Genomic DNA, 72,089 nt, shown 5'->3' on the forward strand with positions numbered 1-72,089 from the left:
TGGGTTAGCATCAGACCTGTTGAAGGGGGGCGTTACAGGGGGACGATTCTGTCTGGCTCTCTGAGGGATGGTGTGTGAGAGGATCACTGAAGATCAAACTTAGATCAGCACTTGTCGCAGAAGGTAGGCTGAGTGTAAACTCCATCGAGGGGAGGTTTTGGTACACTGATGGCTGGCTTACGCTGCACACTCCATCACCTTTTAACAAGAGAGTAAGTATATAAAACGTTATTTGGGATATTTTACACATCAGCAAAAAAAAACATATTTGATTTGAAAAATAAGCTAGATACAAACACATACAGTTTTAAATACATATATACTCACTTTCCACAGGGAATTAATCATATGGGGTTCCACCAAAAGAGTTAATCCTCTCTAATATTCCAATTCGTATTTGGTTCAGACTTCCCTGAACTGAGACACACACAAAAAAGATTTGATTAAAAATCTACACCACATTATTTGTACATAGAGGGGTACTTTCCCCAAGGCTTCTAAATCATTACGAGCCATAGTGCTGTTACAAAAATAAAAACAACAGATGCACAGAGGTTGTTTAACACACACCAAGCAACATTAAATAATTACATGATATTATAAAATAAAAATAAAAAGTACTTACCAGAGTTTTTCAAGATCAGATACAGGTCAAGAAAACGCATAGAGGAAGTATGGTGCTGGCTCATTAGCCCTCTCACTCTTCTTAGAAAGATCCTGTGCATTTTTACAGTTTAACTCCTATCCCCTTATAAACCAAAATAACAATAGCCCTTAATTAACACTAATCATTTTAAAAACCTTAAATCTAATTTAGAGAGGACAACTAAAGTGTAAGGTGACTGTTTTAAACTAATTCCATCACTCTGTCTACTGGCATTACAACAACAACAAATCAGAGAGAGATGGCAGGAAGGGGGGAGACAGTCTCACTGTGTTTTAGAGAGAACAATACAAGTGTAAGGTAACTGTTCTTAAATTCCATCCCCCTCTGTCTACTGATAAGCTAGCAGGAAGGGGGGAGGAGGACAGGATCACACACACACACACACACACACACACACACACACACACACACACACACACGCGCGCGCGCGCGCGCGCACACACACACACACACACACACACACACACACACACACACACACACACGGGTCCACATGTCACTTTTTATGCATACTATGTGATGCGATGGAAACAACATTTTATTTATTTATTTAAGGCGCTACAGTGGGGGCTTTTTCACACCTGTGAATACACATCACCCCCTCCTATCGACGGATCTCACACCTACTCGGGATATCACACCTCGGCCAAATGGGAGGCGGGACTTAGCCCATTTACATAATTGGGGGAGGTGTGACTTGTCACTTTGTTATGCATACTAATGAGACGAATGCGGCATGAATATAACTACTCACTGATCTAAACTCGCTGATTGTGTATAAAGTAGCCCAAACTAGAGCAGCTACAACAGTCAAATGCTGCTTATTGATGGTGTTCTCAAAAATCTGACCTGCCATAGGATCTGTAATCCTGGAGATCCCCCTGACCACTAACACAACCTGGGTGGCTAAAAGTCTTGAAATGTCATATTTAATCTTAGAAACAATGAATGATATTCAGAATGCCTTCACTTATTCCAGTCTTTCTGAAGTTGCAAACCTGTCTGTATTAACATCAGAGGAGAGGGCAGAAAGTGACGAGAGATGTCACTGTGCCATTGCAATTATTATACTTTTATTTGTATTATTAACTGTTTTAAAGTCTATGAGACTTTATCGATGTCAATCTGAAAAGATAGATATTTTTATTTTCTCGTTTTCCTCAAATACTCCTCATTTTGTGATTAGTGTTACGTGATATTTTAAGAAGAAAATGGTAATACTGTAGAGCTTTCTACACTCGAATTTGAAATGAGCATTTTTACAGTGTGGTATTAGTAATTGACTGACTGACCACTCTGAGTAGTTCTTGCGCCACAGAATATCATCGTTATTGATATAAAATACCCATATTCGAAAGGAATGTGTAAACGTAAAGCTAGTCACTGACAACGCCACCTCCTGCTAAGGGGCAGGAGGAACCCGTGGGCCCTAAATGTAAGTCGTGGACCGATTTTAAAGCTTCCCTTAATAGGTTCAATTATGACAGAGGCATGAATTCCAAAAATATATGTAGCTTTATTTAACAAATGTTGGAAACAGTTTAAATGTCAATTCATGTAAAGTGTTAAAATGGCAAATATAATTCAACAGGTATATAAGTTGCCCTCCTCAGTTGGGCAGGCCCGGTCAGCTGGGTGGCAGTGCCTGCTAATCGTGAGGGATAAAAACAAGAAAAGCCACACACCAAAACAACGAAAGCATGTCCACAATCTCTATAAAATAATAACAGTGAGATATTTAGCATACGGAGAAGAAAGTGTCACACCGTGCAGTCCCCACACTGAAGGCAGGCAGCGTTCCACCCGGGCTCAGGCCTACGCCGCAGAGGAGCGCAACCTAAAAACACAAACAATAAAAATGATTATATTGCCATACACTGCACATGAAGAAAATGAACAAGAAAATACAAAAAAAAACTAGAACAGTGGCTGGCCTGGTCCTTTTGAAAAGGAAACAACATAACATGTTAGTTGCCAGCCTCATTCACCAACTCAATATGAAACGAAAGTTAAAACAAGGCATACTTTCACAGAGTAGATTTCCAACTCAGCTTAATCCTGCCGGGGAAATGGAAATGGTCACTTAATATCCCGGGTAGCTGGGCCGGTTTTGTACATTAAGCTCTGTAAAACATACAAATAGGTTGCTTAAAACACAATTAAAAACGTCGGTTTAAAACGCCATTTAAAAGAAAATTGCTCGTAACAGACCCGGTCTTGTGCCTGTCGGGAGAGTTTCCCTCAGTCAACGGTAAAATCTCGTCTTGCACTCGCCCTAATAAAAACCCAAACTAAATGAGCCACTTGTATAAGTTAATTTAAAAGACCATAAAAACACCTTAAAACTGTTATTCCTACCTTTGTGAGAGGGAGAAGACCAGTGACCGTAAAGCCAAGAGAGACTTTCTTGAACTGACGGCAAACTTTTTATGACTTCCTGTTTACCCGATCACCGGTGATGTGACCGCATCAGGTGACACCGTCAGGTGAGAATGACGTCAGATTCCCACAGAATGTAAGTATTCATTTATGATTTCACATAACGTCCAGACGTTTCATGGTTTTTAATGTTGAGCAGCGAGAGCCTTTATTTGGAGCATGTTCTCTCTCTCTGTGTGTGTGTGTGTGTGTGTGTGTGTGTGTGTGTGTGTGTGTGTGTTATATTACCATTGACCACACACACACAAGACAGAGGTGGAGAATTAAAACATTGTATTATTAGTCACAGCCTTTAGACTTTCTGACATGCCTGAGTTGAATAATCACAACAGTAATTTATGAAAATACAAAAATAGCATTCATACAATAAAGAATCTATTCTACATGTAGCGTTTGTTCGCAAATGAATAAAAAAAAAAAAAACACTAAACCAATCATTCTAAAAGAAAGTTGTCAATACATTTTGTACATGTGGAATGTCTCAGGTAAACATCATATAAAAATATATTTAAAAAGAAAAAGGCACCAAGTGCCAAGTTGTTATAGCAATTATTCAGAAATAAACAATCCCTGTTTATAAAACTCTACAGAAACGTATTGTGTAATGGTCCGACCTCACGACAACACAAGCATGTCATGGTAAATTAAGTACACAATTATTGTGCATGATCAAAGACATCCACATGAACTATGATGTCTGTGCTGCACTCAGTCCAGTCAGTTTGCTAAGAATGATATATTTAAATCTACTTTGAACTGATGTGCATGGTCTGAAAATGAGTTTTTTTTTTATTGGCCAGTGACGAGCCGTCAGGGCCCTTATTCTAAAAAATAATATTTGAAAACATTAAAAAAAAAACATTTTTTTTAAATATTATTTTTTATATTTTTTTGTTGTTAGATTTTTCATTAGTTTTACCAAAATAACTTGATTTAAAATTGTATTTAAAATAACATTTCCAAAGAAATAAATCCTTCGACTCTGCCTGTTCAGTTTCGGTTGGAATGTGAAGGGTTAAATGCCGTCTCTGCGAGTTATGTGAAGACGGGAGGGCTTGTTGGTCCCTCTCTACATTCACAGAGGGCCCGCTATAGTAACTCAATGAGAGAGTAATGTCAAATGACAGTAATCATATCTTCCGTCTAAATGGGCGAGCTTTATTTTCGCGGACTTTATGACAAGTTCCGCAAGCGGTGCAGTGATGCGTCCTTAAACCCGGAAGTAAGCTTTGCTCGGATTCCCTCGACAAAAAGCAATGGGATTTCTCCATAGGATTTTGGAAAATAGCTCGAAATAAGGTCTGAAGAAAACGAACCTGTTAGATAAATGCACCTTTTGTTCAGCCAGATAATATCCACATGTCTACCCTACTTTTATTATTTTCGAATCATAAATCTAATCGATAGATTTATGATCGATAGATTTATGATTAGCATAAGTTCGTTCATGATGGCTCACTTCAGTGATGGTTAATAATTTCGCAACGATGTCATCACTGAGTCATTTTCAAGATTGAGTTACAATGATAAACTGGAGTGGCAAAGGATCAGCTGAATGACCCCCAAGTGCTTCATCCAAAAGGACAGGAGGATGGACTTTATGTTTAAGTGATTTGATCATCAAAGGTAGGCCCAAGTCATTTTCAATGTGGGCCGCCGCGCCGACTTAATTCATTTGTAATTGTTACTTGGCTGTGGGTGCCCTGTCATGATGGGTCTTTATATAAATGGTGTTGTTTTGTGAGGTAGAGGGTCGCTGTCATTGATGCGTTTTGCACCCTGGGCCGCTGTTTTGATATTTCGCTGAAGTATACGCTGTGACGTAGTATCTCTTCTTTTTAAGAGGGAAGGGGGGGGTGTCAGAGGGCCTAGGTATATAAGTCACGGCTCGCCACTGTTATTGGCTAAAGGTTTCCTGTGGGTCAAACAACTCAAACCCCATCTTCCACCTTAATGTAGTGCCTCGGATTAAAAGAACAACTCTAGATCATGTAGAAAGAAAAGAGGAAATGAGTTGATCAGGTGCAGGGGAGTTTAGCCTAGCTTAGCATTAAGACTCGAAGCAGGGAACAGCTAGTCTGATTCTGAAACCTGTTCTGAAATGTAAAAAAACATTTATTTAATTCTGAACCTACTTTGAATCATCCTCCAGATTCCTGAAGTCATTACAGTGCCATGTTTTGAGACATTGTTCCTGTACAGAGACAAACACCTGGGCCAAGTGACTATCTGGAGAACCAGGCTATAGCAAGAGATGCGATGCAGATCAAACCGTTAGGAACTAGTTCCACATCCCAACTCTTCCTGAACCCAAAATGTTGTCTTTTGGGGTATATGTTAAACAAAATACACTGTGTAATTTACATAATACTTTGGACAGAGCTAAGCTAGCTATTTTCCCCTGCTTGCAGTCTTTATGCTATGCTAAGCTAACCAGAGCAGTGGAATTAAAAACAGTACTAAGGGACGCACACATGAAATGCCAAAAAAGGGAACCATTGTAAACATTCTTATGTAAGAGTGGTGCAGGGATGAGTCCTCAAACCTGGAAACAAGTCTGCATTTTACCAGTAACAAGTATCCTCGTCTGTTTTCGGAATGTATTGTTTGTTTTTACTTCTGCCGATTGCATATGCCTCAACTATTATAAAAGTTGTGTTAATATGTGGAGATTATCCAGCTGAAAAAACATGGAAGTATCAAAAAAGTGTTATTGCCACAGATCTTACTTTCTGCAATATTCCAATTTTAAATGTTTTATGTGAAAATCCTATTACTTTTTTTGAGGGAGCCCATGCAATGGTTGGCCTACATACATTTGTCATCACTGCACCACTCATAACACTTTTGTTTTTGCTGAACTTGTGTTTGATAAGGCTTGATTGAATATTTCTAAAGTGTGAATGTAAAGTAAAAGTATTTGTTCCCTTCATCATACTCAGCTATCCACTGATTTGGCTATGTATGCAAAACAGATTGTTCCTGCAAATCCAGGTGTTAGAGTTTCCATTTCAAAATGTTTTGGGACAGCCATGGAAAACTGGAGGTGGAGACATTCTTCTTGCTGTGACTTGAGACAAGTTTTTCCAAAATGAATCCTCTGCTCACTATAGTCTCTTCAAGGCCTGGGGGTAGTACTTGAGGAAGATCCTGCGGGCGATCTCGTACGTGTCGCCCTGAGGCTTGGTCGGATATTTTCGGGCATTGTAAATGAACCCCTTCTCCACCTGGAACACGGCCTGGTTAAAGGTGTCCTGCTTGTATGGCCGTCCAGTGTCCAGACAGTCTACCAGGGTTTCAACGAAAAGACCCCATCTCTGGGCGTAGTAGTCCTCCATGAGGCCCCCCCACTCTTTGCTGGCGTAGTCAAGGATCTCACCGCTGGGACCCCACAGAGTGAGCTGGTTCCTGGCATTCATGTCGTACAGCTGGGCTTCCTTCTCATCCAGTGCGAAGGAGCGGGCCCTCTCCAGCCATGTCCCCAACAGGAAGTTGCGGTCGCTGCTCAGCAGACGGTTGAGTTCAGGCAGGAGGTCGTACACCAGCACCCCCCCCGAAGTCAGCAGCTCCGGCAGCTTCTGGTTCTTGAAAGCATCTGCGATATCCTGGTAGAAGCTTGTTGTCAGGACTTGTAGGACCTGCCGAGTCACGTCCACGAGATCGCAGTGAAAAGTCTCCTTGGACATGAGGGACGGAGCTGCCTCGATGATTAGTTTCCAGGCTTTAAACAAATCAGCCGGGTCGTACCACCGGTCAGCGTTCATGTGGAGAGAGGGTCTGTGCACCAGGGGGCTGTGGTTGTGGTTTTTGTAGTGTGGCACGGTGCAGTTGTAGACGCTGGCGAACAGGAGCCTCCACGCCGCCGTCAGGCTGTCCTGCGTGCTTCCGTAGCGACGGATAGCGTACAGCGACACCCACTTCGACAGGTTGACCGGCTCCTTACGCCACGCCAGCTCGCTCATCAGCTCGTACATCACCGGATTCTGCTCAATGCCCTCGGGTGTCATGCCTATGCCAACCAGGGTGGAGTTTGGGAACTGTAAGGCTTTGAAGGGCCCCGAGTTCATGCTCTCCACTGTGCCAAAGAATCCGCTGTTGCCCCCAAAGTTCTGCAGCATGCACCAGATGAAGGGCTGCCCGTAGAAAGACTCTGTGTAGGAGAAAATTGGCTCCGTCTCTGCAAACAGGTCCAACACGATCATTCTGCCCAGAGGCACTCCGTGTAGTAGAGCCTGAATCTGGGCCGGCTTCCAGAACGCTGTGTCACTGAAGAACAGCCAGCCCTGCATCAGCCAGATCGCCTGAGGATCAACTGGGGACAAAACATGAGATTTAGACGAGGGGCAAGAAGGTGACAGTTCTCCAGCATGGCTGAAAAGTCAGCGAGATACTAAAGCGGCTTTCTGTGTAGGAGAATCGAACAACAGGCAGGGTTGAGTTACTATAAATGTAATCCATTACAACTACTAGTCATATTTTCAACAATGCAATCAGTAAGCTAATACCACAGGTACAAAGTAATGTAACCTGATTACTTTCAGCTACTTTTGGTTACCTTGATATCAAATGAAATGTAAATACATAAGAGAGAAAGGAATAACGATAAGATGTGTTCCACTTAGAGGTATTATGTAAAGCGGGGTGCCCATTACGTCGATCGCAAAGGTAGTGTGGGTAGATCGCATGGCGTTGAAAAAAATATATATATATACATTTTGCCACTTGATTGACGTACAGGTAAGCCAGTCTGAGTTGTATTGTGCCATACAGGTTCATGCAGTTATGAGGGGGGCCTCACCTCCTCATCTGAAGCGTAAATGCCACAGTTTATCCGCCGTTTACTCCACTAGCACCCCCCCTCGCGCTCGCGACACAGATTGGGCAGGGGCGGCCCTGTAGGTAGATCTTTTGGGCTTGGTCATTTTAAAAGTAGCTCCCAAGCTGAAAAAGTGTGGGCACCCCTAAAAGCAACAAAACAATATGAAAAGAAGAAAACTGGATATTTTTTATCAAAAATATGTCACCTTAAATTATAGGCAAGGCCTACATAATAGTATAGTTTACAAATTACTACTAATTTAATAATTACTATTACTAATTATTACTTGTAATTCTTGTAATTGTATGTCTTGTCTACCCATCATAAATTGATATTTATTTTAAAATGTATTGTTGATTATTGAAATGTTGTTATCCTGCTTGCAATCCCCGTTTTTGAAAAATGTATCAGTAAAGTACTGTTTATGTAGTGAAGACAGTATTTTTTGTGTCCTGGTTACGTAATCCTGTTACATGTAATCCGTTACTCCCTAAGCCTGACAACAGGTCATAATCGGGTCATCAGTTGTTTCACTTGTCACATCAATTCTGGCAGGAAGCGTTCGATCAGGACATTAGTGGTCTAGACGCTCACCTGCGGTCATGGAGGCAAAGACGGAGCGGCTGACTGCTGACAGGTAGGCGGGGTCAGAGGAGGGGGGGGTCATCTCGTTGAAGGTGTCAGTGTTGTAGATGTGATCTGTTCCAAACTGTTTCACCACCTGAGACAGGTAGAGGGAGCCAATCTGCAGGAACAGAGGGTCCCGGGGGTCTAAGACGTAGGAGCACGAGTAGCTGCAGTTGAAGTGAGCCCAGGGGCCCAGCCTGGTCACATTGGCTTCTGGGAACAGCCTGAAACACAGGAAACACCTCAGAGGTTAGAGCTGAATCTGCACCTCACTGGGTCCAGCCATATTATCTTGACAGAAGTATCAGTATTAGGGCTCCCGATCTGAAAACGGAGTGGGATTCATTTGACAGACTTTGCAATTGCGATATGATTTATAGTTATAGAGGGATTGATCAATTTCTCATTATCATTGAAACACATCTGCTCCAAACAAATATGTAAACATTTTGTATGCTGGGTTATCTCTGCAGCAACACAACACTTCCTTTCAAATTTAATTTTAACACAGCGTTTGTTTACAAATATTGGGCTTCCTTGGATTTGGATATTGGGCTAGTCCATGCGGTGATTCTCATAGAATTGCGATTGCATGTGCAGACCTCAACTGTAACAGCATAACTGTCCCTCGAACAGTGAATGTGAAGCATTTGGTCTGCATGATAGAAAGATGATACTATAATAATGAAGTTGAGTTTGTGAGAAATCCTTAAGCTGATCACGTTCATCAAGTTCAGGAGTTGTTATCTTGTATCTTGTGGGAGGCTGTGGCTCAGTGGGGAGTGTGCTGAACTTCGAATCAGGGGTTAGCAAGTTCGAGTCCCACTGAAGTCAGCATGTCGTTGTGTCCCTGAGACACTTCACCCCAAATTGCTCCTGTGGCGATTGCCCACAGTACTGAATGTATGTTAGTCGCTTTAGATAAAAGCGTCTAACAAGTGTAATGTAATGTATATTCATATAAGATCAATGAATTAAGCTTATTGAATTGAAGCTTGTGAACAATTCGCAGTTAACAGCTGTTATTCCAACAATCAGATTATTATTCATATCAACATTTAGGAAAACTAAGTATGGGATTGTTCTCAGCAGGTGACTTATATTAAATTACTTTAGATATCCCTGTTAGTACGAGCCTACAAAATATCAGCAGTATAGGAAAACCTAAACCAGCATGAGTCACCTGAGGATTCCAGCGGGAATGTTCCCAGAGAAGGCCGGCAGCACGGGAATCATGCCGAAGGATCTCATCCGCTCCAAGATTTTAAACTTTAAAAAGAGAGAAAAACAAAAAAGGTTTAATCCACTAACTAATGTGAACAGTTCAATTCTACCTTCTCATAAAGTGGATTAGATCAATTAGTTTGTTGTCACTGTTTGAAATCTTCACAAAAACCGTTTGTGAGTGCAACGGTATCGTAAAAAGAGAAAATACCTCTGAAGCCACTATTATGTACAATAGTGATGTGTTAATAGTTTGTGTTTTAAAAAGATAAGACATACTGCAGTTTGTAACTGGTCTGCTTTCAGCACATTCACTCAATCTCACTCATGTGTTTGTCACTACCACTTGGTGGTGCCAGAGTTATAAAAACATGATTCTAGTCATAGTGGCTTCATCTGTGTTGACAGGAATGGACGGCTCAGTACTTGGAGGAAGAGCTGGTTCACGTGCCAGGACTGAGGCAGGGGCCCTCCAAACTTGAAAAGGTTCCCCATTCGGTTCCAGGCCAGGAACGCGGGGCCGGAGAAGAACTCCTCGATCTCTGACTGGTTCAACCCGAGAGCCCTGTAAACCTGAAGGACACAACAAGATAATAAGTTCATGTTCACATATCAATATCAATATCATGCTTCTATGGTAGCAAAGGTCAAATTAAATTACAATTTATCTTCCTGATCCTGTTAATGACTGGCTTTACAGTGGAGCAGTGATGACGTGTTGTTGAAGGAGGAACATCATGAGCACTTCCTCCACAGAAAGCAAGGGGAGTTTGAAATTGGATTTTAGATTATAGCAGAAAACAAGGTCTGTGGCAAACATTTGTTTATGATGCTTACATGTTTTGTTTAGTAGGATAATGTCCACATATTAACAAACAAGTGTAAATGCAATTACCAGAAGTAAAAAAAATAACGTTAGGCTAAAAACAAATGTCATTCACATGGCTGAGCATTACCATTGCTCAGCTAAAGGCGGCTAATGTCCTGCTTGATGACCTTTAGTGGTCTCATTTACTCCCTTTCCTAAGACACATTGAGGCTTCAGATGTTCACCAGTGGGGTATTTACTGAAATACATTTTATGTCGTGCAACAAAACATGAATATCTCTTCTGTTTGTGTAAAAAACGAATTATATTGACTTTGAGAGTGAACCGGAAAGTGCTAAAAATGCTTGTAGCTTCCTTCTGACTTCACGCTCCCCCCCCCTGAGGAAACCAGGCTGCACAAGGGGAAGCAGAAACCGTGCAGGGAACCCAAGAATTTTAAGACACTGTGCTTCTGGGGGAGAGGGGTAAGGAAATGTAACGGAGGTGATCTTTGGGGCCATAGATCTCGGCCTCCGTTACGGATTGAGTAGCTTTGTTGGTGGCGAAGTGTATGTAGTTTGTGCATCAGTATGTGTTTTAGTTTGTATGTCTCCGTTTTCTGGTTTTATGTTGAAAAGTGTTCCCCTTCCCCCATGTCTGTTGCGGCTGATTGTGTGCACCTGGTGCCCTGTGTTGTCTCCTCCCCCCCACCTGTGTCTAATTGCTGATTAGTGTGTGTGGATATTTGGGCTCTGGGGTTTTTCTGTTTGGGAGAGGTGTGTGAGATCCTTGTGGCTGGTGACTGTTCGCACGGGAACAGCAGGATTGAGGCTGTGTCCTGTGCTCGAGTGTAATAAATGCCCACACCGGGTTATCATTTTGGACGTTCTGCCTCTGCCTCCTTGCTTGGTCGGGCCGCTCAATTGTCAGCGTCACAATTGGTGTCAGAAGTGGGATTGACCAAGTGAGGAGGTGAAAATGATGGAGGAACTGAGGGAGATGATGAGATCACTCCTGCAGCTTCAGGCAGCCTGTGAGCAGCAGTTTGCACAGGTACAGGAACGGGAATCCATGATGGAAGAGGAACGGAGACTCCGGAAGCAAGACGGCAGATTGGCTAAAAGCACGACAGGCACTAACTCTGCCGCTGAGGCATCAAAGGTCCTGGCGGAGAACCGGAGATTGGTGCAAGAGCAGAAAGAGGAGGAGCTCCGGTTACAGAGGGAGGAAGAGAAGAAGGTGAGAAAGGAAGAGGAAATGCGCTTAGCGGAGGAGGCTCGTTTGATACGTCTGGAGGAGGAGGAGAAGAAAATCAAAGACGAGGAAGATGCTTTTCTAGCCGAGGAGGAGCGGGTGAAAAGGGCCGAAAAGATCCGTCAGGAGAGAGAGCGCGTCAGGCAGCAGAACCAGCAGGAGCGCCAAAAGGAAGAATGGAAAGCTTCCTTCTGACTTCACGCTCCCCCCCCCCCCCCCGAGGAAACCAGGCTGCACAAGGGGAAGCAGAAACCGTGCAGGGAACCCAAGAATTTTAAGACACTGTGCCTCTGGAGGAGAGGGGTAAGGAAATGTAACGGAGGTGATCTTTGGGGCCATAGATCTCGGCCTCCGTTACGGATTGAGTAGCTTTGTTGGTGGCGAAGTGTATGTAGTTTGTGCATCAGTATGTGTTTTAGTTTGTATGTCTCTGTTTGCTGGTTTTATGTTGAAAAGTGTTCCCCTTCCCCCATGTCTTTTACGGCTGATAGTGTCCACCTGGTGCCCTGTGTTGTCTCCTGATTACTACTGATTAGTGCTTGGTCGGGCCGCTCAATTTTCATCGTCACAATGCTAACTAATTTGTCGACTCATTCCTTCACCACTGTTTTTGCTCTCAGAATAATGGATCTACTGATTTAATCCCTTATCAATATTTAGCCCTTTTCAAAAAAGCATGTTAGACAAAATATAGATATTCAAATCAATCTTAACGCTTACAGTACATTGACCCTAAGGAGTGTTTGTAAGCAGCGTCCCCAGTGTTTGATGTTGTTTCTGTAAGGAGTCACTCTGAGCCCTCACCTCTTGCCACAGGGCCTCCTGGCCAGTGAAGGCCAGCGGCAGGTTGATCCCATTGAGAGCCATCCAGTCGATCTCTCTCTCCCATCTGGGCCAGTCCCACCACACAGAGGAGTAGCTGAACGTGCACACGTTCTGGTAATACCTGAATCTAGATACAAAACTGTTATTTTAAAACTGTCTTAAATAGGCCCACAGGTGATAAATACTGAACAGGTATGAAAAAATAGTAATCATCCTAAACTTTTTAGAGCTTGAGCCATATTGTGGACTAACAATCCAGTATGCTGACCTCTTATTCAACTGTGATCTTTGTTTAAACTGTCCCTCACATGTCTTCCAACTTTATTACATTGTGGATGAATAATGACTGGCAGTCAGTGCTTGGACAGTTAAATGCTTCCCTTTGGACTGAAAATAAAACCATAACCTACACTGCAACTGTGCTGACTTCAGATATTCTCAGACAGGTTTAATGTTGAAACCTCATGCCCTTTATCGTCACTGTTTCATTACAACACTAATGGGAACAGAGACAATGGAAAAGTGTCCAAATACATTCTTAAACAGATTCCTTTTGACCATGGTCATTTCCCACACCAACACTGCTGAGTGTTCGCACTACACCTCTTTGTTACATAATTGTGTAACAGATATTTTAATTGTCAATTTCTATTGAATTTGTTGCTAAAACAATGTACAGTTAAATCAAACAGGCACTGTTGTTTTTAAGCCTCAGTTTCCGGCAGCTGCTAAATAAGCCAAGCTTCCAACTGGCTCTTCGCCATCAAGTTATACTCATGGGAAAGTAAAGTGTGCCATGCCTGCATGGCTTCTTCAATCTAACGACTGTGCACATGCCATTACTGGTGTGAACTGAGGCAGCTCTAATGCACAACCGATAATTGAAAGGAAGGGTACTTTAAAGGGCCCGGGCGCAGCACAAGTGTCCATAGTCCTCACATTAAACAATGAAAAGTAATGTGTGACAACGCTCCATTTGTCATGCACTCATGGGTTGGGATTTGCACCCAAACACTGCCATCATAGAGTTCAACACAGACATCACATGGCACACATCGGAGGGCAGCAGTGTGAGTGGATCTGGTGGGAAAACAACTTTTGCAACAAAGTTTTTTGCTGACGTCAGTACATTTGCAATCAGAGCGTACACAGGTTATACAATAGGAGAAGTATTTACAAATGCAACAGCCACACCATTGTTTGGCTTTTGACTACATAATGCATAAACAAACAACTATAATAGGGATCCTTTTTAATAATGTTATATAAAGTTATTTGTTTTTATAGCACATGCAACTATAATTGTGTTTTCTATCTAATCCATCTATCTATTGTAGCATACTGTTGGCGCGGAGTGATACGTAGTGGTGTGTGTCTGGATGCATAGAGGCACTGTATTACCATGGCTGAAGACGTATTAAGTCAATAAAGTTGCCTTATCTGAAATTAAAGCAATGTCATCCAGTCAGTTACACATATAAAAAGGAATATTACATCTACAACACTTGAATGTCAAAGTACTAAATTATAAAGGGTATTGTTTTATTATTTGTTTATTTTTAAATCATTCAATTACTATAGACACATAAGCCTACTCTATAAAGAAATGTGTTTTTATTAAAAGGTCACCCATTATGCAAAATCCACTTGTTCATGTCTCTTCTAACATGTGTCCCCTCTGTGTAAAGAGATTCTGAAAGTTTCAGGAAAAAATATATTCTCTCTTTTTGTCCTGATCAATTTATATAAAAACCTGTCTGAAACCGAGCTGATCAGATTTTGGCCACTTTATGATGTCATAACGATGTTTTGGATGTGTTCTTATTTATGTACTGCAGTGAGAGATGCCAACTGAATTTCGTTACACTGATGTGTGATGACAATAAAGATATTCTATTCTATAGTTTAATCTTTAACACATTACAGGTTTGTTTAGTGTGACCCAAACAAAAAGAAAAAAATGTAATAACGTAACCAGATGAGTGATTACAGCGCCCGGTATCATTTTACACACATTTGTATCATACAGATGCAGGACTTACACACGCCTGTTATCTGATCGACAGGTCCGTCCGCACGCACTCTCCAGCCGAAACTCTAATAAGCGTTCATTCACAAACTAAATCAGGAGACCTTTAACGTTTTACGTCCGATTCGCTCCTTTGTTCCTCGCTGTACACAGCTCCAGTTTGGGCATTGGCCTGTCATCAGATTGTATTTGTTGTTGCTGCTGCAGCGGAAGTTTAGTACAATTATTTTTGATTAAATACTCCGAATCTCTACCCTCCATAATTGCACTTGCTTCAGTTGCTTGCTACTTTCTAACGGCGGTGAGAGTGGTGTAGTGACGCTATTTTTTCTATATTAGATTTATGATTCGAAAATTATAAAAGTAGGGTAGACATGTGGATATTATCCGACTGAACAAAACGTGCATTTACCAAACAGGTTCGTTTTCCACTGACCTTTTTTCGAGCTATTTTCCAAAATCCTATGGAGAAATCCCATTGCTATTTTTGTCGAAGGAAACCGAGCGCAGCTTACTTCCGCTTTTTGGGACGCGTCGCTGCACCACTAAGTTGATGCGATTTGATTGGATTGTGAGGCAAGGGAAGCCAGCCGCCTCTGGCTTCCCTTGGCATGGCCCTGACCAATCACAGGTTGGCAGGGGCATGACGTGAGCCTCATCTGATTGGTCAATCCCTCCATTTTTTTCACCAAGGGAAGCAAATTTCGGCTGGCCTCCTCTCCCAACAGAGTGCAATCTACTGTTTCACCATAACATCTAGAGGGGCGCTGTTTCACTCTTTGTAAAATACTCAATGAGAATGGGGGAGAGACGGGCCGGCAGCAACACACAAAGAATTTCCGAAACTAAACGAAGTGTTTTTATTTATTTATTAAAATTATAACTACAATCCGAAAAAACAGGGGAAGCCTGGCTTCCCTTGGCCTCCAGGAGAAAACGCCACTGGTGTTTACTGACCTGTGCTGGGTGTTGATGCGCAGGACGCCGGTGACCCTCGGAAGAGGACGGGGCACATCCAGCTGGTCACCGGACCAGGAAACATGGCAGTTGCAGAAATATTTCAAATAGTTGTATATACCAGTAGCCACGGCCACTCCGCTGCTGCCTGTAGCGTATATCTTATTGTTCCTGGTGGACCTGAGCTCACACACATCCAGGCTGTCGTTGGAAAGGCTCCGGTTGACTGACACTATGAACTCCGTGGACCTGTTCCCCAGCAGCCGCTTCAGCAGCTCCACCACCGCTCTGCCCTGGCTTTTTTCGCTGGCTTTCGGTTTTAAGTGGTCTAGAGTTGGGAACTTACAAAAGGCAGTTACAAAAAGACAAAACACGACAACCAGCGCCAGACTGTATCCGCTTCTGTGTGACATTTTGAACCCCTGACCAATGAATCCAGTTTCCCACCGAAGCACAGGTTTAAAAACAACTTTATTTCTTCATTTGCATATAACCAGGAAGCTTTGGGTGACTGAAAAGCTGCAGGCCAATCAAAGAGAGAGCTGTTGCCGTGTATAATTTACAGCCAATCAGAGGATGCGGTTCGCATTGCAAACCACTCCTATGAGAAACCACTGTTTGTCATGTGATCATTCTGTCATATGATGGTAATATTACAAAAGTGGCCTAATTTCAGGAGCAAGCTTGATGTAATATGATCATGTAATAAAAGCACAATGTAAAACCTTGTAAAATGGTTCTCATGTTTGCTTGTAAACTTTAAGGGTTACTAGCATTTAGTAGGCTACTTTGGTACAAATTAGAATCAGGCACTTCTGATTACTGCTGACATAGCCATCAGTCAGACATGTCATGATGTCTTAATCAATAGTGCACATGCATACACTTTCTGCACAATAAGCACAGTGATGCCTCTAAACAGCAGAAGATTACAGAATGAAAACAGTAAACTGTGTGCAATGGCTACTGATCAAACAACCAAATCAAAATCTTTATGAGGTCAAACACCTGTATTTATTTACATGGTGATGTTAATGGTTAACCTATTATGGAAAGCAATAACCTACCTCCAATACTGAAGTACAGTTTTAATGTACTTCTCGTTTTTTTAAGTTACTAGCTCCAAGCTTCAGATAATAATTCAGAATACTTGCCAAGTGGCTAAATGTGTTATGTAGCAAAAAAAAGTATCTCATCAATACAGTACCTGGTTCAACAAACCAATGTGGGATATCATTCATTATAAAAAAAACTTTTATTTTCAAATCCCCAATCGCTACATTTAACTTCCAGCAGAAAGTGGCACAATAAGGATGTAAATACAAAGTACCCAAACAGGCCACTGGCTGCACATAAGCAAGCAAAGACACCAGGCTAGAAAAGTAAATTACACTGAGGAAAAACATAAATTAAATTGATTTAAAGACAAGCAGGAGAAGAACTGATGAGCACAAACACATGAAATAACGGCTGGTGTGAACATCACAGTGCTTGTTTGCTTTTGCCGAGTTTGAACACCATCAAAGTTTGTGTTTTATTTACCTATCAAGCAAAAAGCATAAGACGCAGAAAGTTATACACTCAAGTCAGCAGGTTTTATTTGGTTGATTTGGACTAATCTAAACTTATTTCACAGTGAGTTTTCTTGAGGTTTATGGTGTTTACTTCCATTCTGGGTGAGTTTTGTTTCTCAAGGTGATTAGACATTGCTAGTAGTGCAGAGTCAAGACAATGGCTTTAAAAATGTCCTGTATGGACCGTGCTGTCCCTTCACAATCCACAAGGCACAGACAGATCTACAGAGCCTCTGTAGGTCAAAACTAAGGCTACTGAAGTGAGAATTTAGAAAAAGCTTATTATGCAGAGCATGAATTCTTCCACCATGAGGGCGCAGACCTGCCCAATGATGGGAATCTGGCACTTTCAGAAGCTGTGAGGATAAATGATCGACAAACACTTCTGACTGAAATAACTATTACACAATATGAGGTATGAGCATTCTCCCAAAGGAATCCACTGACAGATGACAAAGCTGTAAAACAGCACACACCTCAAAGTAACATTTGACAACATATATTCATACACGGAATATGTTTAGGATTCTCTATGTCATAAACATTCACTGAAACTGTCACATTGAGACTTCTCAAATCAATATAACATGTTGTAGTTTGTCATTTTAGTTTGAGCCAGTTTAATGTATCCACTAACTGATTCCAATATTTTATTAATTAATGTATTGTTGAACATTTACAGTTATTTTAGTCAAGTTTAGGCTCAGGTTAAATGACAAGCTTACTTAACACAAACGTTAAGCTGAGTGCATTAGATGAGCAAAACCACACAAAGGTCACTTCAATTGAATCTGTTACACCATGATTGATAATAAATGATGTACAGTGATTGATAATAAATGATGTAAACAGTGCTCCTGGCTTCCAAAACAAGATGCATTTCATATGCACATGGCTCTGACCAACTATTCAAGAGGGACATCCACGGTTTCTAGGGCAGAAAACTGAGCTATATGAAAGAGATCATTAAGTAGAAAAGATACTGGTGCCGAAATCCAAGAGCACTGACTGTAACATTGAAACTGTCCACATGGAAAGATAATCAATTTTCTGCTCATTAATGTAAATGTTGACTAAAAAACAACCAGAAGATGCAAATAACAATCATAACAGGTGGGGAAATAATTATCCAAGAACAATCACGGCAGTTTGATATCCTGCATTCTGTGGTAGCTTCAGTTGCTAAAACAAATGAGACCCAGCATGATAGGCCATTATACAAATCCTCTTTGATTGTTTTACACAAATACCCCATGACCTGCACTTTATCACATATCAATGATACATTATATAAACTCAGTTTTCTGAAAAAATACTCTGCTATGATTGGCTAATTATTTATGTGCAGCACAAATGTGAGGGCATGTGTAATACTGTAGCATTATATTTTTCTGACACATTATTAATCTACATAGGGTTCAAAAAACACATGACGTTACTTTAACACTACCATACATCCAGCCATTTTAAGTAAGAGGTGGTAATGTTGCCATGAATGCAACTTGACTGAGAACCGCTCCAAATATTTTCCCCAACTAGTAAACATCTGTTTTTTGAGAACAGTATTCAGTTTTCTGTGGCTCCACAGGAGCTTGGTCGAGTCAGAGAAAATAACCCAAGTGACTTTATGTTGATTTTAGAGATCACATTTATAAATGACTAGAGGTGTGGGGTTGTGAAAAGACAGGGAGGGAGAGGCCATAGTTGCATTTCACCACTTTAAAAACAATTATCCATCTCTCTCTCAAACAGGTCATTAAAGGAAAATAATAAAAACATAAAAACTATGAATCAGTACTTTGGGTAAACAAATGGCAGTTAAGAGTTTAGAAAGACTCTAACTGGTGATTGTTGGGGATTCCTTTCCATATCTCCAGATCTCAAATGTAAATGTTGTATAAACATTCACCAAGGCAACGAGCATTAACTCGACTATAACAGATTCAGGCACAGTAAAATGTAGCTAATTTGACGTTGGTAAATTGAATTCTAATTTGGTAAACCCCAACTATATTCTCATGGATATTGTCTTTATGTAAAACATTGTAATCAATAAATATCCCTCTAAATGATCGTGTTATATCACCCATTGTGTTTAAAACTCCATCTAACAAAAGTAAAAAAATATGACTTATGAGTTAAGTCTTTAAATCAACAAGCACTTTATAAGAAATGATGGCATCTATGACTGATACAACATTTTTGCTTTAAGGTATAGTACAGGAAATTCATAAAATGGCTGTGATATAAAATATTATACAAAAAGCACCAAAATGTAGTTTGAAACCAGACTGTCCAACCTTAGACCTCATTAATCAAATCTTTCTCCAAAGGAACTCATAAGTAATGAACTCCCCCTTGTTTAGTTCAAAGCGTGTGTGACCGGTAGCTAATGTTCGCTAATGTTAGCTTAGATCAATATTGCTGTGTAGTAGCTCACAATACCAAATGTGTTGGCTGATCCTTCTACACCTGTACTATTGCAACACCATGTTTTAGCATGTTATAAAGACATATTGGTGGTTTTACTACAAAAGTATATGTCAGATTTAAACTCATCAACTGCTGTGTCACTTAGCATCTGCCTAGCTTAGCTGTGGTTTACAACAGGTTCAGCCAAATTGCTGTGAAAAATGGTGGGGATGGTTTTAGATGGGATTTTACAGATTAACTGTTAATTTATTCCTCCTACTGCTGAGAAAACTTTTCAGAACTGAAACAGTATACAGTTGATTGTCACAAAACGATGCATCAGTGTGCACTGTTAATATAAGTAGTTTTTCACATTCAGCGTAATTCGTCGATATAAAAATGTGTGTATATTTGAAACCTACATTTTTGTTCCATCTATTTCCTTATAAAATATGTATTTTAACATATTGACACTTGGATTGTTTTATAATCATGTTTACTTGCTAACATGCTAGCACTAATGCTTGTTGTTTCTTGCCTTAGCTGGCACATAAGTGCTTTTTCTGGTTCAGTTTAATAGCGTGCAACATTGACAGATTCAGCATGTCGTCTTTGCGTTACTGGCACGCTCATGCTATGCAAGACAACAAACAAAACGGGGACCCAGTTATTGAATCATTAGTGCTAGGTGGTCAACAAGGTTTGAATTCATCCTAAGGATCAGTGAGCTCCAGAGGCGATGGGTCAAGCTATCGGCAGAAACTGCTTTGTCTGCAATTTTCCTAGTGGTAAAATAAGGAATTACACTTTCCGGATCTGTCATTTGATGCACTTCGGCCTTAAAATACTTTTCACTGTAGACTTACAGAGGGAAAGATAACTGTAAATCAGGGGATCATTCTTTTCTGAAGGGAAATAGACTTCCCACCAAAAAATGTATACAGCCCTTATTTCAAAATATGTCCTATTAGTCGTACAAAGGAACCCATGGATGCAGAAGATTCAATTGATTTTGCATTCATACCAATTTGGCTGTATGCGCCACTGATCAACTTTCATATTAATAACAGGGGCCCTGCCTCTAACTCTGCAGCCAGTCCCTTTATACATCAGCATCAGGGTTTAAACTTAAACCACCTTATTTAGTTCCTGAAAACACATGTGTCTTAAAAAATGTCTCAATGTCCAAGCCACAATTAAGCCAATGACGTAGCAACCTAACTAGGAAACACATTGGTTGTTTCCTGCTTGTTGTTCTATTCATCTCACTCTGCTCCCTGTATGAGCCCCTCTTTAAAATAACAGACTTAAAATAATCTTGGAAAACTTACATTTTCCATCATCCTGTAAATTCTTTTGGTCACAGAGGCTGAGATCCAGCAAAAGTGACCTATTTAATTTATTCTGGATTGACTGAATACTGATAAGAATTAGCGACACATAATCCCAGTAATGGAGAAGATTTAGAATGTTTCAGCATTTTGTCACCAATGTTAAATGTGTAGATGAAGCAAACCTTCAGAATGAAAAAAAAGCTGGTATGACTGCTGTACATTTCTAAGCAGACTTCTCCTTTTGCCAGCTAAAAGCTAAACAGGCACATATGAATGCAAAGCTTACGTAAAAACTGACTGTATTTCATGTTGAATAAATCCAGACCGGAACAACACATCAACCCTGAGAAACTACGGTAAGTGGGAGAGGACATTAAGACCATCAAATGTCTGTAACATTGATTTCTGATAGTAGGTTTTCTTTCTCAACAGAGACACTTAAGCAAGTGGACGGATATATGACAAGACCTTCTTTTCACACTAAACCCCTGTGGGGAGCTGAAACTGAAATACATTGTGATGTGGATCTGCCAGAGCAGCCGATGAACACAGGAGACGTTTCTCTGTGGCTGCAGTTGCGGGTGTTTCTGTAAGATAAGATGGAGAAGACCTGAAGGTGTGCGCAGGTTCAGGACTGCTGACTGCTCCACTGGTTGGCCATTGGCCTGCGGAGCAGCTCCTCCACATGGCGCGCCACGTCCATCGTGTCCTCCAGGTCGAAGTCTCCCTCTGCATCCAACATGGTGTCACTCCTGACAGGACGACAGTAGAGACGCAGGCCACATTGTCATGAAGGAGGTTCATTTGACAATTATTGTTTTTTTTTCTGTTGGGATTTTCTACAGTGTAATTGTGAATTATCATGAATTATCAGGTAGAACATATCGTAAGTAATTAATCAAAGAAACACTTAAAACGAAACCCAGACAACGCAACAGAGTCAAATATATCTCTGTATCTTTAGAAAACTGGTATATATATATTCATACATACATATATATACACATACCCACATGTCTGTATGTAAGCTGCCATGAAACACAGACATCATATTGTCATCTTTTAAGATTACGAACCTGTTAAACAATGCTAATGCTAATATACACGTCCAGCAGTTAGAGAGCATCAAAAGCATGCATTACTCAAATCCATCAGTTGAAAAGACACAAAGACTCCAGCATTGTCTCTCTTTTTGCTCAGTTTTGGTCTCCACCATCTCCTGAGGAAAATATCTGGCTCATAAGCTGCTAAATGCGTCACTATTTTCAACAGCGTTTTCCTTACTTTGTCTGTCTGTTGTTTCCTGGCATTTTCTCTGAAAACAGCTACCAGCTGCTGTCGAAAACAACTGTATGACAGCATTAAGTAACCCCAACAAAATGTAAAGCCAGACAGCTGAACAATAAGCTGAAACTCACTAAAGCTCAGAAAAGCTGAGGGAATCTGCGGTCATGTATTGTTTATTGATTTAAGTCACTTTTAGTAGAGGCTGCAATACCATTGCAAAACAACATAAAGTGCCAACAAGTACAAGCACTGGGAATTTGACTCCAGTAAGAATATGTACACTTTATCATCAAGGTGTACTTCAAGTATGAAAGCTAAATGTACTCCCTTTCATTTTACAGGGTGTTGTCCCAAGAATGAAATGTAAAGGAGTGTGCTTACATCGAAGGGTAGACTCCAAAGCTGCTGGGGTGGCTGACGGACGGAGAAGCTGTTTGGTCCATGAACGAAGGAGTTCCTCCACTGGGTTCAGATTTTGGGGTGGTGAATCTAACAGAGACATATAACAAGCATTATTTCATCAACTAATCTGACCATGATCACGTGTCTGCACCAAGCCCAATAACTAAAAACAGATATTTTAGTAACTAATACTGTAATAATAATAAAAAATAATTTCTGAATGGCTAGCAAGTGTCGGTCAAGCCTGTATTAGGATGCTTTAAATACAACTTCATACTATAATGGCAGACGTCTGTGTTTGTGTGTGTGTCCCAGTTTTGATTATCTTTAGAGATGTCCCGATCCGATCACGTGATCGGGGATCGGAGCCGACCACGTGATTTTCAAAAGATCGGAATCGGGAGAAAAAAATCGGGGATCGTGATTTTCTTTTTTATTTCTTTTTTTTTATAAATACTATTTTTTTTTATTTTATTCAATGTTACAAAACAAAAATGGCCATGTTCAAGTCTTAAAGTCATCCTGAGGCCTTAGTTTTGGTTTCAAATTACACAACATCATGTATGTGTTGCTTTTTTGGGGCTTGTTTTCATAGACCTGGTTGCTTATTTATCTCAAATCTGGCAACAGAGTGGGCAGGGTGCAGTGTCTAATTGTAGCAGTAAGCTAACGAGTACTGATAAACTTTATTTTGTTTTGATCCAATGCTGCACAACTGAACTGATCCAATGCTGCTGTGAAAAAAAGAAGCTATATCCATGTTGGATAGAATATCCAATTGAAATAAAAAAATAACCTTAAGGGACAACTTGAATGCTTTTTTTCTTTTTTTCCTCTTAATGCATTGCATAAAGATCGGATCGGGAAAATTCGGTATCGGCAAATTGTCAAAATCAAATGATCGGAATCGGATCGGGAGCAAAAAAAGGTGATCGGGACATCCCTTATCTTGCCAACATTTGTAAGGATTTACTTTATACTCAGTGTGTGTCAGGGGCGGGTGGTAAGAGGGTGGCAGGAGATGTTGGCAAGATAAGGGATGTTGAGGGGTGGCATCCCCTGGCAGTAGTATATGCTGATTTAATCCCAGTCATATCAATCAATGTTAACTTGGAAAGCCACAATAATGATATTTTCACTCAATAACATTAGGTGACATTATCGTGGCTCATCAGTAAAGCCATAAATATAAATATATAAGGTGGCAGACATAATGTAATGAATTTTAACTGAACAATAACTGAATGAGTTTGTTTCACTCTTAGACCAGCAAGGGTACCAAATCTATGCAGACTGCTGCAATAAGTACATTAATTAACTGTCTCGTCAATGTTTGTCTGAATTAATATGATAATATTAACAATCATATTATTCCTATCAGCTGTCAATCACTGTTATGATTCACATATTCAGTGTTCTTATAAAATAAACTATATGTTTTGGAGGAGTTAATGATGAATGTTCCTCAAGATGCTTGCTCACCCTCCTTCAAATTTGAAAGACAAGTACCGTTATTAGATCATATATCAAAATTCAATAGATTCAAAAGGAACAGTTCAGCGCTCCACAACTTTAATGCAAACAGTTACAACCTTGGCTTTACATCAGAAATAACACACACCAAAGAAGTGACTAACTGCATCAGTTAGGGTTAAAAACGTGTTTTCAGCTAAAACATATACATCGCTGCAGTAAGGTATTATCCAGTGGAAAGTCCTCACCTACTGGCCTAGTTAAATCAAAGTGGTTACTTTTTTTTGGCTGGGCAGTGAAGTTTTACACACCGTCTTATTTGACTTTCTCAGGACTTTAGGGGCAGACCCCCACAAAGAAGAAAATATATACACACAATACAAGGTCATCATCTTAACAGTTTTGTATGCTCATCCGTGAGCAGAGCATCAAGTTGGCATGCCTATAACAGCTGAATGCGGCGATTACCATTTTGTTCAGCAAAACGCCTCACAAACTGATCAAGATCAACAGCTTTAGTGCGTTTTGATTCAATGCTGAGTACAGCCAAACTTGACATTCTCTTCTCTGTCATTGTAGACCGCAAATACCTCATTCCTTCAGTACTGGGGTCCGAATGCTTCTCGTTTTGCGCCGTCTCGTTCAAATGAAATCGCCGCCAATCATATTTCCATGCTCGCGCCAGGGCCGGGGGAGGGGTTACACGCGTCTTGTGCTGCATTCACTTGCACTCGGACATTAGAGACTTTCTCTCAGAAATATCCAATGAGCCACAACTTTTCTTTCAAAACAAAGCTGCCAACTGGGGTGGCAAGGCTATTTGTAGGGTTGCAGTTGCCACCCCATGCCACCCCGGTAGATCCGCCCCTGTGTGTGTGTGTGTGTGTGTGTGTGTGTGTGTGTGTGTGTGTGTGTGTGTGTGTGTGTGTGTGTGTGTGTGTGTGTGTGTGTGTGTGTTGTCGAAGACCTGAGGAAGTTCATTGGTGCTTTGACCTGGGGCAGATACATTTGATGAAGCTTTTGTACTTATGAGAGTTACCACCATAAACCTATGCATAAACTCACGGTAAAGCTACAGGAAAGATATTTGAAAGGTTTCCGTTTTTATGTTGATAGAGGAGGGCAGCATCGTGTTTAGGGATTCAAATACCATGTCTTCATTAAGCTTAAGTAACTTGCTTCTTATTCATTTTTGTCCATTTGAAGTGATTTGTGTTTGCTGAGGCAGTTTAACAAAAGAGAGAAAACACAACTTACTCTGGCACAACTTGTTTGATCTGTGGTTTTACGTATCCATCCACCGCTTTTGCTGCAAGAGAGACATATCGCCTTACATTGTTTAGTCATTTCAACTTTACAATGCCATCCACTTACACCTCACAACTGAGTTCTATACAAATAAAGAGTTCTTCACTTCACTGTTGATGTGAATAGAAAAGATGCTGGAACTTACAGAGGGGAGGGGTGTAGTACTTGGCGAAGACCTCGTCTTTGGGCCGGTCCGGGTACAGGAACAGAAGATGGTTCAGGTCACTGATGCGGTCCGCCAGGGAACGGATGGAAAAGTCCTTTGTTGTATAAGGCAACAGATTCCAGACCAGCCTCTCACCTAGCCGAAGATCGATAAAAGCAGATCACTCACTGTATTCATCAAGATGTAAAATAATATATTTTTCGGGGATTATGGTGCATGACCTGTGTAATGCACAAATGAAAATACACCAACAAGTGGAATTAGAGATGTTACTGAGAGGGAAAAATTCATCTTGCATGCATTTCATTCAGTTCAATGTTGTGTTAATTAATGACTCACACTTATTGTAAGAGGCATGACAGCAGGGCAGTTTGGTACCTTGCTTGTTGGGGTTCTCAGCCACCCAGGCGATGGTGATGCCTCCAATCTCTGAGTCGCTGAATCGCAGCAGGAACGTGCCGTTGGGTTTGGACAGCAGCATGTCCTGCGCCTGCTGCTTGTTAACAAAGCCCAGGATGGCCCTATGAACACACATATACACACACAAACACTCAGAAAACAAAGTAAACCCATTACTGTTCTTTAACCTGAGGAACATCAACTCGAATCGTTCAAACTATTGCTTTTTGCATTAACGATTTATTTTGTATCATTTAAAGAGGTACTGCAAAGATTGTCTTAGCATCGGGACCTTAATAACCAAATGACAATTGAACCGATTGGTTGAGCATGCTTTTGAGACGGTAATAAAAAACCTACTCATTAATTGTTTTCACAATACAGATAAAGGAATAATATTAGATGTATCATATCTACAACGATGAATGAGCGTTCTTGTATTTTAGACGCAAATAGTTGATTTTAATTACAATTACGTGCTAAAACAAAAAATTACAATAAAAATGACAAACACGCTGTTAGATAGAGCATGTTTTTAGAGAAGCACTATTATTTAAAGAAACAGTGATACCTAGTGGACTTTTTGAGCATAACATACCTAAACCAAGAACAAGATGGCTCATTTCGTTTGACTGAATTTTAACATATTTTAAGCTATAGTATGAAAATAAGATATAGTGACTCAAAATGTGTTCTCCAAAACCTAACCAATCATTAAAGGGTTAAAGCTAGATCTGCCCTTAAAAAATAACAGCCTTTTCTTTTCGGAGGACCACCAGAAGTATCCTGGAGCTGTACTATGACAATATCTTTGCTCCTCACACGTTCTTCCAGTACTACTTTTTCAACTTACTTTGATCTTAAGTTGCTCTTTTAGCTACCGACATAAAACCGTCTCTTGTAAAAAAATGAGCCATTACCCATCATTCCAGTGAGGCTTGAGATGTTTCTTCATGAGCTCCACAACTCCATCAAACCACTGCCAGAAGGTGAAGTTGCGTCCGGGTAAGCTCTCCTAAACAAACCAAACACACCATCAGTACGTTTACAGGCACCCAAGGCTAAACCAGGTTTTTGTTGTGTGCTATCATTGGTCATTTTAACAGCAGCAGATGCTTCTGCTTCTTTTTTATTTATATACCGTGTTGTTATTAATACATACACAGGTTGCCGTATCAGACTATCAGTAGGTAGATCATGGAGAAATACGCTGGAAGATGCTCACCCTGTTGAACTGGGCCCAGGATATGCTCACGTTGCGGAAGTCCTCAGGGTTGTTGCTGCTGCTTGTAAAAGCTTTCTGCGCCAGGAAGACCATGTTATCTTCCGACAGGCCCCGCCCACTGTGCATCTCTGCCTTGTACTTCATATCTAGGGCCTCACACAGCTGGGGCCACATCACCTTGTCTGGCACGATGAACGGCACCCTGCCCTGAGGTGGAAACATGGAGGTCAAACAACCAGGGTAGAGGACGAGTATGTAGATACATTCATTGTTAGTTTTGCTCTGTATGTTTGGGTCTGTTCAAAATATAATGAAACCTCTGATTAGTTGATGATAGCATTAACTTACCGGCTCAGCGAAGGCGTTGTCCCACAGGACGGTGGCTGTGGCGTTGTTGTCCTGACTCCCATGGACAATCACAACCACAGGCAGTGATAAGGTCTACACACACACACACACACACACACACACACACACACACACACACACACACACACACACACACACACACACACACACACACACACACACACACACACACACACACACACACACACACACACACACACACACACACACACACACACACACACACACACACACACACACACACACACACACACACACACACACACACACACACACACACACACACACACACACACACACACACACACACACACACACACACACACACACACACACACACACACACACACAATTAAAGAGTAGAAGTGACGCATCGGCCAGTGATGTATCTGTGTTGCAGGGCTATGTGACTTAGTTAGATCCTCCAGAAAAACGTGGGCTAAAATCCTTGATTATGCGATTAAACATGCGGGGTTTTTATGTGATTTTATGAGGTGAAATTGCGGGAAGTTGCGAAATATGCTAAATATGCGGGGGGGAAAAAAAAAAAAAAAAAATATTGGGCTGTCTTATTTATTCTCTCTCACACACAACCTGCCACTAACGTTAAACCCCTTTACTATTCAATTAAACACATTCTATGTTTATTTATTGTAAAAGCAATTGGGCTATTTTAATCTCACACACACACACACCCCCCCCCCACACACACATACACACACACTTCTCCGCCTCATTCTGTTTTCATTTACTCGTTCGTTATCTGAACCTTCAATCTTGTAGGCTACTCACTTCGTTTCTTGTAGCCCTCGAAAGGGTTTTGGAGGTTGATGCCTCGTGAACGTTAGTTGTTTAGCTTTCTTGTCCGCAGCAGCAAAAAGCATTTTTCGAATGTTTGAATGAATCAAAGTGGGTCGTCACCGTCGATTTTCTCTTATGCTCCAACACACAGTTGCACGGGGTGCAGAATAGTTTCCCCCCACTTTTTGCCCGGTCTTTAATAGAAATGTTCGTCGGTAAATGAGATGGATTAGATCTTTTCATCTTAGTGTTTTCTCTATCGTGTGAGCTCCACACGTTCACTCTATACAGTGTTGTTTACATTCTGTGATGCGCGAGCTGATGACGTCACGTCAAGACGAGTTAACTTTTTTCCCCCTCAACTTTGTGTGGAAAAATGCGGGGATAATGCGGCCTTTTGATAAATATGCGGCCTTGTACAAATCTGCGCCATTTTGCTGATTATGCGGTAAATTCTGCAATCGTAGAATCGCGTTTTTCTGGAGGGTCTAAACTTAGTACTGGTTACTGTCTAACTATGGGAAACTGCATTGTTCATATTTGGGTGTTTAGGCTCAATGCAGCAGTTTGTTACTAGCCTCTGCTCTCAATGCAGAGTTAGGGTTAGAAACATCTTTCATCTGCTCCTTTTGTTGACACGAAAAGTGGGCTCCTCAGTCTCTGTTCATCATTATTCCCCATGCCCTTACAAATGCATGAACTAAAAGCCTGTTCTGTGTATTAGATATTTAATAATTAAATTGAAATAAAGGCAATATCATGCTATTAAATATGTATTATCATTAAAAGAAAAGACAGGTAATAATATATTATGACATAAATTAGTTGGCTGTAGTGCTATAATAAAAATGTTTTGTTTCACTGGCAATAGAGGGGAATAAATAACAACCAAAACAAATAAAGAGAAAAAACAAACGTGTTGGCATCGGCTTAGACATGTGCAATTGGTGAATCCCTACTATAACTATTAATCAATGTGAAATGTTTCATTTTAAATACAGGGCTTAGAGAAGAGTCTAAAATAGACAGAGGCAGTGAAGAAGGCAGATCATTTAATTACTTAGGAAGATACCGAGTGCTGTTCACAAGTAAATAAAGGGTCAAATATCCAATTACTTTGACATGGAAGACCAGCTCGTTGCCTCCGACGCTGAACTGCGATTCGAACAGAACCGTGAACTTCTCCTCCGTCACCGACTCTGCACCGCGGCGGTCTGAACGCTTGATCCTCTTCAGGGACTGTACCAAGACAAGAGAGGAGATTACACACATACACCTTCATAACAACAAACATAGCTCATACAGTACACTCTAAGCAGCTGCATCTCCATTCTCTGGCGAGGAACTGTGCATCAGGCCAGTTTTTGAACAACTAGTATTTGTCTTGCAAATATACCCTGACATGTAAGCAATATAATTCTATTTTCTGAAGTTTTCAAATCTGAAATAGTTTTGTATGTCGTTGTCAAAAAGGCAGCACAATCAATCGAAATCGCAATAAGGACTACTATCCCTATACTATACTATAGTTGTCAACTGAATGGGATTACAAACCAAAATATATGAAGGTATTGTTGCATGCAATTTCAACAATTACATAAATACAAAATGTTATATTGGTAGTCAGGTCATTCATACACTTAGCCAGCAGAGCATACCATATTTCTGAAGTGTGCACTGAGGGTGCCGGTGGCCTGGTGATACTCCATCACACAGTTGTTGTTGAGGATTTCTCCACTGCTTTCACTGCCAAGGCAAATAAAGCTGTTAGAAAGGATTGAACAAAGCTCATCTGTAGCAGGAAAAACCTTCAACAAATGGCGATGTCAACTTAGTACATATATTTTGTGACTGCAAAGGAGTGGTGCAGGAATGAGTCCAACAGCACATAAATGAGTTAGCAGTGTACCAGTTCTGGTTTCCTCGTCCCAAAGTCAACTGTTTTTTGAACCTGTTATTGGCTAGATGCTTCAAATAGGATCTATGGTTAACACAAGCTGAAGAGATGATCACATTTTGTTCTACCCCTCTGGTGAATGTCCAAAGATGCTGTGTATCAAGTGACTAAATGACTCTAATAAAACTTTATCACTACGAACATTAGCCACCTTTAGATTAGCAGTGGTAATGTGCAGCCATGTGACCTTTATGTAGTTGTTTATATCCTCACGTTGGACTTTTACTTCTGCCGATTGCTTTTTCACTTTAACATAACACATACAAAGTGTTGTAAATAATAAAGTGTGTAAGTATCATAAAAGTGTGTTTACCACAGATCTTGTTTTCTGCAATATTTCTAAATCCAATGGAAAAAACCCTAATGTTTTTGTCGAAAGGAGCCCTTGCGTTGCTAATGTTTGGGTCGGCCTACAGAGAATAAATGACAGCACCACTCCGATCATTGTTTTTTTTATATCCAACCAAAGACCTGCAACAAATCATTTTAGCTCAACATTATCCATGTGTTTTACTGGTACCTTCATCGTCATGGCCCTATGGCCCTCACCTGTGTGTGCTCTCATTCTTCAGCAGAGCTTTGGCCTGCTGCTCGCTGACGATGACTGCTTTGACCTGAGGGGGGTTCATGTGGACGTTGAGCTTCCCCCCCACCAGGAGGCGCACTGTGGCTGCAAACTTGGTCTGGGTCTTTAACACTTGGGGGGGCTGCTTCTCTATGATGAAGGTGCTGAAGAGAAGAGATGACAACAACATGATGGGCTGCTTGACATTTTCTCACAGAAGAGGAATTCAAAGGCAGTGATCTTGTTATTGATAAAGTTTTGAGAGAAAGAGACATCTCTTCCTTGTAAATATTATCATTTATTTCCAGCAAAGTAATAATTAATTCGCAAGTCACTTTTCTTATTTGTTACTTTATGGGGATAAGAAATGGGAAGTGTGGTACAGTTATGTTTTTAGTTTGTTCATGATAAATGAAAAATACATTGTTTTCCTTGTAAAGAAAACTACGTCAATTTTGCTTTTGTTGAAAATATATTTAAACACAATGATATTTTCAAAATGTATATGTGTTTAGGTGCATGTTGTAATTGTCATTATTTGCACAATAATTTGGAAATATTGTGTGAGAGAGAAAGAGAAAGCACATGAATTCAAAAGTGAAAGAGAAACTAAATGCAGTAATTGTGCGTTGTAATTCTGTAGCTAAGCAGCAGTATAAATAAAGAACAGACTGAGTCTCTGATAAAAGGTGATAGCCAGACATTAACAAACTGGTTATAACTGACCTTGTGTGTATCTTGTATGAGAGGGGTAAACACAATAAGTGTACCAAAAAAACAGACGCATACAGTATGAATAGCATCTGCTGCTAATCATACAGCAGCAGCTCTCTGTCCTTAAGTATTAACGAGTTCTTCTTAACATCATTCCTTAATGTTTTTCACTGAGGTTAAGTGAAGCTGGTTCTCACCTGGTAACCAGGGCTGAGATGATGTCTGTGATGTCAGAGTTGAGTTTGCTCAGCAGCTCCTCCATGGGGCCCGGCAGGGGGAGCTGCTGGGTGAGATGTTCACAGCGCCGGATCTGCTGCCGGTTCTGCCAGATCAGGTCAGCCAGCTTCTCACACCTGGGGCAGAGGGAGGGAGGGGGAGCGGAGAACATTAGGCTGGTTGTTCTATGCAAGCACATTTAAAACTGCAATATTTTACAATTGTTATTACATTTCTGATTCCGATTTATGCCTTTATAAGATTTATAATGTATCAAACTCAACAACTTGAATGAAATACTCAAATTCTCCTCTACATCAGAAATAGAAATGCAATGGTTAAAACCATTCCATAAACTCTGCATTCTATAATATAAAATACAAGTAAGAATAGTTGATACCAGGACTGGAGGACGTCCAGCCCCCCCTCATGAGGACCCCCGTTGCCGGACAGCTGTTGCCTCCTCTTCCACTGGATCAGCTCCTCATCCAGGATCAGGGTCTGCTGCTTCCTCAGCAGGGCCAGCGTCTTCTGGTGCTGCTCGGACAGGTCCTGCACCCATGGGACACTCAGCATGTTAACACACACAACAGAAACACACAGAGAAAGAAGATGAGCAGAATCTTGGACAGCATGATTATGCAACTTAATTGCTGTAAAATCCATGCGTTTACTGTTCCGCTGATTACAACTGATTTCGAGTTAAAAGGGGATATGTCCTACGACTGCAGTTCACTCTTGTGAGGAACTCGTGTTGCACAAGTCTGGAAAGTAATGAAGCACAAATGAAAGTGGTTTTTTTTAATAGAGTATAGAGTATAGAGTTCAAGACTAGTTAAATACCATGGGTGCGCTCATCCAGCAAGAGGAAGGCTGTATGTGAGGAATGGTTTGAAAAAATAAACAGCTCATCTAAGAGACCAGTGGAGTAGATTATTAGAGTTTTTCAAGACAAAAGGCCTCAATCCGATTACAATTGACTGGAGCTGCTGTAAGCCATTAAAAACATCAGGGACGTTGAGTTAGTGTTGCTGGGATGCACCAAAGAGCTACTGTGAGGTAACCTAATGTCTCACCAACAATGTGCAGCAGATCTTAGACCTGCTTTTATCGGATGTGAAATGACTGATGAAAATCTTCTGCTGCAGTGATGACTAAAACACATATAATGATGATGATAGAAACCAAGAAATTCAGAAGAATCAGAAATCAGATTACTGAAGAAAACCACAAACATTACCCATGCACAAGAGCACATACACACAGTATGGCCAGACACCATTCTCTTCCTCACTGTGGATGTTCAGAAAGAACCATTTTGAAACTGGCTTTCCAATTTACATACCATTAAGTAAGTTACATAAATGAAAAATAGTCATTTGATTTATGAAATCAATTGAATATAACTGCAAGAAGGTGAGAATGACAGAGAACCAGGATGAAAAAGCTATTACTGATTGGGTTAATATGATTTTTTGTATTCTTAGGCGGGCTGAAATGAATTATCCTGATGTAGCCCAAACTAACAATATCTGCTCAATCACGAGTGCTCAAATCTTTCCTTGTTCAGGTCCTCTTGGAAAAAATATAATCTATAACACATTATTTTCCCATGCACCAATTTGTTTTTCACCAGAGAGATCAACTTGATTTCTAAGTATATCTGATTCTGAACATGATGAATGAGCATATTTATGATCACAAAACTACAATGTGATAATATCATGTGCAGAAGGACATTTGATCATGTCCTAATAAGTCATCAGGGTAAAATATTGGATTCAAAAGGTTGTTGGAATAATCATGAGACCGAAAAGAATAAATGGAGTAGAAACTTTCCTTCCTAGCCTGCGTTAATGTAGTGTGTGAGTGTTGTCTCCATACAAGCCTGTATTTCTGCAGTGTGCTGGCCTCTCTGGTGAGCCAGGTCTCCACAGTGGTCCTCTTGCTCTGCAGGGTGGTCTCTCTCTGGGTGCGCTCAGCTGGAGGCAGCGTGGACAGGCTGCTCAGCTGGGCTAACAGGACGAGTAGCAGGAAACATTACAAACAACACATACCACAAAACAATGTTCACTTCTGGGAAAGAAAGTGAATCTGCTATCTTTTAATCAGGACCGGGCTGTAGTGCGTTTTCCAACTAACAGATTAGTCAAATGGGCTGGTGATGTTGAACATGATGAACATATTTTCTCGATAATCTGTGTTCAAATATGGAATGGAACTTCCCATGAATTAATGAATTACCAAAAAATGATGTTATATTTCACATTATTGTGATCTGTATATGTACGTGTGAGACATTTTATTCCTATTTTTGGTATCATGTTGTTCTTTTGACACATATACGTTGTCATATACGTTCAGTGTTGTTGTTTTTTGTAAGTGTTTCAATGTGAAAAATCCAATAAGACAATAGTAAATAAGAAACGTAAATAACTTTGTATTGAACTTATTCCAAAACATATAGTTATAGTTGTTATAGTTATATTTGGTCCTAACACATCTCTGTGTGTGTCCCTCAGCCTCACCCTGGATGCGCATGTTCTCCTGGTACTGGATGATGAAGTACTCCTGGCTGTGCTGCAGCTTCCTCAGCTCGTTTTCCGTCTCCTGTGTGGCCAGGCGCAGCTCCTCGAAGGACTGGTTGATCTGCTGATGGCGCTGCGACAGGCTGTCCATGGCCTGCCCCCCACCCCCAGAGCTGGCCTATCCACACAACATTTAAAAAGTGTAGATGTTTTTTGTTTGCTTCTACCAATATCATGACTCTATTACTACTACTAGTACATGTCATTTATTGTTCATAGATATCCTTTCCCAGATGTCAATCTTAACCCAGCGACAATTTGGGGAAGGTACCGTGAGTTCACAGGAGTTCTGCAATGACAACACACATTCACTTCTCCTTTAACACTTACATTTGTGGCTTCTTGAACCAACCTCTGCTCTGAGTGTAGGATGTGTTTGATGCAGCGCACGAGCTCCAGAGGACAGCGGTCATAAGTGCTCTGCAAAACACACACACATCACACCGCCGATGATTAAGATTAGTTAGATAAAATACCATACCATCAATTTAGAGCCAGTGCACTTTATGACGTGCTCACTTCTATGGCTCAGCTCTTTCAATTCAAATTGTTTTGCTGATATGTGAATGCTCTGAATTATTTCTTGATAACCTTTAATGCAATACAGTTTTAAAGGACATTTTTAATATCGGTAATTCCTTATTACCTATAGCAGAGGTTCCAAAAACGTTATAGACTCATACAGGCTAATACATATCATGAAATTGGCCTAGCCTGTCATGCATTTCTCTTAACCACTCTCTGTCATACCCCCAACAATATACTGATTTTGAACTAATGTAGGTCACCAGTTTGCAAATAACAAGCCAGCCAGGTCATCACTTTCATCAGTCAGCATCACATGGTATCTTTGCAAGGACAGATGACCTAGCCTAACCTGACATCTAGCCTGTCACGGAGAGGTCTGCATTTTTGTCTCTGATCTCACCACAATGAAACACAAACTAAACAATATAGACATATATTATGTACTTACAATTGCAATCATGGCTAATACTAGTACAATGTAGGACAATTAAAACTTGCCCAATTAAAAAAATATCCTGAAGAGCTCTCTCCTTGTTATTCTCTCTTAGATGGGTGAGATGGCCAAGGTGACTTCTTTTGCTTCCAGTTTGTAACCTTTACTTACGGCTCTCTCTGTCCTCTCACATCGCGGCCGGCTCGTCAGTCCCCTCCTGCTCCCTGGCTAAATGACGCACTGCGTGCTAATAGAACCATCCTTCGGGCAGCAGAGCGGAAATGGTGGAAATCCAAACACCATGACGACCTCCTAACCTATCAGGCTCTCCTCTCCTCTTTCTCTGCTTCCATCTCTCAGGCAAAAAGCACTTTCTTTCAAGATAAGATCCAATCTTCCTATTCCAATCCCCAAAAACTATTTTCTATCTTCTCCACCCTCTTGGACCCTCCCAAAGCACCTCCCCCCTCCTCCCTTCTGTCAAGCGACTTTGTTAACCACTTTGAAAAAAAGGTTGATGATATTCGCTCTTCTTTTTCTGACTCACCTTTACTCACCGCTGGGTCACCAGACCCTCCCTTCACCCACACACTGACCTCCTTCTCCCCTCTCTCTCCAAGTGAGGTTCTTACCCTCGTTACCTCTGCCCGTCCTACCACCTGTTCTCTGGACCCTATCCCCTCAAACCTCCTTCAGACTATCGCTCCTGATATTCTACCATTTCTCACCCATTTCATCAACACTTCTCTAACTTCTGGTCACTTTCCAAACAGTCTCAAGGAGGCAAGAGTAAACCCTCTCCTTAAGAAACCCACTCTCAATCCGTCTGATGTTATTAACTACAGGCCCGTCTCTCTCCTCCCGTTCCTGTCTAAAACACTTGAACGCGCTGTCTTTAAACAACTCTCCTGTTATCTCCATCAGAACAACCTTCTGGATCCGCACCAGTCTGGTTTCAAGGCAGGTCACTCAACAGAAACTGCTCTCCTTGCTGTCTCTGACGAACTGCACACTGCTAAAGCAGCCTCCCTCTCCTCTGTCATCATCCTTCTGGACCTGTCTGCTGCATTCGACACAGTGAACCATCGGATCCTCCTTCGCACTCTCCAAGAACTTGGAGTTTCAGGCACTGCACTTTCCCTCCTCACCTCATACCTCAACGACCGCACCTACAGGGTTACTTGGAGAGGGTCCGAGTCCAACCCTTGTCAATTAACTACAGGGGTCCCTCAGGGCTCGGTTCTTGGTCCCCTCCTCTTCTCCCTGTACACAAACTCGCTCGGGTCTGTCATTAGCCCGCATGGTTTTTCATACCACTGCTACGCTGACGACACCCAACTAATTCTGTCCTTTCCCCGCTCAGAGACCCAGGTCGTCGCACGCATCTCTGCTTGCCTAGCAGACATCTCTCGGTGGATGTCTGCTCATCACCTCAAGCTCAACCTTGACAAGACTGAACTGCTCTTCCTTCCGGGAAAAGATTTTCCCACTCTTGACCTAACAATCAACATCGGCACCTCTGTTGTTTCCCCGACTCAGACTGCAAGGAATCTGGGTGTGGTCCTAGATAACAAATTGTCCTTCACTGCAAACATCGCTGCTACAACCCGCTGCTGCAGATACACACTTTACAACATCAGGAGGATACGTCCCCAGCTGACCCAGACATCAGCGCAGATTCTGGTCCAGGCTCTCGTCATCTCACGCCTAGACTACTGCAACTCCCTCCTGGCTGGTCTACCTGCATGTGCCATCCGACCTCTGCAGCTCATCCAGAATGCAGCGGCTCGTCTGGTCTTCAACCTTCCCAAATTCTCCCACACCACACCGCTCCTCCGCTCCCTTCACTGGCTTCCAGTAACTGCTAGAATCCACTTCAAGACACTGGTACTTGCGTACCATGCTGTGAATGGATCTGGCCCTTCCTACATCCAGGACATGGTTAAACCGTACACCCCAGCACGTGCACTCCGCTCTGCATCAGCCAAACAGCTCGCTGCACCCGCACTGCGAGGGGGACCCAAGTTCCCGTCAGCAAAAACACGTGGGTTTGCTATCCTGGCTCCAAAATGGTGGAATGAGCTCCCCATGGAAATCAGGACAGCAGATAGCTTACACATCTTCCGACGCAAACTGAAAACTCATCTCTTTAGACTCCACTTCGAGCGATAGAATTACTAACAAAGCACTTATATACTAATAAAGGGCTGGCTTTCTAAATGCCAGTTGAGTAGCACTTGAAATGTTTGGCTCTATGAAACCTGATGGACTTATATGATTCTGTTTTCTTAAAGGTTGTATCTTCCTGGTCGAATGCACTTATTGTAAGTCGCTTTGGATAAAAGCGTCAGCTAAATGCAATGTAATGTAATGTAATGTAATGCTTACAGCCAATGGCACCAACTTCTGACAAAACTACAATGTCCCCTTGTTTAAAAACCAGGCTACAGTTTGGTTTGACAGACCCAGTGACCCTAACCGTAACCCTAACCCAAACCAGTTGATGGTATAGCACTTCAGCTTTTGTGTTAATAGCACCAGCGTGTTTCACCTGACCTAGTGAGGGGTAAAACAATGTTTCAGGGCAGGCTGCTACCTTGAGCTGGTTGGCGTAGTGGCCCAGCTTGATCTTGAGCAGGAAGCCGTCCTCTCCTCCCTGCAGCTGGGCTTTCCTCTGCAGCTCAGACACCAGATTGTCCAGCAGACGCTTCGCTTTGGCTTCCTCCACTGGGTTGTCCAACTCCACTGAATCCCTGTGAGATCACATTTTAATTTTTTTCCAAATGTACTTTATATTTAAATTACAAGCCAATTACAAATGTGCTGAACATTAATTGTCAATGTAAAAACCTCATGAATACTGCTACAGTATACAAAAACATATTCTTGTGGGAAAGGACAGTAGTGAAGCTGCCTTTGGTGGTTCCCAAATGTAGCTATTAGCACATTAGATTGTTATTATTACAATTGTATTTTAAGGGCAATCGTTAAAAAGGTATTTTTTCTATCATGCCAGATTATATATTATATTGTGATTGTATTACACTTGCACAGTTACCTGTTACCATCATTTATATTTTACTTTTTAATTTTACTTGATTTTGAGATATTTCTATTTATTTTATACACTTTTTTTATTTTCAAATGATGTGCAAGGCCTTGTTTTAACATGCTCCTGTAACGAAAACATTTCCCAATTTGGGATCCATAAAGTATATCTTATCTTATTCTCTTGCACGATTTTGTTTCTATTTCTGCTTGCACTATAAGAATTATTTGATTGTATGTTGCATTGTTGGAGGAGCCTGAGACTACAGATTCTCCATGCCAAAACTATGCTGCAGCTATTCTGCGTACAAAAAAGCCATTGAACCTTAAATCACAACATATTTGGGATGTAATGTTTCTTTCAAATCCAGCAACATGTAGCTCCAATCTGAAGAAAGAACAATATTGTTTATATGAAATCCGAATAAAAGCAAAGATCAAAGTCTATGACATACCAGAGCTGGCATTCTATCCACTGGGCCAGGTAGTGTCGCACCTCGATGGGAAAGTGCTGGCCGTACAGCGCCTGCATCTGATGCAGCGCCTCCCCCTGCAGCTGCTGGGCCTGGATCCACATCGCCATGATGCTCCTGTGGAAGCAGCAGGAGAGCCAGAGGAGAGGCCAGGGAGAGGAGGAGGGAGACGGGAGGAGCAGCAAGCAAGAGGGGGAACAACGACGATGGTAAGAAGGAGAGGAGTTAAGGATAGTGAAGGAAGTTGATGTTATCACAATGTTTTAAAGAATCAGAATCTAGTTCATTGCCAGGAATTTGCTTTGGTGTATGGTGGTGCAAACATACAAAAGATAAGAAAATAAATTGTAAGAGAAGGTACAAAATATATTGATACATAAAGAAAATATAAAAAAAGAAAAAAAGAATAAAGACATGTATTTACACCAAATATAAATATACAAAATAAACTAATAAACGTAGTACAATGAATATATGACAACTGCAGTATATTGTATTTGAAAGTGGAGGGCTGTGCAGAGTTTTAGAGAGGAAGGGATATATAGAAATGTGCAAAATACATTCAGAGATGGACATTCCTCATTAAAGAAATGCCTTTATTTGAATAAAAAGCAGGGAACCAGTAAATAACACAAACCAATGTTACTGAACGCTGGATGTTTCCCAGTTAGATGACCTAAGATAAAGTGTCAAAACACACACAATGCTGATAAAAGAGCTTTAAAAACTGCACCTGAATTACGTGTCACAGTAATACAGTAACAAAAAACAAACCAACCCACATTAAGACAAGTCAATTCTCAGCTTATTACTTAGCATAACAATATTCGTACTACCATTATCTGTCTCGGTGGTTAACTGAGCATCCACCTCCTCACTACAAGTACAGTTATGGCAACTGTCATATGGCATGAAAGTATAACTACATTAGAGATACATCAAAAACAATAAGAAATGGCTTGGTGTTTGAAATTGTATGCTAAATGTGGCCATAAATCCTCACTTAGCATGTCATTTAGCTGAGAAAAGTCATATAAAAAGGAGAGCAGTAACGCATGTATTACACAGTCCTCTTCTCAGGCTGCACTCCCAAAAGTTTTTGACATAGCATAGCATGCTAACACTCCTGCACATTGAGATTGATTCGTTGGCAACCATTCGAAGCAGCAAACTTGCAAATAGCGATTATTGCTAAATAGAAGTTGACACAGGCTGAGAGGGAAGTCGGTGACTTTACGTTACGCTTGTTTCTGGGACAAGACAGTCTAACGTTAGCTAGCTAGCGAATGTAAGCTATTCTACCACCTAGCATAGTAGGAAAGCTCATTGGTGAAGTAACGATACAGCGACCATAGAAAACTTCTCTCCCATGAGTTTTCAGTAAGGGAACATGTAGTTACGTCTTTAACTTACCTTTTCAGAGTGTGCAGTTCACCTCACAGCAACACCATGGATAAACGGCGGATAGCGCACACACACACACAACTTGTAAACCTCACACAGGTTGGTTGACGTACATGTCACATCGCCAACTACTGGCAAAAGCAGCTGTTGTTGACCTGCATCAAGTCAGAGTGAATGTCAAACGCAGCTTCCGGCTGAACATTTCAAAATAAAAATAAAACCACCTTATCTCTAATATACATTTTCTTTACTATCGTTGTTTACTCTTTATTCAACAGAATACATAAATAATAGGGAATTTGTAGGTTACAATAATCATTTGCAAGTTTAAAGTTAGATACAGAAAGCATTTATTTCCTGTCGTATTTGTGTTAGCTACTTCCGTTAACAGTGGGATTAGTTTTGTATCATAAAGGTAAAGCAATACTTTCTCAGAATAAAGCAAAACTATGAGTTTAAAAGAAAAAAAACTGAGTCAAGCAAAATAAAATAAATTTCAAAACTAAAAGTTGCAAACAAATCATTTGTGTAATCATGTAAATTATAAGTATTTTTTCTTTGTTTTAACATAGGTTTTTGTTTGCAGTTCTTGTTTCTTCTTTCTCAATGATCAGACTTTTGCTCTCGCTGCAGCTTTCTCATTTGCGCTCCATCACTTTTTGTTTGAGATTCTGACACAAACGTCCCAGGTGGGCGGGACTTTCAGGGGTGCGTCCCCATTGGCTACTCAGTTTTTGAGTTACAGCCCTGCGTGTTATGAGTGCGCCATGAATCAACACCTCGTAATAGATCACCACAGTGTATTTTCTAACATTAACACTGATAACAAGTTCCAGAAAAATGCAACCCGACCATCATTTATAATGTATTTATAATGAATGTATTTAATTCATGATTCTCCAGAAGATGTCGCGGTGGTCCGTGGCCACTCATAACGTGCAGGGCTCGAGTGATTTTTGCTTTTGGGACTCGGGTTTGAGTCCAGCATGAACTTTTTTGTTATTTTCATGTCGATGCACACTGAATATTATGTCGTTTGAATAGAGAGGCGAAGTCCCTCCCCTTCCGGGAGCCTCCATGGGACCCCGGAAGCGGAAAATTATACATTGAATTCAATGGAGAGAGAAAACGTATCTTTTGATCCCGTTTGAATTGTGCCACGAATGACACATATGATGTTTGTCAATTTAAAAGAACATTTTGCAAGTCAAAAAAATTAAATTGTGTCGTAAAACTGTGAAGTAACACATTTTTTTGTGTTAAGCCGCTCAGTGAACCACATGTCTCTGGTCCCGCACAATACGCGTCACCAACACAAAGATGACCGTCACGTTGGCACATTTCACCTCATTCTTTCAGAATGAGAATAAAAGTATAAAATTAGGTGAAAATCACTACAAGTCTGGGCACGTTGAGAGCTGTACATTAGGGGTGTGCATTGGCACTGCCCTCACAATTCAATTCGATTACGATTCACCAGGTAACGATTCGATTCGATTCGATTCTACGATGCATTGCGATGCATCACAATTCTACTGCACACAACAAGGGACTTTTTTCGTGAGTCATGAGGCAATACAAGCAGTCAGATAGGATAGATTTTATTGGCTGCTATGTGTGTATTATCACTCTCCTGCATCTTTGACATAAATGTCATTAAATAAAATTAAATAATAATAAAAAATGGTACAGGGTATTGGATATGGCATTTTCAAACCTGAAAAAAAAGAAAACATAAATCACTGCTTTGAATAAGAAATGTTTCTCTTCTCTCTGCTTTAGAACCATTTGAAATTTAATAGAGCAATTACAGCCAATATTGTCCAGCAGTTATTTTACACACAATAAAATAGACGCTCTACAACAGGTCACTTCCTGAACTCCTGTGCAAACAGTAATCAGTCACACTATTGTAACAACAACCAACCACCCAGGCACCCAGCAATAAAAATACTCAGTGCAACACACAGTAACCACTTATTACTGTGAAACTTTTTTCAAGTAGTAAAGTCAAGTGCAACTTTTTTCAACAAAACAACAGCTTAGCAGCTTTAAGACAATGACAACAATTATATACCTGAGATGAGAATCCTACCTGGCAATCACATCAGCTGCATACAACAAAATATCAAGATGAGAAATATATTGTAATGTAAACCAAAAATAAAGTGTGTAGGCTTAGGCTACTACCAAATTTGTGCAAACAACTTCTTCCGTCTGAGTTCAACATCACCATCATAAACAATCCGTTTCAGAGTGAGGAAATATATAGTTTGACCTAAGCCTACATCATAACTTCTCACTGTTCAGCATTTGGGAATTTCAAGGTTCTTGTGCAAAAACACAAGCTGATCAACATGGTCCGGTTTGAGAGCGCTTCTTTTTGCAGTGATAATATCTCCTGCAGTGGAGAATACTCTCTCTGCTGACACACTTGTCCCTGGGATGCACAAGTATCTCTTTGCCAACCTAGAGAGGAGAGGAAATGTGCCCTTATGGCGATGCCACCAGTCCAAGGGATCCTCAGAGAGAGGTGCAGCTGGAGATCTACAGTACAATTCCATTTCCTCGTCAGCACTGGCATCGGCGGTCTTACTCTGTCCTCCAGGTTCACTGCTGTCATTGAAAGCAGCTCCCAGCAAACTCACAAGCAGCGATGACGAGGCTCTTCTTTTGGGGGCAGAGGGGCCTGCTAAGTCAGACACATTGTCATCCACGGACAGCAACTCTTCATTGGTTCCTGAACTTCCTGTTCTGCCAGGCGCTTCATCTTCTATCCTACGTCTCCTCTCATACTGTGTTTGAACAAAATAAATAAGAGCAAAAAACAGCAGTTAGCAGCACTTTCTCAGCCAATGCTGCAGCTCACATCACAACAGATAACTATTTTTCTCAGTCTTAACATTTTACTGACTATGCAGCTGCTTATTTAACATTACATTGTTATTACAATTGAATTGAAAGATATTCCATAAGTTTTACAAGTAGAAATTCAATTACCTCCAGGGATGCAGCCTCTGAAGTCACTCCTGCGTAGACATCTAATCTCTCCTCTTCTGTCAGGAAAGGTAACCCCTTAAAGCGAGGATCCAGGGCAGAGGATGTATGAAGGATCTTCTTCTCTGCCCCACTGTTGTACCTCTTAAGGAGATCTGTTTTGATGGCATTCTTCACATCCCGGATCAGTGGTTGTTCTCCAATAGTGTCTGACATGTTATGGAGGAGTTGGGCATATACTGGTGCAATGAGGCTGACTGTAGGACTGCTCTCCTCTGACATAAAAACAGTGGCATCCTTCACTGGTTTTAATGTCTTCACTGCTTCCTCCATGTTAGCCAGATCTGCTCTGCTGAGAGTGACAATGTCACTTTCATCTACATTTAGGGCAGGCGACAGCAGTGTGGCATGCACTGCAGCTTGCAGTTGCAAAAACCTCTCCATCATATCGTGAGCACTATTCCACCTTGTGGCGACATCAGTTATCAGTTTCAGTGGACTTGTCAGTTTAAGAACAACCCTCTGGTTTTCTTCAAGCAGGTGCTTTGCCTTTGTGCTGCGGTGGAAGTATGCTGAGATGCGTCGGACTCTGCCCAGAAGCCTGGAGACCGTCGGTAGCTTAAGCGCCCGCTGCGCAGCGAGGTTCAACGTATGCGCGAAGCATTTAACATGAGGGAACTTCCCAATTTCAGCAGCACTTATCATATTAGCGGCGTTGTCCGTCACCAGCACAACACTTTTATCTGTTAGCTGCCATTCCTCAACAACATCCAAGAGTAGCCTCGCCATATGAGCACCAGTGTGGCTCTCATAAACTGCTCTCGTCTGCAGCACATGTGATGCAATCTGCCAATCCTCGCTAATATAATGTGCCGTTATGGTTACATAGGACTCTATTGCGACTGAAGTCCAGGCGTCACTTGTAATGGCTACACGACTGGCTTTACACATGGATTCCATTACCTTTGCTTTGGTTTCTTTGTATATTGCGGGAAGCGCATAATCCGTGAAAGTAGCTCTTGTCGGTAGCTTATACCGGGGCTCAAGTGTTTTAAGCATGTGGCGAAACCCCACATTTTCTACCACAGAATAGGGTCGTAGATCTTTCGCTATGAAACATGCCACCGATCGTGTGATCCTCTTTGCTCTCTCAGAGTTGTGTGGCAACGTTGACACTAGCGACTCGTCAATTCTTGGCTGGGATGTATCAACTTTTTGTGTTGCTTTTGAAGCCAACTCAGGATGCCAGCGATCAACATGATTTCTGAAGTTAGTTGTATTGCCAACGTGCTTGATTTTAGTGTGGCAGGTTTTACACACCGCGTAAGTCTTGTCTAGTTTCCCATTTACTTCGTAGAATCCAAAATGTGCCCAGATGTCAGCTTTCCACGCTTTGGGTGCGTTTTTAATGGTCCGTCTATCGTGGTCATCTCCCTCCGCCTCAGCCATCTTGATTAATGTTGTTATGATGCCGCCGGAAGTAATTGAAACTTCGCGGGGCAATTGTTCTGTCACTAGTTTGGAGTTTAACACAGTTTTAAACTGGAGTTGTAGTTTAAAACTCCAAACTAGCGACAGAGCAATTGCCCCCACAACTTTCCACTGGAGGCCAGAAAACATAATCGATTATGGCACTTTGCCGCATCGATGCTGAATCGTGCATGCCCCGCATTGCGATGCATCGCCGAATCGATTATTGTTGACACCACTACTGTACATACACGAAAGGGGAGTTAGTCGGTTCTGTAAGAGCCAGCATGCGGGACCGGCTTTACAAGGTTTCGGTGAGTAATATGAGTGCAATGTTTAAGGTTAATGTCAGTCAATAAGGAGGAGAATGAAAAAGAAGATGATGAACCACAGACCCGGCATATAATGACTGCAGTGTGCAGGGCTGTGTTAATTTATGTTACTGTTATCAATTGCATTAGTTGACTGAGAAAACCGTCAAGAAAAAAAGTTTAGCGATGTTACGAGTCGACTAGCATAATATGAACCACGGCTATGATTGACAACCTGGACAGCCAGTCAGAAGCTAGAATGCCAACCTAGAGGGCCAATCAGAACCTAGAACGGGTGTACTGTATACGGGTGTGTATGCTGTGGATAACATTAGTGTTCACAAGAACAAGGTACACTCCCGTGTTTTGTTTTAGTTGCTCTTCAGATTGAAGCGGCCAGTTTTATATCGACTATATGTGTGATCTCCTTTTTACATCTCGTTGTGTCATTTGAGTTTATTTGCTGTGTGTAGATTCAAGGATTTTGGTTATCTTGTCAATTTGTTTGGTTATCTAGGCACAGCTGTGTGTGACTCCCTCTGGTACACTGGTATGTTTTCCTAATGTAGAGAGCATTGATTAATTCATAAACTACACACTGAGTCTAGATCCTGACCAAATCCTTTTTTGTTGATCAAATGTTTTTCAAAAATGTAATACACATTTAAAAAAATACAATGTACAATCACAACCAATACAACACAAATTACAAAAAATTCAGAAAAAACAAACAACAACAATCAGACAAGAGGACAAAACTATGGAAAAATAAACCCTCCCACCCCCAGATCTGGACCATCCTTGTATTGCTCATTCAATCTATTATAGCATGTTAACAAACATGGTACTTACTTTATTTGTACAGTTCTACATGGGAGAGGATGGCGTGATGCAGAGCGCTGTCTGTGGTCGTGCACGGGGGATGTACAAATGCAGCCACGCTGCAGCATTGGCAATGTTTGCCATGTGGCAGATCAGCTCCACAGAAGTTGAGTGCCAGTGGAGGAAGCCTGGCACTTCAAAAGTAGTCCAGCCGGTGTCTCAACTCTACCAACAGCAAGAGGAGACATACAACCCACTGGCCAGAGACATCGCCACTGAGGAAGTAGACTGGTTCAGGTCTGCACTGAGGGGCGCAGCGTGGCATGGCATGGCTTTTGTCACCTGAGCCAGAGCTGCAGCCTCAACATCAGGCCATTTTCAATGTGCCGGAGCTGGTGAAGGAGCGTGGGGGTCGGGGGCTTGAGGCAATTCTTGCCTCAATGCGACTGAGCAGAGACCAGCAAGCTGCCATCCAGACAGCCACCGTAGGACAGCGGACAAATCCTCAGTGGCAGTTACACAGGCAGGGCAGGTTGACAGCCAGCAATTTTGGTGCTGTGCTGAGGTCGGGACTTTCATCCACTCCATGCGCGTCCCTCATGAAGAGGGTGCTTGGGGGGTACAATTTAGACGGAGTCATGGCTGTCAACTGGGGAGTTGTAAACGAGGTGTGTTTGGCCAGTGTGTTTGGCCTTTTAAGTGTGACACATATGTGGTCATAAATGCTTCACCTGACCACTGTTCCTAAATAAAAAAAGTTTTCTGCATCGTCAGTCATTTTTTCCAAATAATTACCAATATTTCACAAATTCTTCATGTCAACTTAAGAGCACAGCTGTATGTTGAGTGTCAGCTTTGCTTGGTTCATCTTACTGGGGGGCAGCTACATGGATGTCGGTGCAGTCCACAATCATTTTGCAGTTGAAGGCAGAATGAATTTATTATTGACTCAGAATGAAGCACAACTTCATGTCATACAATACATTGACTTTATTTGTAATTGTGTAAAGAAATAAAGCATTTATTAGCAAGCAGGACCTGCAGGAACAGAGAATGGTGATGGATGGAGTTGTGAAGAGAGAAGAATAAAGAAAACAGATCAACTTTATTATCGGATATTAAAAATTCAATTTCAAAACAAGTTGCCGCTCCTACAGTTTTCTAGTTAGACCCTCCAGAAAAACGCGATTCTGTGATCGCAGAATTTCCCGCATAATCAGCAAAATGCCGCAGATTTTTAAAAGTCCGCATATTTATCAAAAGGCCGCATAATCCCCGCATTTTTCCACGCAAAGTTGAGAAAAAAAAATAAAAAAGTTAACTCGTCTTGACGAGTAGTGATTATGACGCAACGTCATCAGCCCGCGCATCACAGAAGGCAAACACCGTCGTGTGAAGGTGTGGAATTCACACACCAAGATGAACAAATCGAATCCATCACATTTACCAACGAACATTTCAGCTAAAGACCGGGCAAAGCAGTACCCCAATGTCTTGCACGAAAGTGGGGGGAAACTGTTCTGTACCCCGTGCAACTGTGTGTTGGAGCATAAAAGGAAATCGACTGTGAATACCCACTTCGATTCGCTCAAACATTCAAAAATGGTTTCTGCTGCGGACAAGAAAGCCAAGAAACTCACGCTCACAGAGGCTTCAACCTCCAAAACCCTTTCGAGGGTTGCAAGAAACGAGGTGAGTAGCCTACAATATTGAAGCTGGTCAGATAACGAACGAGTAAATGAAAACAGAATGAGGAGGTGTGTGTGTGTGTGTGTGTGTGTGTGTGTGTGTGTGTGTGTGTGTGTGTGTGTGTGTGTGTGTGTGTGTGTGTGTGTGTGTGTGTGTGTGTGTGTGTGTGTGTGTGTGTGTGTGTGTGTGTGTGTGTGTGTGTGTGTGTGTGTGTGTGTGTGTGTGTGTGTGTGTGTGTGTGTGTGTGTGTGATGTAGCTTGCTTCTAGTATGCTTTTTTATCATAGCAACTCTTTAAAAGTGCTCCCTTTCATTCAGTAGTAGCCTAGTAACAGGGTGCGGGAGAATAATCACCTTTTTTCCGCTTCCCGCATATTTCACAACTGTTCGCATATTTCGCAACTTTCCGCATATTTCGCAACTTTCCGCATATTACGCAACTTCCCGCAATTTCCCCGCATAAAATCACATAAAAACCCCTCATTTTTATCGCATAATCAAGGATTTTAGCCCGCATAATCAATGATTTTAGCCCGCATAATTAAGGATTTTGGCCCGCGTTTTTCTGGAGGGTCTATCTAGTATGTAAAGATGATTTCACATGACCTATGCAAAATATCACACTCAATACATGTGTCTCTCTGGGGGGTGCATTGTGCCTTTGATGTATATAAATAATATACCATAACCAAATACTATTACGTACAGTGGAAATCAGGTTGCCAGAGCAGGTCAGTCCAGTGTGCATGTTCCTCAGGGTCTCAGCAGTTACAGGTGAGGTAAAGAAAATAAAAGAGAAAAAGGTCAGTAACAACACTTTAAAGTAACAACACTGAATAATTATCTATTTTAATAATTTTCTCTCAGTAATCACTCAACTACTGTCTTTCCAACCAACAGATTGACTCACCCTCACTGTCATCACAATGACACATGTCCAGAAGAATGTCATGCAAAGCTCCCTGCCTGCCTGCCTTCCTTCGACTCTCCCTGAACTGCTTCCTTAGCACCCGGTGGAGGGCGCAGTAGGCCACTCTTCAATGGTAGCTAACTTGACTATGTTCCATGCACAACATGTATATTACCTATGATATTACCTGATATGTCTGATCCAGCGACTCCTGTTCCTTTCATAAGAGGGGAAGCGATAGAACGAGCAAGTGGTATGATCACTTTTGTGATTACAACATGGTACAAAGCACACAGGCATCTTGTAAAAGTGAATTTATTGGAGCAATCTCTTATATTTATTGGAGGGAATAAATCAGTTATGAAATCTTCTTCTTCGCTTTAATTACGAGTCGCAACCACTTGGAGCATTATCGCCTGTGACATCACATGCGCGACCCAGAATGGGATTTGGGATTTGTAGTCTTTGTAGTCGCGTATTTTTCATAGTCTTATATTTCAACAGTTTTACGACAAAATGTGACTTTTTTGACATGGAAATGATTGTTTAAGATTGACAAACATCATATGTGTAGTTCGTGGCACAATTCAAACGGGATCAAAAGATACGTTTTCTCTCTCCATTGAGTTCAATGTATAATTTTTCGCTTCCGGGGTCCCATGGACCGGAAGTAGATGGGCGTGACTTCACCTCTCTATAGAGGATTCCTAATATTGTTTGCCGAGACCAAGATTAATGACCCATCAGCATGGGCGCGGGAAGGGGGGTGCTGAGGGCGCTGCAGCACCCCCTAGCGGCAGGCAGGGGGTGCGGAGCTCCCCTGTCTGAATGATTATTTTGACGGTTATTGCTGCTCCCGCTGTGCATAATCTGTGTAATATGCAGTGCTTGAATTGGGCCGGTACTCACCGGTACGCAGTACCGGCACTTCTGATTTTTACCCATGTGGTACCGGCACTTCTTACTGAGTACCGGCAAGGTGCCGGTGTTACAGTATAAGTTGAGTCATGACAACTGGCGACATTCTATTATTTTCGTCATAGGAATCCGGGGCGTGTACATTGAGGACCCATTGTTGACTTACCAGGAAAGAAACATCGTTTGTCGTTTACGTTCATCTTTTGCTATATCTGCCTTCCTAAGATCACTTTGCTGCACATTCAGTACTCGTATGTGAGGTTGTGGGTGAGAGTCCGATATCGTGACGCTTACAGGGAGGTATCGAACATTACAAAGTAGGTGACTGTGTGGATGCCTGTTCAAAACATTGCAAACTTCAAGAAATCATTTAAATTATATATTTGTTTCCGACTTTCATTTGTTCATCGTTCTTAATGTGATGTATAGTAGCTTTGATAGCTGTCCATACCTTCAGACAGCCTAAAAGTAAAACACAAGTTGTTTATTCACAGCCCGAACGCTCATCGAGATGACTGGATCAGTCATGACAACTTGTGATCAGCTCCGATTAAATTGTGATATCAATTCTGTAGCTAACCTCCAGGGAGCACGTTTATTTTATGAAATACCTGTATCCCTCTCATCACAACAAGACTCTACACTGTGCAGGAAAAACAATGACATACATGAAAATAACCTTGATGCATGGGAATTAAACACACAAACTAACAGATAAATCATCAGAAGAAGGCAGAGAGGAAGTAAATAACAACAGAAACACGGAAGGCAGACAGAATTGCTTAGACACGGGTGTCACATGAAATTTAAATGTTCTGGAAAGTTCCTTATACAGCTTTAGCCTTTTTTATCTCATGAAGTCCCAAAGTGACACACACTGAACAGTCTGGGGTCATGGTCCTTGTCATTTGCTTTTGTCTTCCCATAACAACATGTCCAAGATGTCCATGTGTCAGGCTAAAACATGTGACAGAACTAGCTAGATTTGGAAAGGTTTTTTGTTGTTAAAGTTAATATTCAAGCCATTTAAGAATAAAAATGCTTACATGACATGTCATTTGTTAAACTTTAAGCTGTCTTCGGCTCTTTTCTGCTGGAACAAATGTAAATGTCCCCTCTGTGGGACGAATAAAGGTATTCTGATTCTGATTACATTTAACCTGTTGTGGAAACATTTCTTGATGAAATTGATATGAAACAAATGCCATAAATATTGCTGTGACACATGGTGTCACATCGGGACTTTAACCCTAAACATTCACAGTAAACCCGGAGTGACATATATGCACAATTAGAAATATGATTATGGTCTGGTCAGTTAATTTAGCTGATTCAATTATATTTAGTTAACATATGCTTTATTCTTCAATTCATAGTATGTTCAAACAAATGCAAACCAAACCATCATCCTTGTTAATTAAGTTATAAATAAGAGTTACTTTACCATTAAAGCCCAGATATTTGACACTAGGGAGGTTACTTGTCAGAAATGTGTCTATTTAGTCTAAATGACGTTCCCCTTAATTTCCCCAAAAGTAGAAATGGGTCGGGGTTCTTATGGGTTAAACGTATAGGCTTAAAGGCATAATAGAACTACCGTATTATATGTATTCAACTTGTGCCCCGCTGGACTTACTTTTCTGTGGTTTACCGTTACTGTGACATATCAGTATAGCCACGGAAGATAGTTTGTGTGTTTAATTCCCATGCATCAAGGTTATTTTCATGTATGTAATTGTTTTTCCTGCACAGTGTAGAGTCTTGTTGTGATGAGAGGGATACAGGTATTTCATAAAATAAACGTGCTCCCTGGAGGTTAGCTACAGAATTGATATCACAATTTAATCGGAGCTGATCACAAGTTGTCATGACTGATCCAGTCATCTCGATGAGCGTTCGGGCTGTGAATAAACAACTTGTGTTTTACTTTTAGGCTGTCTGAAGGTATGGACAGCTATCAAAGCTACTATACATCACATTAAGAACGATGAACAAATGAAAGTCGGAAACAAATATATAATTTAAATGATTTATTGAAGTTTGCAATGTTTTGAACAGGCATCCACACAGTCACCTACTTTGTAATGTTCGATACCTCCCTGTAAGCGTCACGATATCGGACTCTCACCCACAACCTCACATACGAGTACTGAATGTGCAGCAAAGTGATCTTAGGAAGGCAGATATAGCAAAAGATGAACGTAAACGACAAACGATGTTTCTTTCCTGGTAAGTCAACAATGGGTCCTCAATGTACACGCCCCGGATTCCTATGACGAAAATAATAGAATGTCGCCAGTTGTCATGACTCAACTTATACTGTAACACCGGTACTCAGTAAAATGCCGGTACTCAGCCGCCGGCAATATACGTATATATTGTAAACGCAACGCAGCGCAAATGTGGGTCTGACTCTGCCTCACAGAGGGTGACTGGCTGTCTACATGACGTGGCCTGCCGAAATTGCCACTTTCATACAGATCATACTAATGCCCTCGATTGGTCTCTGTGTGTCATTCAAGCTCGGGAGGGTGTGTGTTGGTGTATGTGTGGCGCGAGCGAGCGAGAAAGCGCGCGCACCGGTTACGTGTATTGTTGTTAGCATCTGGTGCTAGCTAGCTGCGCTAACGGATATAAGGAGCTTTTTCAACAACAAGGTGGAGGGAGAGTCCTTTGCTGTCAGACTGAGAGGCTGATAACTACAGCTCTGGTGAGGTAAATTACTCTCTGAGTCTTTAGATAGTTAACTTAGTTTGTTATCTCAGTGGGTCTCAAACGGTTCGGTCACCATTTATGTAAACACATATTTCCATTTGAGGGGGTAGTGATTAGTAAAATATGCATGAATAATACAAACAAAATGTTAACTAGGTGAAAAAAGGTAAGATAAACTTGTTGAGAGCTAAAACTAGTCTTTGCTGTTGCCTCAAAGAGGAGCAGGGGGGAGAGGAGGGAGACAGGAGAGGCCGATTCAGGAGCCCAGACACACTCACAACTATAAATGAACCAAAAACAAATAAATAAACAAGTTTCAATGTTTTTTCATATTGGATATTGTATGTTATTGGTTATGGCCATGTACTTATGATTTTATGATTATTTAAATGTATACATTTTTGTTTCATATGGGTGTAGTCTCTTTATTTCCCCCTCAAAATGCACCAGATTGATGCATTTAAGTCCAACATTTAAAAAAAAATCTTACCGGGGGAGCATGCCCCCGGACCCCCCTATAGGATTTGAGGCCCGGCCCCACTGTTCCCAAATAGATTTGCAATTTAAAAAAAAATAGTAACCCATCTCCATATGTTTCTTTTTGGGTAGTAGATTTAAACTAGAGGGCTATCACTTTGTGCAGCAACGCTATTGACAAATAAATCCAGCAAAATGGCACAAAAAACTGGTAGTGGCCTCAGGGACGAGGAGTCATTTAACCAGCCAGTAGGATTCAAGCTTTACTTTCTTTTATATCCATAAAGAAAAAGTAAATCTGTTTACAGTTGTTTCATTATGGATGTTGAGAGGTATCCATATATCTCTTCATTTTGCTCTCAAATTGCACCAGATTGATGCATCTACCTTCAATATTTTAAAAAAAATGTTCCCGGGGGAGCATGCCCCCGGACCCCCCTAGACTAGAGGGTGTCAGGTCCAATCCCCACTTATAAAAATAGCACTTTACCACTGCACCCCCTCTAATCTCAGATGCACCCTGAGTCATTTTGTTTAAGTACAGTGAGCCTTTCTAAAATATACAGTAAAGAGACAAACCCACCAGCATTATAGGATATACTATGACTTTGTGCCAAATACTTGTTGCTGATTTAGAGTACTGGCACCTTTTTTATTCCAATTCAAGCACTGGTAATATGTAGCCAATAAATTCCACATTGTTGGTAAAATAATATTTTGGCCTGCCCCGAATGTTTTTTCTGTAGGCCCGGACAATTCTACCTCAATAATATAATACATTAACCGTGCTTTACGTGAACCTCGTCAAGACGCGAGAAAGGACGGCAGGACTGTAATTTCCCGTGTTCAGAGGCAAGACACCAGACCAATCAGAGAGTTGCATGGAAATAAAAGTGCTTGTGTCATTCAAACTCGCGGCTCTGTGTGTGTGCAGAAATAGCGCATTTAGTGTGTGTGAGAGAGGGGGAGAGAGAGGGACCGGTGCCAGCAGCAGGGACCTTGTTGTTAGCATCTGGTTAGCTAGCTGCACTAACGGACATACGGAGCTGTTTGTTCCACAACAAGCTGGAGGAGAGCTCTCCTGTCAGACTGAGAGACTCAGGTGAGCTAAAGGACTCCCTGAGTGTTTAATAATAATAATAATAATAATAATAATAATAGATTTAATTTGTTAGCGCTTTTACAGGTGCTCAAAGACGCTTTACAGATAATAGTGAAGAAAAAAAAGAAAAGAGAAGAAAGGAACAACAAATAAATATATAGTTAAAGTTAAAGTCAAATAATACAAAAACAATCACACATGAAAAGCCAGATTGAAGAGGTGAGTTTTTGTGAGTTTTTTGAAGGTGGTGAGGTCGGTGCAGTCTCTGATGGGTTGTGGGAGTGAGTTCCAAGGGAGGGGGCAGCGACGGAGAAGGCTCTGTCCCCCCAGGTCCGGTGATTGGTGCGGGTGGGGATGGATAGGAGGTTGGCTTCTGATGAGCGGAGGCAGCGGGAAGGGGTGTGGTGGTGCAGCAGGTCTGTGAGGTAGGGGGGGGGGCCTGGTTGTTGAGGGCTTTGTAAGTTATGAGGAGGACTTTGAAGTGGATTCTTTGACGGACGGGGAGCCAGTGGAGGTTCTGGAGGATGGGAGTGATGTGGTCTCGGGAGCGGGTGTGGGTGAGGAGGCGGGCAGCAGAGTTCTGGATATGTTGGAGTTTATTGAGGAGGTTGGATGGTATGCCATGCAGGGGTGCCCACACTTTTTTGGCTGGTGAGCTACTTTTGAAATGACCAGCTAACCGAGGTCTACCAACCAAAAATAAAAACCCAAATTGCAAGGGTTGCTGAATAACACGTTTTATTTTTACATGGGATAACTACAAGAGGGCTGCAACAAACGACTAATTTGATTATCGATTAATCTATAGATTAATGAAACGATTAATCGACTATTCGGACTACAACTGTGTGCCTTGCACAATTTCTCAAACGCTCATATTTAGCCATCAACTTTTAGATTTAGTTTGAGGTTGTTTTAGGCATGTGGAAACTAACAATGAAGACAATAAAGATGAATACTTGATTCAAAAATACATATATTATTAAATTAACTTAACAAATTGTGAACAAAATTAACATTGCTTTTTATTTGAATTAAATAAATAATATTTCACATCAAAAGAAACAACAATGTTTTAACAAATCTTATTAAATAATCTGATGACAGAACTGGAAACAGAATAGCTGAAACTTTAACAAAATAAATAACTCAGTTACCTCTAATCATTAACCCATGTTTGTATAATGTAGTTAACTCCGTGTGTTGCTGCTAGCATACATAACACCTGACGTGGAAACGTTACTCGTGGATGGGGCTACAGAGCTACTCGAAAGACAGTCGAACCCGGTGCATTCCTCCGTCTGAATGTGGTGCACTTTTGCTAAATGTTTAGACAAATTGCTCGTGTTACCGCCCTTACATGCTAAACACTTTTGGTGACGAGCATTGTCCACCTCAAGACGGGTAACATGTAACCACACCTTGGAGCGCTTCTCTCCACCATCTCCTCCGTGTGTTGCTGCATGTAGCAGATGCGTGTGTGTAAACTGCCCCGCCCCCTTGCAAACAGACGGGGGAGAGAGAGATCTCTTCTGGATTGGAAAGATAGAAAATACACCGACCATAGACGCATTTGTTTGTCTTTTTGCATGTTAGAAACGAGTTGGCGACACTAAGACTAAGAGATAATTTTTGTGTAGCAATAATACATGACCTTTCTCTTTCTCAACTTGCTACTCGGAGGGAAGTCGCTGTCATATGCCTTGTGAACACTCCGATAATGCCTCTCCACGTTACCTTTCTTTGGCAGAGCGACGCTTGCTTTACAAATAAGGCAAATAACCTTTGAATGTGACATCACAAAAAAAGATTCTCCCTCCCATTCTGTGTGGAAGTGGTATGTCTTTAGCTTTTTGCTCTTTCCCGCACTCATTTTGTTGTTTGTCTCTCCCGGCACTTGATTTTTGTATCGCTTTGCATTCTGTGTTAACAGACTGGAAAGCAATAGGTCGCTTTTTCTGTCAATCAAGTCAACTCCTGAATTAAGTGGCAGGGAGGCCAAAGGAGGAGGGATCAAAACCTGTTTTGTCTATTTTAACGGAGCTGGATTTTTTTTAATTTATGAATGACTCGCGATCTACCAGCATTGCCCCCGCGGTCGACCGGTCGACCGCGGTCGACGTACTGGGCACCTCTGCGGGCATAGAGGATGCTATTGCAGTAGTCGAGTCGTGAAGTGATGAATGCATGAATCAGGATTTCAGCAGCAGAGGAGGAGAGTGATGGGCGGAGACGGGCAATGTTTTTGAGGTGGAAAAAGGCGGTCCTGGTGATGTGATTTATGTGGTGGTTGAATTTGAGCTGACTGTCGAAAATGACTCCGAGGTTGCGGATGTGAGGGGGGGGAGATAGTGTGGCTGTCAATGGTGAAGTTGAAATTCTGGATGTCTTTGATACGAGATGGGGGGCCGATGATGATGATGTCTGATTTGGCACTGTTCAGTTGGAGATAGTTTGTTTGCATCCATGCTTTTATTTCTGAGAGACAGTTGGTGAGAGTGGAGTGTGTTGTGGGGGTGATGGTTTTTGTTGAGATATAAAGTTGGATGTCATCGGCGTAGCAGTGAAATTGAAGGTTGTGGCGACAAATTATTTTGCCAAGGGGGAGCATGTAAAGGATGAAGAGGAGGAGGCCAAGCACCGAACCCTGGGGGACGCCTTGGGACAGAGGAGCAGTGGAGGAAGTGCAGTTGTTGATGTTGATAAACTGATGTCTGTCGGTGAGGTAGGATTTCAGCCAGGAGAGTGCAGTGTCAGTGATGTTGAGTGATGATTCGAGGAGGGACAGCAGGATGGTGTGATTGATGGTGTCGAATGCTGCGGTGAGGTCGAGGAAGATGAGGATGTTCAGGTTGCCGGAGTCAGAGGAGAGGAGGAGGTCGTTTGTGATTTTCAGAAGAGCTGTTTCTGTGCTGTGTTTTGATCGGAAACCGGATTGAAATGGCTCAAAGAGGTCATTGGAGCTGAGGTGGGATTTTAGTTGTGAGGCAATGACACGTTCAAGTATTTTTGACAGAAAGGGGAGATTTGAGATGGGCCGGAAGTTGGACATGATGTCAGGTGTGAGTCCAGGTCTTTTGAGAATGGGTGTGACAGCAGCCAGTTTGAGAGAGGGGGGAACTGATCCAGATCTGAGGGAGGAGTTAATGATGGTGGCGATGAGCTGGGACATGGCAGGGAGGCTCTCTTTAACAAATTTGGAGGGCATTGGGTCAAGTGTGCAGGTGGAGTTAATTCCAGTCATGAAGTTGGACAGTTGCATGGGGGTCACAGGGGAGAAGTGGGACAGGGGCTGTGAGGTGAAGGGGGGGGAGCCAGGAGGGGAGGTGGGGGTTGCTATTGAGGGTGTCAGATTGCTGTAAATGTTGCTGATTTTGGTTTGGAAAAACGAAAGGAAGGAGTTGCACTGTTCTGTGGTGAAGGACGAGGTGGCGTTGTCACAGGGTTTGAGAAGTTTGCTGATGGTGGAGAAGAGACGCTTGGGGTTGCTGGAGCCAGACTGAATGAGTTGTGAGTAGTAATTAGACCGGGCTGCTTTGAGTGCATTACTGTACTGCTGGAGATAGTCTTTGTGGATTTGAAGATGGACTGTTAGTGTGGTTTTCTTGTGTTGGCGTTCAAGTTGACGTTTCCTTGATTTCATTTGGCGGAGTTCGGGGGTATACCAGGGGGCGGAGTGTATGAAAGAGACATTTTTAGTTTTTGTGGGGGCCAGTTCATTGAGACAGAAGGAGAGGGTGCTGTTATAATAGTCCACAAGTTCAGATGGGTTTTCAGAAAGTGGGGGGGGGGAGGCAGAAATCTTGCAGGTAATGGAGGCAGTGATTGCTGAAGGTGAGATGGATTTGAGGTTTCTGTAGGTTATTGTGCGTGAAAAAAATAGTTAACTTTAGTCTAAGTTATCTCAGTGGGTCTCAAATGGTTTGGTCAAAAATTATTCAAAAGATTATTTCCGCGGCACACCTTCATATGATCATTATAGTTATAAAAAAAATAAGAGAATAAAGGAAAAACAGTTATGAAATACTATGGCAGTAAAACAAGAATACAGTTTGAAAGGGGAGTGATTTGTAAAATATCCATAAAGAAAAAGAACATCTGCTTACAGTTGTGTTTCATCTGGGTGTTGAGAGATGTATCCATAGATCTCTTAATGTTGCTCTCAAAGTGCACCAGATTGATGCTTTTAACTTCAATATTTAAAAAAAATCTTCCCGGGGGAGCATCCCCCCGGACCCCCCTAGAGGAGGTGAGGTCCGCTCCCCACTCGTAAAAAATAGCACTTTACCCCTGCCTATATGCCGTGAGCTGATTATCGAGCCTTCATTGTAACAGTCGCGGGTTTACTGTGTGTTTGCGTGTAGGGAGTTTTTTTGTGCGTGCTCTATAGTGCCCGTAATAGTGTTCACTGGAGTCCAGCACCTCAGCACCCCCACTCAAAATACCTTCCCGCGCCTCTGCCCATCAGTATTTTAAAGTCTAAATATCCCTGCACATGCAGCAATGACATTTCTGCTGCTATCTTTGCAAAACGAGTTAACAGTCACATCTTAATAATAATTAATTATTACTAATGAATAATAATGTGAAATGCTGCGGCGTTTTGTGAAATGCTGTGGCGTTTTCTGAAATGCTTTGGCGTTTTCTGAAATGCTGCAGCGTTTTCTGAAATGCTGTTGTGATTTGTGAAATGCTGTGGCGTTTTCTGAAATGCTGTAGTGTTTTCTGAAATGCTGTAGCGTTTTGTAAAATGCTGTTGCGTTTTGTGAAATGCTGTTGTGTTTTCTGAAATGCTGTTGTGTTTTGTGAAATGCTGTGGTGTCTTGCACTTCAGGGCCACCGCAGTTATCTACTGTTAGTCTGGGAGACCTCGAGTGTACATTGGCCGGCTTATTGAAATTAAGAATTGGCAAGAGGTCGAAACCACCCTGAAATAACTGCTTTATACAATTATTAATTACAAACAAATTGCACGTTCAGGGTGGTCATGGAGTACTTGAATAATGACCTGCATGTGAAAATATTATTGCATTTCATGACCTGCACATGCGCAACAAATGTATGACCTGCATCATGCAATACAAATACATAGTACTCTGCCATTTATACCTGAGAATTAATAAAGAAATGACTTAGTTTACTGATTCAACGACTTAGATAAAAAATGTGGTTGCATTCGATTCATTGTCCGGGTAGTATTCATTGTATAGAAATCGTATTGACAAGGCCAGCCCGAACATCGCGAAGTTCTTCGAACCAGCGCCGTATAGACTGACCGTTAATATAGACCGTTAATGTCGAGCCCTGTGCTAACCCAACTCTAAACATTCATTAACGTTAGCTAAATAAAAACACCAGTAACATAAAATAAAGTACGCAGGTTTGACTTACCGAAGAAACTGCATTCTTGGACGGTCTGTTTTAACCGCAGATAAATCCTATATTTGCATGAAGAATATTCCACCAGGAACCAACACAACAAACACGGCCGAGTTCAAGTAGTGTTCTCCTCATGAGCTGAGCCCCTGTGGCATCACGGAGCCAATGGAGCTAACGGAGCTAGCAGTGAGACAGAGGAGCTAGGAGCAGCAGTCCCGTTGTCATGAAGGGCGAATCTAACTATATACAGAATATGTTTTTGTGGATCCAGGCTAGAAACATGTTCATTTTCTGATGTTAAGTTGGACATTTTAACATAGGGTCTACGTGAATTGCTCCCATCTGCATCCATCGCCTACAGTTTGCAGCATTGGGCTTCACCGCACTGTGTCCCGGAGTTCGCTGCTTGGCTCTGATAGGCCATAAACCGGTTTGATTGCATTCGGGCTCGATTGCTTATCCTGTCTGAGTAGACCGGATGATGCTGCATCGCAATTTTGGACATCGAATTTTAAACACCGACATTTTTGACGTCGAATTTTAAACACCGCATTGTGCATTCAAAACATTTTCACTTGAATTTTTGGGATCTGAATTTGACTATTCAAATTCTTTTTAACTTGAGTTGTTACATTTTTATTTCACATAGGTAAATTCGGAGCAAAAAAAAATTCAGATACATGATTTTCAAAGATCTCTTTTTCAAGGGAGACCTGCTCAAGTAGTTTCCACATGAAACATAAAAACATAAACAGAACAACAAAAAGGACATCATGCAGCATCATTACAGGGTTTACAATTTACATAACTATCGACATGTGCAGGTACCAACAGCTTCCGATTGAGTAGCATCCAACCGAGCTTTAAAAACAGTTAGTGGCACCAGATTGCTCAGTTTCCATTTCAATTGCAGACTATTCCATGACAGTGGAGCTTCTTTTTTAAAATTATTATTATTTTCTTTTTTTTTCGGGCACAACCTCACTCGTCATACATTGTTTTAAATGACACCCACTCTTCGCTATAAATAACCCAGCTTTTCTATTGGGTCAAATTAATATATTTTCTAAACCGTCTCTGTACTGTAGGTCTCACTATGTATGCGCTCAACTTTATTACTACGCGGCGGCGACCCTCACTCATGTCACATTTTGTCATGTGAGCAGAAAAAATGGATGGTGCCGGTAGCCAAACGCCCAGCGGGGCTGCGAAAAAAAAGAAAAAAGAAGAGAGAGTGGCGGCTGCATTAAAAAATATGCCAACAATAAATAGCTTTTTTTAAAAAGAAAAAAGTGAAGAAATAGGCCAGCAACAAACACAAGGAACAGTGGCGGCGGTCACAGAGGATGTTGTTGAGCTAGCGAGCAATGTTAGCCTTGAACCTAGCATGCTAACGCAGCAGCGGGTAGAAAAGGAGGGAAAAGATGAAGACGAGCCCGACGAGGACGTCACAGAGCAGGGTGAAGGTTCGAGTTCATCGGAAGTTCCCTGTGTCTCTCAGGACCCTGCACAATGGGGATTAATTGCTGGAAATGTCCGGGAGGAGACTTTGATGAAAGAGGTTTCATACTTTCATAATCGGGCAACAAAGTATCCAGCATCTCGGAGGGAGACCGATGCTAGCGGTCGGACACGCTCACGATATGCTGACCAGACAGCTTCACAATGGAGACCAGACAGCTTCACAATGGAGAAATCGTTCAACGCGATTGGATTATTTATTCTCCATCTACCGGAGCAATTTATTGTTTTGCCTGCAAACTTTTATCCACTCACAGCCACAGCAATGCATTTGCTCTCTGCTTTAGTGATTGGAAGCATCCCGAGAGGATAACGGAACAAGAGACGAGTGGCGAGCACAGAAAATGCATACTTTCACTTATGCATCGCACTAAACTCATGGGCACTGTGGATGCTTCTCTAGGGATGCAGGTCGACACAGAAAGTCAGTACTGGAAGGATGAATTGAGACGTGTAGTTGCGGTGATTACATTCTTGAGTGAGAGGGGGCTTTCTTCACGGGGAAATGACTAACTTTTAGGATCCGCACATAACGGGAACTACCTGGGAATCCTGGAGCTGCTCGCGCAGTTTGATCCATTTTTAAAGGATCATTTGCAGAAGTTTGGCCAGAAGGGACGTGGTAGGACTTCATACTTGTCATCAACTATCTGTGAGGAATTTATTGGTTTGATGTGTGACAGAACAAAGGAAGCAATAGCAACAGAACTACAGCAAGCAAGGTATTTCTCTGTCATTGTAGATTCTACTACCACCAAGATATCACGTCGACCAATTAACTTTCGTTTTCTGATTTGTGAGTGAGAAAGGAAAAGTTATTGAGAGATTTATTGGATTCGAACCCATTCACAGTCACACTGGGTCAAGTCTGGCTGACTGTGTGATGAAGGTGGTCATTGATATGGGGCTGGATATCTCAGACTGATCCAAAACACATCCAACATGTCAGGAAAATATAATGGGCTGCAAGCTCATCTCAAGAAAAGCAACCCACTCATACATTACATTCCGTGCGCAGCACACTCCTTGAATTTGGTTGGTGTCAATTGTGTTGAAAATAGTTGTCGTGAAGCAAGCCAGTTTTTTGATATACTTCAAGCCCTTAATGCTTTTTGCTCTGCTTCTACCCACAGATGGAATCAAGGGTTCACTGAAAAAGTCACACTGACGCTAAAATCTCTCTCCTGTAAAAGATGGAGCTGCAGAGGAGACTCCACAAGAGCTCTTTGTGAGAATTACACTGCAATAAGAGGGGCTTTACAAATGTTGGCGGCTGATGACGAAGAGCGTCAGGACACACGGCGAGAGGCCCCTGCGCTGTGTGGCAAACCTGGGAAACTAGAGACTGCTCTGCTGACAATATTTTGGGACACTGTACTGCACCAATTCAAGCTTACGATCCCTCGCTTGCAAAAGAAAGACATTGACCTAATGACCGCTGTGCGACTTTTGGAATCGCTGCGCACTTATGTTGCATCACTACGAGGGACATTTTCGGACTTTGAGACATCTGCCCGGGCCGTCACCGGCGTGACACAGACATACCAGCACAAGACTCACCGTGTTGGTAAAAGACGAGTGTTTGATGATGAGACAGTGGAGCAGGAGGTGGTACTGACTGGCAGTAAAAAATTCCAGGTTGGGACATTCAATGTAATCATTGACAGGTTGCTCTCAGGACTTAGCAAACGCCTGGATGCATACAAAGACATACATGATCACTTTGGAGTCCTATTTGACATGTGCTGTGATGACACTGATCTCCGCAGACGGGCCAATATTCTCTCCTCATCATATGCTACTGACTTGGATAAGTCATTAGGAGATGAGCTGATCCAGTTTAGGGCTTTTGTCAGCACAGAGCCATATACAACTCCTGCAAACAGACTGCAGGTGGTGCTTAAACATGGACTACAGACAACATTCCCCAATGTTTTTGTTGCACTCAGGATTTTTCTCACACTGCCTGTAACCAACTGCGAGGGTGAGAGGTCCTTTTCACAGCTTAAACGCATCAAAAATGAACTTAGTACAACCATGGCTCAGAAGAGACTTTCAGCCCTTTCTTTGATGGCTATCGAGTCTGATCGTGTGAGGGCCCTGGATTTTGATGAACTGATCACAGACTTTTCAAAGAGAAAGGCAAGGAAGAAACACTTCTAAAAGGTAAGATCCACTGTCTCTCATACACACTCATTCACTCTCACACACACACTCACTCTCTCTCCCTTTCACATGTATACACACACACACACACACACACACACACACACACACACACACACACACACACACACACACACACACACACACACACACACACACACACACACACACACACACACACACACACACACACACACATACCATGTATACATCACTTCAGGGGACATTACATTGACTTACATGCATTTCCTGGAGACTTATCCTAACCTTAACCATAACCAACACATGCCTAACCCTAACCCTTACCCTAATCCTAACCATTACCCTAACCCTAATCATAAACCTAACCAAGTCTTCACCCTAAAATTAATTATTCCCCTCATGGGGACCTCCAATTTGTCCCCATAAGGGTGGCGAGTACCCACACGTGACTGTGTGAACAGATTTAGGTCCCCACAAGTGGGATCTTATCCATTGTATCTTTGTCTTGTTATTTTTGAAAAGTGCAAAAGGCTAGACCTACTTTGGTTGAACTATGTGGCTGCGTCCCTGCTTTTGACAAATAGAGGTTCGATTGACATGCCAGATTGACTGACTGAAATTCTAAATATTGGTCATGTTGGTAGGATTGGGTAGGCGTGGTGTTACTTGTTGGTACGGGGGTTGGGGGGGGGGGGGGGGGGCATCTACGCTCAGTGCTCAGGGGTCCCTGGAGGTACTAATCCGGCCTTGGGCAAGGCTATGGTAACGATATTGGATCAGTACACACTAGGGCTGCAACAAACGACTAATTTGATAATCGATTAATCTATCGATTAATGAAACGATTAATCGATTATTCGGATCGTTAAGGTTTTAACTGTACTACTACTTATATCAATACTGCTTATCGATCCGGTCCTTTTAACGATAGTATTAACGGTTCTTTTGACAAGAAATAAGGTAAACTAACTAAACAAATTGTGAACAAAACTAACATTGCTTTTTATTTTAATTAAATGCATAATATTTCACATCAAAAGAAACAACAATGTTTTAACAAATCATATTAAATAATGTGATGACAGAACTGTAAACCGAATAGCTGAAACTTTAACAAAATAACTCAGTTACCTCTAATCATTAACCTATGTTTTTATAACTGAGTTAACTCTGTGTGTTGCTGCTAGCATACATAACACCTGACGTGGAAACGTTACTCGTGGACAGGGCTACAGAGCTACTCGAAAGACAGTCGAACCCGGTGCATTCCTCCGTCTGAATGTGGTGCACTTTTGCTAAGTGTTTAGACAAATTGCTCGTTTTACCGCCTTTATATGATAAACTGTTATTGCACTTTTGGTAACGAGCATTGTCCACATCGAGACGGCTAAAGTTTAACCACACCTCGGAGCGCGTTCTCTCCGCCATCTCCTGCTTGTGTGTGTAAACTGCCCCGCCCCCTCGCAAGCAGGCGGGGGAGAGATCTCTCGTCTGAATTGGGAAGATCGAAAATACATTATAGACGCATTTTGTAGTCATATTGCATATTAGAAACTGAGTTGGCGACACTAAGACTGCGATATAATGTTTATGTAGCAATAATACATATGACATATGTTTTAAATGTCTCCTGTACCGATAAAAAAGAGCGATAACGTTGGAGCTTAACGGGGTGTAGAACACATGTGATGACGTCACCAACGAATCGACGACTGAATTAGTTGCCAACTAATTTGGTAATCGATTTTAATCGATTAAGTCGATTAGTTGTTACACCCCTACTACACACAAGATGCATGATGAGAAAAAGACTGAGAACAGGTAATAGGCTCTGATTTAGCACCACCATCAGGCCTTTTCATTTCCATTTCCGTTTTGTTGTCCATTTACACATTAATACCCGCTTATTTTGTAGTTGGTATGTATATTTAATTTAAAAATCTGCTGCTTATGTTATTTTTTTGTTATAGCATTTTATAAATGATAATATTGTTCTTAATGTTCACTTTATTTTTAATTTAAGAGGTCATGTATATTTAAGTTATATTTATTTTTAGATTTATGAATGTTCCATTCAAAAATGTTAGCAAAAAGTCATTTACACCATAAAAGATGACCATTGAGATCTATTGTCAGGAATGTTAGTCTTATATCAAATAGTGAATTCTACTGCAGCAGAATGTTGCACGTCTGCACAGTGTTATATTTTCCCAGCTCAGTGTCAGTAAATATTGTGCGGTTAGTATTGGACTACAAGATAGAGGCAAGCCTGTACAGGTAGACTTATTTAAAGCATAAATGAGTCGATTGGGTTCTGGAGGTGTGGTTACAGCAATTGTGCTTGGTTGGCGTGGCCTGGGCCTGGTGCTGGGGCCCAATGTGATATATTTCCATAGGGCCCAAAATCCCTGGCGGCGCCCCTGACTCTACCAACAGGCTTTCATGATTCTGTTTAGATATGCAAGTATAAGCCATGATAGTTTATTTTATTAACACGCTAATTTGATATGAAAATCAATGGAGGATGAGTTAACTTTGTAGGAAAACCTAACCTGCCCCTGAGCTGTGTTTTATTTGTTAACTTCATATCTTTCATTTCCTAAAACATTTATTTTCCTCTCATATTAACAGTGTGGATCATTGAGACAGCGTGGTGTCCAGAGTCTTCCCACTTCCTCTGAGGGGACAGCATTAGATCCTAGGAGGGGGGCATGAAGAAAGACCTGCACCATCTTCATCCACACGTTGCTGTTATCACTTCCTCAGTGTCATTTAATTTGACCAAATGTCTTTACATTTACATTTAATAGTTGTTATTATTATCCACCTTTTTGTTTTATTCTCCTTTTATTTAAAACATTCTTTGAGACTTCATCTTCTGGTTCAAATTTCAATAAATGTAATTTGTATAATCACTCTTTTGTCTTTATTCTACATGAAAATGTTAGAGATTCCATTCAAATCTGTTGATTATTCATATCTTCCTCAGGCTAGGAATAGTATGTAGAGTTGTTAATGCTAAATGTATATAATTTTCTCACAGGATATAGAATGAGACAACACAGTTTGTATCCATTGTGTATGAATGCTTCAGCTCTTCAGACCAACATAGAAAGATGTGAGCATGTTCCTAATTGACCTTTCGCAAAGCCACGCCCCTAAATGCCCGTTGTCCAATCATATTCGATCACGTGCGCGGCTCCCTGTGGAAGTCCGACAAGCTTAGCGTTCAAATTCATTGCGAAAATGGTGAAGCGTTGTGCTTATGGTCTTTGGAAATCGGATAGCAGATATCCCATAAGCTTAGAGGGGGGGGTGATATTTTACCCGTTTCCTAAACCCAAAACCCGAGAGGAGAGATGCCGCCAGTGGATAAAGAAATGCGGCAGGCCCCATGCCCAGCTGAATATGGCGAATATCAACAAACACAAATACGTTTGCTCCAAGGTAAATACGTGCTAACGTAGCTAGCTAGCTAGCAAAGATTACATTCACAAATTAACTAACTAATTTAATTAACTAATTTCACTAACTAACGTTAGCTAAAGTCAAACGACTACAGCTGTAAGCTGTGTGCTTCTAGGTCGTTTTGACCATGTATATCACTTGATGCATAATAATGTCTGAACAGCTGAGCTCCGTTATTAGTCTACCTGTGGTCAAAGTACAAACAAGAAAGCCAACAGGCAATCATTCATTTATATTTTGCTTTAATCTTTGTAGCATTTTGTTAATGGAAAGCCTACTGCCGACTTCCCTAATCCTGCTGCACAAGTGGGCACCCCGACCCCCACAAAGGAACAACAAGGTGGATGCAGAAAGCCACCAAGGAAACGGTAGTTAACTTTAGACAAACTACAACATTTAATGCCTCTTGTGATTGTATTGTTTTATTCCAAAATAATAATAATAATTCCGTCGAATTTGACATACAGCTCATGTGGTTTTTCACTCTTGCACTGCGACCTGTATGCAAGTGCCTCTATTGATGTTGTGCCTCCCTCTTTTCTAATGTTTATACTGTGGATATAACCCTCCATAGCGTATTGTCGCCCCTTTTGTCGGGACCTGGAGGATATTGCTGCGTTATTGCTCCAAAATGAGTCTGTTAAGGCGACTCCGAAGTTACGGAGACCCTCCATTATGGCTTTGTTTAACGCATCTGGCTCTCAGCTTGTCGGACTAGCAACAGTAACCAAGGGGGGGCGTGGCTTTGCGAAAGGTCAATTGTGTTGGTATGCAGCCTAGCTCTGGTCTGTTTAATAAAGCAAATCTGCCTCTTTTATATTGTAAAAATGGTTTTTAAAGCAGTCTTTAATTGTTTGTCCTAAACATATGCTTTTGAAATGTAACATGTCTTTAAAAAATAATAGTATACAGTTTATATTGTGTATCACCTTTACTGTAGCTTGAAAATATATAGATGTGTTTTTTTAATCTATAAAATAAATAAATAGACAGACACTTTATCAGGGTCGGCGTCATGGGTGGGCATTCGCGGGCCATGCCCCCCCAAATGAGTCACTGTGCCCCCCTTGCCAGGCCAGACAAGCCCTGCCACTTTGCCGTTTTTAAAATTTATTTTTTTATCATATTATAGGTGAAAACGTTTCCACAAAATCTTTTTTGTGTGAAATAAATCAGAAATAAAGAATATAAATAAAAAACACAGCCTGAGGTGTGCTCACTGGTGATTGGTGTGTTTCTTGACCAATGACCGCGGCCTTTGATTTGTTGTTATTAATTCAAAAAATGCGCGCGTAATTAACAAGTCAGTGAGACGAAGCTAATGCTCGGACTGTCGGACAGTAATAAAGTAATGGATATACGTAAATGGCTGCAAGGTGCAGCTGCTACACGGCCTCCTCCAACTCCTCCACCTCCTCCACCTCCTGAAAACGAAGGGAATAATGCACCCATCTCCTGCATCGCCGGCGGCACCACCTCTGAAGAGCTGGAGCCGTGCTCTTCGACCAGCCAACCTGCTAGCTAAGCCCATCCACCTGCTGCAGCTAACGTTAGCGCTGGAATTCAACAACCCATATATGATCTTGGAAATGATCGGCCCAAACAAATCTTCTTAAAACAGTACCCTTACAGCATCCTCACTGGCAGGAGGCGTTCGTTTGTCTCTGCTTGGTATCACAACCGAGACTGGCTTGAATACAGTGTCAAGGCCGATGCTGCATTTTGTTTCTGCTGTCGGCAGTCTAGCAAAACCCGTAGAATGGATGCATTTATGTCTGTTGGCTTCCGTAAGTGGAAAAATGCGGTGGAGAGAGACAAGGGGTTTCAGAAACATGCAAATTCAAAGGAGCATCTCTCTTGCTATGCAATGTGGAAGGAGCGAGAGAGGCGTGCCAGCACTGGAAAGAATATTTCTACACTTGTTAACGCAGACCAACTACGAAAAAACAGGTATTATATCTCCCCTCTTATTGATGTGGTTGGATTTCTGGTGGAAAACCAGCTGCCTTTACGAGGGAAGATAGAGGCTTTTGATAACATGTCAGAGGGGGGCAGTGGCCTTTTCCTCTCCCTGCTGGACTATACGATAAAAAAAGACCCCAAATTGGCTGATGTAGTGAAATCAATCCCTCGAAACGCCACTTACACTTGTTACGAAATGCAAAATGAACTCATAAGTACAATCAGCAATGTGGTGACTGAGGCTATCGTGGAGGAAATAGGAGACTCCTTTTACACACTGAAAGTAGATGGAACCCGACCAATAATTTCACCATATATGTAAATAATCTCTGTAATAATTTATCAAAGGCTGCTTTCCATTTTTATGCAGATGATACTGTTATTTATTGTTCATCCTCTTCTATAGAGCAAAGTCTTGATTTCATCCAGTCTGCCTTTGATTTTATTCCATCTAATTTATCTCAACTCAAGTTAGTATTAAATGCAGACAAATCCAAACTCATTATATTTTCAAATGGCAAAAAGTTAACTTATTTTCTCCCCAACATTTGTACTGTTCAAGGGACTGACATTGACATTGAAAGAGTCACTCACTACATACAAATATCTAGGTTTTATTATTGATCAGAACTTATCTTTCAAGTCACACACTGAAAATGTTGTTTTAAAATTAGGTTTCTCCTTTCAGACAAGGAAACATTTGATCTCTGTAACGTTTTGACCAGTATTGGATTCTGGCGATCTGCTTTACATGAATGCCTCTAACCAGTGCCTAAAGACTTTGGATACTGTGTACCATTGCATTGTGCATTACGTTTTATTACTGGAAGGATATATATATTGTGAGTTTGGAATAAATATGCACTTTATGAAAATTATTAGTTGGTTACTGTTAGTAAAAACAGTAAGGTTAATATACTGGATGTTTGTTTTGCTAGTGGATCGCCAGGCCCTCTGACCTGATCTGTGGAGTCTCAGCTGTTCATATGAACAGGGCTCGACATTATAAATGGCCCGCTGGCCCGGAAGCATTATTTAGACACCCCGGCCAGCATAACGTTCTTTAAAATCGCCCCCCACCGATAGATGCTCGTGACGGCCCGTCTACACTACAGGCATGAAAAAATCTTGAAGCTGGGCGTGTCTGAAGCTTGGCGACTTTTTGCGAGCAACCAATCACATGAATCTCCCGCCCCCGACATACAAAGCAATAGCAATGTTAAAACGAAGTAAACTGGATATAAACTCTCCAAACAGGCGAAAAAACTATCAGTTTCACCCACTGTCTCTGCCACCTCCCTCCATGCCTGATTCCTCCGGTTTGTATCCCGGTAAATAGTTCCGGTCGTAAAGAACCGGGTGATTTGCTACCGTAATATCTCGTTTGGAATATGAGGAAATGAACTGCGGTCTGGCTCTCCCAGCTTGCACGCGGTTTGATTGGCTGCGCTTGCACTGGCGGGATTTGCATAAACGGGATTTCATTGGCTGATGCCAAGCATCGAGCCTCAAAAGTTGAACATTGTTCAACTTTTGATGCCGATAGATGCTCGTGATGCTTGCAAAGCCATGCCATGCTCCCCACAATGCAGTTCGGCGAAGATTAAAAATCTTCTACGTCACCCCATTCAAGTGAATGGGCGAAGCGTTGAAAGCATTTTTTGATGCCTGTAGTGTAGACGTACCGTAACGGCCCGTCTACACTACAGGCATGAAAAAATCTTGATGCTGGGCGTGTCTGAAGCTTGGCGATTTTTTGCGAGCAACCAATCACATGAATCTCCCGCCCCCGACATACAAAGCAATAGCAATGTTAAAACTAAGTAAACTGGATATAAACTCTCCAAACAGGCGAAAAAACTATCAGTTTCACCCACTGTCTCTGCCACCTCCCTCCATGCCTGGTTCCTCCGGTTTGTATCCCGGTAAATAGTTCCGGTCGTAAAGAACCGGGTGATTTGCTACCGTAATATCTTGTTTGGAATATGAGGAAATGAACTGCGGTCTGGCTCTCCCAGCTTGCACGCGGTTTGATTGGCTGCGCTTGCACTGGCGGGATTTGCATAAACGGGATTTCATTGGCTGATGCCAAGCATCGAGCCTCAAAAGTTGAACATTGTTCAACTTTTGATGCCGATAGATGCTCGTGATGCTTGCAAAGCCATGCCATGCTCCCCACAATGCAGTTCGGCGAAGATTCAAACATCTTCTACGTCACCCCATTCAAGTGAATGGGCGAAGCGTTGAAAGCATTTTTTGTTGCCTGTAGTGTAGACGTACCGTTATGCTTTAATCAGGCGTTTTAATATTTTTTTCCATGAAAATGATTTTTATTACTATCATCGGGCTATATAAATCAAATTCCGGGTAATTCGGAGCACAATTGTACCTTTTACTATGTATTTGTATTATATATGTTTGGGCTATAAAAGTGACATTTCTGGGTGACTTTGTCAGTTTATAGAGCTTATCCCACAAATCCTGGAGGTTCCAGGCCGAATTTGGGAGCTCATAGGCGGCCTGCCATGTGCCCCCTACCCGTGGAAAGCATGCCCGGCGACGTGGGAGGGCCAGGGTCAGGCCCTCCCATTTGACATTCCTGCCCTTCCCCAATAAACACGTTTTTGAAATTATTTCTAACATTTAAAAAAAAATTTGTTCTTCTTATAAATAAACGGTGAACTTTTATACTACGATGTATGTGATGTCAGATAGTAACTAAAAAAAATCGCAGGCTACGTCAAATAAATGCATGCGTCTGTTGTGATTTGTGATTCGTCCACATTTAGACCAATCACAGCGTCACACTCTGCCGTCTATTCTGGATTTCTTTATTGTTTATTGTGCATTCTGTAGACTCCCATTTCTGTTTGAATTACAAAATGGACATCAGAAATTGGCTCAAAAGGTCTAAGGATTTATTAAAACGAAATAGCGATGAAAGAACTGCAGCCGATGGTGCTGCTGGCGACCCTGCACCTGCCGTTGCAGCAGCACGCCTTAATGTCACAAGCTTGACCTCAGCAAACCCCGGGGCTGAGTTAGCGAGCCCAAGCCTTGACTCATCAAGGCGGCCGCCACCAACGCTGTCCTCCGAGGCACAGCTCCTTGTGCCCCTAACATCACCACCTGCGTTGCCACACCCTGTACCACACCCGCCAGCATCCTCCTCCTCCGTGCCGGTGCCTCCACTACAGACGCTACCTTGCAGCACATCAACAGGTACTATTGGGCCAGCAACCGCTCAAAGACCAACAGCCCCAGATGATCTTGGGGTTAATAAACCCAACCAGGTGAAACTGGATAGTTATCCAGGGAGATTGTTTCCACTTTTGCCGCTGCATGGTACAACAACAGACCATGGCTTGAAGATTCATTAAAAGCAGAAGCCAAAAGCCTTTTGTTTCCCCTGTAGACAGTTTAAAGTAAATAAGTCTTCATCTGATGCGGCTTTTACTGTCTAAGGTTTTTGCGACTGGAAACACGCATTACAGACTGATAAAGGACTGCTAAGGTGTGCCGCATCAAAAGAACACATTTCATGTGAGAGCTTGTGGAGAGAGAGACAGATACGTGAGGAAACAAATAAGGAAATTAGTATTTTGTTGCAGATCAGCTGGCACGGAACCGTTATTACGTGTCAGCTGCCGTTGATATTAGCTTTTTTAGCTGTCAACCAACTCCCTCTCAGAGGTGACCACGATTCACTCCACAGCATGTCCGAGTGCAGTGCATAGGAACATGAACCATGCCCAAGGCGGGCTGAACAGTTCATCGTCTCCGTCTCTACTATTTCTCTCAGAGTGCAACGATGAGGAAGCTGCCATCCTTAACCAGTGTGCCTTGCTCGTGATTTACCAGTGTTTGTGCTGCCAC

The 72,089-nt window shown here is 41.7% G+C and overlaps 3 protein-coding genes across 5 annotated transcripts; all 3 read right to left on the reverse strand.

The window, feature by feature from the left end:
- Nucleotides 1-3,364: 3,364 nt before the first annotated feature.
- naglu (N-acetylglucosaminidase, alpha) lies at nucleotides 3,365-16,755 on the reverse strand. The gene is made up of 6 exons (XM_079660619.1): nucleotides 15,650-16,755; nucleotides 12,643-12,790; nucleotides 10,203-10,349; nucleotides 9,736-9,821; nucleotides 8,520-8,776; nucleotides 3,365-7,418 (listed from the first exon to the last, which is right to left on the reverse strand). Exons 1-6 carry the CDS (start codon nucleotides 16,060-16,062, stop codon nucleotides 6,214-6,216), a joined length of 2,256 nt encoding a protein of 751 aa, XP_079516745.1. The 5' UTR covers nucleotides 16,063-16,755; the 3' UTR covers nucleotides 3,365-6,213.
- Nucleotides 16,756-16,885: 130 nt separating this feature from the next.
- LOC307025762 (signal transducer and activator of transcription 5B-like) lies at nucleotides 16,886-40,481 on the reverse strand. 3 transcript variants are annotated; one of them, XM_079660621.1, is made up of 19 exons: nucleotides 40,335-40,481; nucleotides 38,904-39,038; nucleotides 37,997-38,153; nucleotides 34,770-34,859; nucleotides 34,380-34,557; nucleotides 33,736-33,866; nucleotides 32,252-32,403; nucleotides 31,833-31,988; nucleotides 30,906-31,085; nucleotides 30,058-30,145; nucleotides 29,516-29,638; nucleotides 27,578-27,670; nucleotides 27,230-27,436; nucleotides 26,925-27,019; nucleotides 25,984-26,126; nucleotides 25,585-25,740; nucleotides 25,389-25,440; nucleotides 22,638-22,745; nucleotides 16,886-21,721 (listed from the first exon to the last, which is right to left on the reverse strand). In XM_079660621.1, the coding sequence occupies exons 2-19, from the start codon at nucleotides 39,029-39,031 to the stop codon at nucleotides 21,598-21,600; spliced, it is 2,361 nt and encodes a 786-aa protein (XP_079516747.1). In that variant the 5' UTR covers nucleotides 39,032-39,038; nucleotides 40,335-40,481; the 3' UTR covers nucleotides 16,886-21,597. The 3 variants fall into 3 exon arrangements, with proteins under 3 accessions (XP_079516747.1, XP_079516746.1, XP_079516748.1); XM_079660620.1 differs by having other exon boundaries at nucleotides 30,058-30,163; XM_079660622.1 differs by lacking the exon at nucleotides 16,886-21,721 and having other exon boundaries at nucleotides 22,414-22,745; nucleotides 30,058-30,163.
- Nucleotides 40,482-41,910: 1,429 nt separating this feature from the next.
- LOC307024054 (E3 SUMO-protein ligase ZBED1-like) lies at nucleotides 41,911-45,031 on the reverse strand. Its single transcript, XM_079657849.1, has 2 exons — nucleotides 43,326-45,031; nucleotides 41,911-43,120 (listed from the first exon to the last, which is right to left on the reverse strand). Exons 1-2 carry the CDS (start codon nucleotides 44,940-44,942, stop codon nucleotides 42,632-42,634), a joined length of 2,106 nt encoding a protein of 701 aa, XP_079513975.1. The 5' UTR covers nucleotides 44,943-45,031; the 3' UTR covers nucleotides 41,911-42,631.
- Between the last annotated feature and the right edge of the window lie 27,058 nt (nucleotides 45,032-72,089).

This window comes from Notothenia rossii, assembly GCF_949606895.1.
Source record: "Notothenia rossii genome assembly, chromosome: 11".
Taxonomy (NCBI): domain Eukaryota; kingdom Metazoa; phylum Chordata; class Actinopteri; order Perciformes; family Nototheniidae; genus Notothenia; species Notothenia rossii.

Coding starts and splice junctions, on each gene's coding strand:
- naglu (XM_079660619.1), bottom strand. CDS start 16,062: ATGTCACACAGAAGCGGATACAGTCTGGCGCTGGTTGTCGTGTTTTGT. Junction 9,822..10,202: donor TGAACCAGCTCTTCCTCCAA/GTACTGAGCCGT, acceptor CTCTTTTTAAAG/TTTAAAATCTTGGAGCGGAT. Junction 7,419..8,519: donor CTTTGCCTCCATGACCGCAG/GTGAGCGTCTAG, acceptor TTTTGTCCCCAG/TTGATCCTCAGGCGATCTGG.
- LOC307025762 (XM_079660620.1), bottom strand. CDS start 39,031: ATGGCGATGTGGATCCAGGCCCAGCAGCTGCAGGGGGAGGCGCTGCAT. Junction 33,867..34,379: donor GGAGAACATGCGCATCCAGG/GTGAGGCTGAGG, acceptor TCGTCCTGTTAG/CCCAGCTGAGCAGCCTGTCC. Junction 31,989..32,251: donor CTGGACGTCCTCCAGTCCTG/GTATCAACTATT, acceptor CCTCTGCCCCAG/GTGTGAGAAGCTGGCTGACC.
- LOC307024054 (XM_079657849.1), bottom strand. CDS start 44,942: ATGTTTTCTGGCCTCCAGTGGAAAGTTGTGGGGGCAATTGCTCTGTCG. Junction 43,121..43,325: donor CAGAGGCTGCATCCCTGGAG/GTAATTGAATTT, acceptor GTTCAAACACAG/TATGAGAGGAGACGTAGGAT.